The 71478-nt window shown below is 48.8% G+C and overlaps 2 protein-coding genes across 2 annotated transcripts in view; one reads left to right on the forward strand and one right to left on the reverse strand.

Moving 5' to 3' along the window:
• Positions 1-31639: 31639 nt before the first annotated feature.
• On the forward strand, positions 31640-56217 carry LOC139237824 (keratin, type I cytoskeletal 13-like). The gene is made up of 10 exons (XM_070867051.1): positions 31640-32136; positions 36788-36870; positions 40675-40831; positions 44386-44547; positions 46407-46532; positions 47404-47624; positions 49468-49556; positions 52442-52469; positions 54096-54112; positions 55117-56217. The coding sequence occupies exons 1-10, from the start codon at positions 31702-31704 to the stop codon at positions 55131-55133; spliced, it is 1335 nt and encodes a 444-aa protein (XP_070723152.1). The 5' UTR covers positions 31640-31701; the 3' UTR covers positions 55134-56217.
• A 10312-nt stretch (positions 56218-66529) lies between these two features.
• LOC139237965 (keratin, type I cytoskeletal 18-like) overlaps positions 66530-71478 on the reverse strand; it is a 16988-nt gene continuing 12039 nt past the window's right edge. Inside the window, exons 9-10 of the mRNA XM_070867308.1 lie at positions 70284-70306; positions 66530-67471 (exon numbers count right to left, since the gene is read on the reverse strand). Coding sequence (XP_070723409.1) covers positions 67458-67471; positions 70284-70306 — 37 coding nt within the window. The 3' untranslated portion in view covers positions 66530-67457. The remainder of the gene's footprint in view (positions 67472-70283; positions 70307-71478) is intronic.

Here is a 71478-nt window from a genome sequence, read left to right on the forward strand (position 1 = left end):
TAATGTTTCCTCTACCCACCTTTGGATCATTTGCCGTGAGGGAGTTCTTGACCAAGCTTTTGGTCACCTGTCCGAATAACTCCTTAAGTGGCTTGGTGTCAAATTCTTTCTGTTAATACTTCTGTGAAGTGCCTTCTTTTCCTATGCTAAAGGTGCTATACAAATGCAAATGTTGTTAATTTCTGCAATGGCTCTCATCATCCCCACTGGAACTGGTTTGAGATCCAACCAAATGCTCATCATGTATAAAACACTGGTTCGGTCTCAACTGGAGTATTGTGTCCAATTCTTGGCCCTGCACATTAGGAAGGATGTGGGGGCCTTAGTGAAGGTGCAGAAAAGATTTACGAGAATGATTTCAGGGATGAGGGACTTCAGTTACATGGATACACTGGAGAAGCTGGGGTTGTTCTTCTTGGAGCAGAGAAGGTTGAGAGGAGATTTAACATTAGAACATAAGAAATAGGAGCAGGAGTAGGCCATACAGCCCCTCAAGCCTGCTGTACCATTCAATAAGATCATGGCTGATCTGATCATGGACTCAGCTCCACTTCCCCGCCTGCTCCCCATAACCCCTTATCCCCTTATTGTTTAAGAAACTGTCTATTTCTGTCTTAAATTTATTCAATGTCCCAGCTTCCACAGCTCTCTGAGACAGCGAATTCCACAGATTTACAAACCTCTGAAAGAAAACATTTCTCTTCATCTCTGTTTTAAGTGGGCAGCCCCTTATTCTAAGATCGTGCCCTCTAGTTCTAGTCTCCCCTATCAGTGGAAACATCCTCTCTGCATCCACCTTGTCAAGCCTTCTCATAATCTTATATGTTTTGATAAGATCACTTCTCATTCTTCTGAATTCCAATGAGTAGAGACCCAACCTACTCAATCTTTCCTCATAAGTCAACCCCCTCATCCCTGGGATCAACCTAGTGAACCTTCTCTGAACTGCCTCCAAAGCAAGTATATCCTTTCGTAAATATGGAAACCAAAACTGCACGCAGTATTCCAGGTGTGGCCTCACCAATACCTTGTATAACTGTAGCAAGATTTCTCTGCTTTTATATTCCATCCCCTTTGCAATAAAGGCCAAGATTCCATTGGCCTTCCTGATCACTTGCTGTACCTGCATACTATCCTTTTGAGTTTCATGCACAAGTGCCCCCAGGTCCCGCTGTACTGCAGCACTTTGCAATCTTTCTCCATTTAAATAATAAATGGCTCTTTAATTTTTTTCTGCCAAAGTGCATGACCTCACACTTTCCAATATTATACTCCATCTGCCATATTTTTGCCCATCACTTAGCCTGTCGATGTCCTTTTGCAGATTTTTTGTGTCCTCCTCACACATTTTCAAAATCATGAGGGGTCTGGACAGAGTAGATCAAGAGAAGCTGTTCCTATTGGTGGAGGGTCGAGAACCAGAGGGCACAGATTTAAGGTGATTGATAAAAGAACCAAAGGCGACCTGAGGAAAAACCTTTTTTATTCAGCGAGTGGTTGGGATCTGGAATGCACTGCCTGAGAAGGTGGTGGAGGCAGACTCAATCATGGCTTTCAAAAGGGAATTGGATAAGTATCTGAAGGAAAAAAAATTGCATGGCTACGAAGAAAGGACGGGGAAGTGGGTGAGCTGAAGTGTTCTTGCAGAGAGCCGGCACTGGCTCGACGAGCCGAATGGCCTCTTTCTGTGCTGTAACCGTTCTGTGATTCTATCACTTCGAAGCCTTACTGCAGCGGCAAGTCTGGACTGGAGTCAAACCCAGCTCCTTGCAGTAATGACTGATGTGTAACCAATTGCACCACCACAAGCAACATTATAGAAAGAAAGACTTACATTTCTATAGTATGCACCTGTGAGGATGCTCATAGGCTTTCAGTTCTGCACGGAGGGGATTCCTGTAGGGGCTGCTCTTGCACACTCTCCACTTTGCCATCCTCGTCTTGCCGTCCAGAGGACAGTTGTAATGTGGGAAACATGGCAGCCAACGGAGGACTTTCGACATCTGAGTCCTTCCTTTATTAATTGGGGACTTGGCATGGAGGGTGTTGCATGGAGCAGTCCCATGAAATCGGTTTTTAAGTCAGTTCACTGACTCCCAGGCCTCCTGCAATTTCTGCGGTCTGGAAGAGTCTGTGTTCCATGTGTATGTACAGTGTGTCAGATTACAGTCCCTGTTCCAATATTTGAAGGGGCTGCTCCTCAAATTCTGGCTACACTTCAGTCCCATGCTCCTGATCTTTTGGCACCCTGTGAGGGGGGGAGTGGGTAGGTCGGAAGGCCTCTTCGTAGGACTGCTCCTGGGCCTGGTCAAGGTGGCCATTAACCGGTCCAGGCAGCGGGCGGTCGAGGGGGTCGTTCAGCCTGACTGCCTGCCTCTCTTTCGCGGTTACGTTCGAACCAGGGTGTCCCTGGAGATGGAGCGAGAGGTGGGCGCCGGAGGGACTGAAGTGCATCATCACCCCCGGCAACCAAATTTTAATTTGATCTATTAATGTCAAAAGTTTAATTTGTTTATTTTGTCGGTTTAGTACTTGATTTATTGTTTTACAAAAATAGTTTAGAGCTGTTGCATTGTGAGTGGCTTAGCCAGTCACGTGATGTTCACAAGACTCAATAAAACCCCAGCTAGTTGGGTCTGGGTCATCCACAATGAGGTGTAGAGTTGTGAGCCTGGTGGATGAGCTGGTAATGTGTAATGTGATTGTTAAACCTTTTGCTAATAAACCAACTAGTTCTTAATAGCAATGTACTGCCATGAATTCTTAAGCAAAGAACCCATGAAGCAAACACATTGCAGCACCCTTACCTATCGGAAGGAGAAAAACTGTCAGCCAGAATAAGAATCCCGCTTTGTCTATGGGTCTTATTTAATGCCGGGTGAAGATAGAACTTATATACCGAAAGAGCCTTTCACAGGATATCCCAAAACGCTTTACAGTCGATGAAGCACTTTTGGAGTGTAGTCACTGTTGTAATGTGGGAAACGTGGCAGCCAATTTGCACACAGCAAGCTCCCACAAACAGGTGCGACAATGACCAGATACAGTAATCTGTAACAAAACACAGAAACGGCTGGAACCACTCAGTGGGTCAGGCAGCACCTGTGGAGAGAGAAACAGAGTTAACGTTTCAGGTCGATGACCCTCAGACCTGGAAAAAGTTAGAGATGTAACAGATTTTTAAGCATTTGTAGAGGCAGGGAAAGGGCGGAGGGGAAGAAATAACAAAAGGAAAGGTCTGTGATCGTGTGGAAAGAAGGGGAGATTAAGAGACAAAAGGGACCATGGTGCGAGGCAAAAGGAGATGGCAATAGAAACATAGAAACTAGGTGCAGGAGTAGGCCATTCGGCCCTTCGAGCCTGCACCGCCATTCAATATGATCATGGCTGATCATGCAACTTCAGTACCCCATTCCTGCTTTTCTCCATATCCCTTGATTCCTTTAGCCGTAAGGGCTACATCTAACTCCCTTTTGAATATATCTAATGAACTGGCCTCAATAACTTTCTGTGGTAGAGAATTCCACAGGTTCACAATTCTCTGAGTGAAGAAGTTTCTCCTCATCTCGGTCCTAAATGGCTTACCCCTTATCCTTAGACTGTGACCCCTGGTTCTGGACTTCCACAACTTCGGGAACATTCTTCCTGCATCTAACCTGTCCAATGCCGTCAGAATTTTATGTGTTTCTAAGAGATCCCCTCTCATTCTTCTAAATTCCAGTGAATATAAGCCTAGTCGATCCAGTCTTTCTTCATATGTCAGTCCTGCCATCCCGGGAATCAGTCTGGTGAACCTTCGCTGCACTCCCTCAATAGCAAGAATGTCCTTCCTCAGATTAGGAGACCAAAACTGTACACAATTTTCAAGGTGTGGCCTCACCAAGGCCCTGTACAACTGCAGTAAGACCTCCCTGCTCCTATACTCAAATCCTCTCGCTATGAAGACCAACATGCCATTTGCCTTCTTCATCGCCTGCTGTACCTGCATGCCAACTTTCAATGACTGATGTACCATGACATCCAGGTCTTGTTGCACCTCCCCTTTTCCTAATCTGTCACTATTCAGATAATATTCTGCCTTCCTGTTTTTGCCACCAAAGTGGATAACCTCGCATTTATCCACATTATACTGCATCTGCCATGCATTTGCCTACTCACCCATCCTGTCCAAGTCACCCTGTAGCCTCTTAGCATCCTCCTCACAGCTCACACCGCCACCCAGCTTAGTGTCATCTGCAAACTTGGAGATATTACATTCAATTCCTTTGTCTAAATCATTAATGGGACAAGTTAAGAAACAAAAGATAAGCCTAGATAGAGTGTGAGTGGGAATGACAGATTCATCAACAGCTGCCATGGGAAGAAAAAGAATAGTGGCAGATGTTATGGTCTGAAATTGTTGAACTCGATATTGAGACCAGAAGGCTGTAAAGTGCCTAATCGAAAGATGAGGTGCTGTTCCTCGAGCTTATGTTGAGCTTCATTGGAACAGTGTAGGAGGTCGAGGATGGTGAGATCAGAGTGAGAGTGGAGCAGAGAATTAAAGTGACAGGCGACTGGAAGCTCGGGGTCACGCCTATGGACTGAACGGAGGTGTTCCGCAAAGCGGTCACCCAATCTGCAACCTCAGAGATTGACCTCGGAGATTGACCTTTGGAGATTGACCTCGGGAGATTGACCTCGGAGACTGACCTCAGAGATTGACCTCGGAGATTGAACTCGGGAGATTGACCTCAGAGATTGACCTCGGAGATTGACCTCGGAGATTGACCTTGGGAGATTGACCTCGGAGATTGACCTCAGAGCCTGCATGTAGGTGTGATGTTCCGCCAGCGATCTTCTTTTCTGACAACTCTAAGGACTTGAGCACATAAATCTAAGTTGACACTCCCAGTGCAGTGCTGAGGGAATGCTGCACTGTCGGAGGTGCCGTCTTTTGGATGAGACATTAAATCGAGGCCCGTCTGCTCTCTCAGGTGGACGTAAAAGATCCCAAGGCACTATTTCAAAGAAGAGCAGAGGAGTTAAGCTCGGTGTCCTGTCCAATATTTATCCCTCAATCAACATAGCAAAAACCAGATCAACTGTCATTATCACATTACTGTTTGTGGGAGCTTGCTGTGCGCAAATTGGCTGCCGCGTTTCACACATTATAACAGTGACTACACTTCAAAAGTACTTCACTGGCTGGAAAGTGCTTTGGGACGTCCTGTGGTCGTGAAAGGCGCTATATAAATGCAAGTCTTTCTTTTTCTTTAAGGTAACCATGAGTTCTGGGTCCCACAGCTCCAAAGCTTTCGCTGGGAAGGTGGTGCAACCTCCCTCATTCCTTTGGTACCTTCGTGCGTTGTGAAAGGGGTGTCCCACATTCCCCATACCATGATCTAGTTGGCCCCAACCCCCCCCTCAGTTGAAAGTATCAAAGCTGGGTTAAAAACAGCTTCTTCAGAATAGTGCCATGGGATCTTTTACATCCACCTGAGACAGCAGGCGGGGCCTCGGTTTAACGTCTCATCCGAAAGACGGCACCTCCAACAGTGCAGCACTCCCTCAGCACTGCACTGGGAGTGTCAGCCTAGATTTTTTATGCTCAAGTCCCTGAAGTTGTCAGAAAAGTAGAATGCTGGGAATCTCAGCAGGTCAGGCAGCATCTTTGGAGAGGAAGCTGGGTGCCTGGGAGTGAGGAAACATCAACTGCAGCTGGGGAGGTGGAGGGAGGTTGGGGAAGTGGAACACGGGACAGGATAACGTGGGGGGAGTTTCATCACCATCATCCTGTTCCTCATCAAGCTGGCCCTCCCGGCCGGAAACTGACCGGAGGGGAACCTTGTTTTGTGTTCCATTGGCTTGAATGGAAGGGGAGCACTTGAAGTCTGCAGCAAGAAATGTCGGGGTGGGGTACAAACGGGCGATGCATCCCACCCCGTCAGTTTCCTGCCTGTGGCAGGGGAGATGGGGGTGAGATTAAACTTAACCCCCTTTTATCTCTCAACCTTAGAGGGGTTTTGAACAGAGGGAGATCCACCGTCACTTTAGCCATGCTGAATGGGGAGAGCTCTCTGCCAACACAGAATGCCTTTTCCCCCAGTGTCAGCTGTGGCTCAGTGGGTAGCACTCCCACCTCTGAGTCAGAAGTTGTGGGTTCAAGTCCCACTCCAGGGAGTTCGGCACATATATCCAGGCTGACACTCCCAGTGCATGCTGAGGGAGGGCTGCACTGTGGGGGATGCCATCTTTCAGATGAGATGTTAAACCGAGGCCCTGTCTGCTCTCTCAGATGGATGTAAACGATCTCTATTTCAAAGAAGAGCAGGGTGGGTTCCCCCCAGAGGGATTATTTATCCCTCAATCAACACCACTAAAAAGCAGATGATCTGGTCATTGTCACATTGCTGTTTGTGGGAGCTTGCTGTGTGCTAATTGGCTGTCATGTTTCCCACATTTCAACAGCGACTACACTTCTTAAAAAAAAAAGTAGTTCTGTAATGTGCTTTGAGAAATCCAGCGGTCATGAGGGGAATAGATAGGCGTTTCTGCGGCCGCAACCGAGACTCCAGGATGGTATGTTGCCTCTCTGGTGCAAGGGTCAAGGATGTCTCGGAGCGGGTGCAGGACATTCTGAAAAGGGAGGGAGAACAGCCAGTTGTCGTGGTGCACATTGGTACCAACGAAATAGGTAAAAAAAGGAATGAGGTCCTACGAAACGAATTTAAGGAGCTAGGAGCTAAATTAAAAAGTAGGACCTCAAAAGTAGTAATCTCGGGATTGCTACCAGTGCCACGTGCTAGTCAGAGTAGGAATCGCAGGATAGCGCAGATGAATACGTGGCTTGAGCAGTGGTGCAGCAGGGAGGGATTCAAATTCTTGGGGCATTGGAACCGGTTCTGGGGGAGGTGGGACCAGTACAAACTGGACGGTCTGCACCTGGGCAGGACCGGAACCAATGTCCTAGGGAGAGTGTTTGCTAGTGCTGTTGGGGAGGAGTTAAACTAATATGGCAGGGGGATGAGAACCAATGCAAGGAGGCAAAAGCAAAAGACAGAAAGGAGATGAGGAAAAGTGGAGGGCAGAGAAACCCAAGGCAAAGAACAAAAAGGGCCACTGTACAGCAAAATTCTAAAAGGACAAAGGGTGTTAAAAAAACAAGCCTGAAGGCTTTGTGTCTTAATGCAAGGAGTATCCGCAATAAGGTGGATGAATTAACTGTGCAAATAGATGTTAACAAATATGATGTGATTGGAATTACGGAGACGTGGCTCCAGGATGATCAGGGCTGGGAACTCAACATCCAGGGGTATTCAACATTCAGGAAGGATAGAATAAAAGGAAAAGGAGATGGGGTAGCATTGCTGGTTAAAGAGGAGATTAATGCAATAGTTAGGAAGGACATTAGATTGGATGATCTGGAATCTATATGGGTAGAGCTGCAGAACACCAAAGGGCAAAAAACGTTAGTGGGAGTTGTGTACAGACTTCCAAACAGTAGTAGTGATGTTGGGGAGGGTATCAAACAGGAAATTAGGGGTGCATGCAATAAAGGTGCAGCAGTTATAATGGGTGACTTTAATATGCACATAGATTGGGCTAGCCAAACTGGAAGCAAGCCAAACGGGGGAGGAGGATTTCCTGGAGTGCATAAGGGATGGTTTTCTAGACCAATATGTCGAGGAACCAACTAGGGGGGAGGCCATCTTAGATTGGGTGTTGTGTAATGAGAGAGGATTAATTAGCAATCTCATTGTGCGAGGCCCCTTGGGGAAGAATGACCATAATATGGTGGAATTCTGCATTAGGATGGAGAATGAAACAGTTAATTCAGAGACCATGGTCCAGAACTTAAAGAAGGGTAACTTTGAAGGTATGAGGCGTGAATTGGCTAGGGTAGATTGGCGAATTATACTTAAGGGGTTGACTGTGGATGGGCAATGGCAGACAGTTAGAGACCGCATGGATGAACTACAACAATTGTATATTCCTGTATGGCGTAAAAATAAAAAAGGGAAGGTGGCTCAACCGTGGCTATCAAGGGAAATCAGGGATAGTATTAAAGCCAAGGAAGTGGCATACAAATTGGCCAGAAATAGCAGCGAACCCGGGGACTGGGAGAAATTTAGAACTCAGCAGAGGAGGACAAAGGGTTTGATTAGGGCAGGGAAAATGGAGTACGAGAAGAAGCTTGCAGGGAACATTAAGGCGGATTGCAAAAGTTTCTATAGGTATGTAAAGAGAAAAAGGTTAGTAAAGACAAACGTAGGTCCCCTGCAGTCAGAATCAGGGGAAGTCATAACGGGGAACAAAGAAATGGCAGACCAATTGAACAAGTACTTTGGTTCGGTATTCACTGAGGAGGACACAAACAACCTTCCGGATATAAAAGTGGTCAGAGGGTCTATTAAGGAGGAGGAACTGAGGGAAATCTTTATTAGTCGGGAAATTGTGTTGGGGAAATTGATGGGATTGAAGGCTGATAAATCCCCAGGGCCTGATGGACTGCATCCCAGAGTACTTAAGGAGGTGGCCTTGGAAATAGCGGATGCATTGATAGTCATTTTCCAACATTCCATTGACTCTGGATCAGATCCTATCGAGTGGAGGGTAGCCAATGTAACCCCACTTTTTAAAAAAGGAGGGAGAGAGAAAACAGGGAATTATAGACCGGTCAGCCTGACCTCAGTAGTGGGTAAAATGATGGAATCAATTATTAAGGATGTCATAGCAGTGCATTTGGAAAATGGTGACATGATAGGTCCAAGTCAGCATGGATTTGTGAAAGGGAAATTATGCTTGACAAACCTTCTGGAATTTTTTGAGGATGTTTCCAGTAAAGTGGACAAGGGAGAACCAGTTGATGTGGTATATTTGGACTTTCAGAAGGCTTTCGACAAGGTCCCACACAAGAGATTAATGTGCAAAGTTAAAGCACATGGGATTGGGGGTAGTGTGCTGACGTGGATTGAGAACTGGTTGTCCGACAGGAAGCAAAGAGTAGGAGTAAATGGGTACTTTTCAGAATGGCAGGCAGTGACTAGTGGGGTACGGCAAGGTTCTGTGCTGGGGCCCCAGCTGTTTACATTGTACATTAATGATTTAGACGAGGGAATTAAATGTAGTATCTCCAAATTTGCGGATGACACTAAGTTGGGTGGCAGTGTGAGCTGCGAGGAGGATGCTATGAGGCTGCAGAGTGACTTGGATAGGTTAGGTGAGTGGGCAAATGCATAGCAGATGAAGTATAATGTGGATAAATGTGAGGTTATCCACTTTGGTGGTAAAAACAGAGAGACAGACTATTATCTGAATGGTGACAGATTAGGAAAAGGGGAGGTGCAACGAGACCTGGGTGTCATGGTACATCAGTCATTAAAGGTTGGCATGCAGGAACAGCAGGCGGTTAAGAAAGCAAATGGCATGTTGGCCTTCATAGCGAGGGGATTTGAGTACAGGGGCAGGAAGGTGTTGCTACAGTTGTACAGGGCCTTGGTGAGGCCACACCTGGAGTATTGTGTACAGTTTTGGTCTCCTAACTTGAGGAAGGACATTCTTGCTATTGAGGGAGTGCAGCGAAGATTCACCAGACTGATTCCCGGGATGGCGGGACTGACCTATCAAGAAAGACTGGATCAACTGGGCTTGTATTCACTGGAGTTCAGAAGAATGAGAGGAGACCTCATAGAAACGTTTAAAATTCTGATGGGTTTAGACAGGTTAGATGCAGGAAGAATGTTCCCAATGTTGGGGAAGTCCAGAACCAGGGGTCACAGTCTAAGGATAAGGGGTAAGCCATTTAGGACCGAGATGAGGAGAAACTTCTTCACCCAGAGAGTGGTGAACCTGTGGAATTCTCTACCACAGAAAGTAGTTGAGGCCAATTCACTAAATATATTCAAAAAGGAGTTAGATGTAGTCCTTACTACTAGGGGGATCAAGGGGTATGGCAAGAAAGAAGGAATGGGGTACTGAAGTTGCATGTTCAGCCATGAACTCATTGAATGGTGGTGCAGACTAGAAGGGCTGAATGGCCTACTCCTGCACCTATTTTCTATGTTTCTATGAAAGGTGTTATATCAATGCAAGTTTTTCTGACATCTTTTATCTTTGGGAACTTGATTCGGGTTGATTTCAATTTGTCTCAGTACAGCCTGGAATGGAGGCAGCATAAAGATTCAGCAAGTGTGTTAATACTGATACTGAGAGTCTTGTCATGAGGGTGCGGTGATCAGAAGAGATAAAGCCAAGAGCTTATGTTGAAGGGTGTGGCGTGAAACCAAATTCTCAGTACTCTCTGACAGTAGATCAATCACCGTGCAGCTTTTTCGATTGGTGAAACTGTTGGGTGTTTGCATTTTTTTGAAAGCCTCAATTACTTCTTTGTTCACCGCGAGGAAGCGATAGCTTCAGGCTGCATTCCGGGTGTGGGAAACTTTCAGCGTTCTGCTCCAGAGTCATCTGAAAAATAAAGAACACTCTGGATTTATCGAGCACCTTTCACGACCGCCGGATGTCTCAAAGCGCTTCACAGCCAATGGAGTCGTTTTGAAGTGTAGTCACTGTTGTAATGTAGGACATAGATGTGAGAAATACATGACACTATGGGCCATTCAGATCATTGGACAATGTAGTAAACTATCCCAAAGAAAGAAAGACTTGGATTTCTATAGCATCTTTCACCACCACCAGACGTCTCAAAGCGCTTTTCAGCCAAAGAAGTGCTTTTGGAGTGTAGTCACTGTTGTAATGTGGGCATGCAGCAGCATACCACTGCAGGGAGCAGCGAGTGCTGCTGCAGGAGGGCGACGGCTGCGAAGCCAGGTCGCTGATTGCAGTGCGGGCGGGCACAGCAGGAGGGGCAAAGGAGTGGCAAGAGTTTGCGGAGGGAAGTGACCGGGGCCCAGGAGAGGCGAGAATCTGGGGCCCAGAAGCAGCATGGGCCCAGCCCACACTGCGATATGTGCGCGCACTAGGCCCGTGCAGCAGAGCAGGTCTCCAGTCATCTTGGTTAATCCTTGCCACTGGACCAAGGCCTAGCTCTGTCAAGCCCGTGTGGTGGCTGGTGTGCAACGGCCACCACACGTTAACAAAATCCACGTACAGGCATCTTCCACCCTTCAGGATGTAGTTCGGGACCTGGAATTTTAGGTTCTTCATTGAAACACCTGTGAACTCATCCCTTTTTGGCGTGGAAAGCAAGTCATCCTCGCTTTGAGGGACTGCTGATGAATGTGGAAAACACAGCAGCCAATTGGCACACGAGCAAGCTCCGACAAACAGCAATGTGTAAATGACCAGATAATCTGTTTTTTTGTAAGGTTGATTGAGGGATAAATATTGGCCAGGACACCGGGGAGAACACCCCTGCTCTTCTTTGAAATAGTGCCGTGGGATCTTTTACATCCACCTGAGAGAGCAGACAGGGTCTTAGTTTAATATCTCATCTGAAAGACAGCACCTCCAACAGTGCAGCATTCCCTCAGTACCACACAGGGAGTGTCAGCCTAGATTTTTGTGCTGAAGTCGCTGGATTGGGACATGAACCCATAATCTGCTGACTCAGAAATGAGAGAGCAGTAAATGAGGTTAACTCTGCTACAGGAATGTTTGAACATTGTTTAAGAAAGAAAGACCTTGCATTTATGCAGCCCCTTTCGCCAGCTCAGGACGTCACCAAAGCGCTTTACAACCAATGAAGTGGTGACTGGTGTAATGTAGGAGACGCTGCAGCCAATTTTTGCACAGCAAGCTCCCACGAACAGCAGCGAAAGAAATGACCATTTCATCTGTCTTAGAGACGTAGGTTGAGGGATAAATATTGGCCAAGACAACTTCTTTGAAATAGTTCCATCGAATCTTTCCTATCCACCCGAGAGGGCAGATGAGACGTTTTACTACGTTAAAGACGCCATGTCAAAGCAAGTTGTTGTTGTTGATGATGTCGGCCTGCGTCATGCTCCAGATGGTCATAGCTCCTTGGCGACCTGCTTACTGTGGTATACCCGGGGGCGTGTCTCTGACAACAGGCTATAGGCACTGCTGCACAATTTGCTACCTTCCTGAAGTTGCATGGTATTATACCATTGCCTTCTTGTGCCCCGCTCACCCATCACCCCCTGTGCTCGCTGACCTACATTGGCTCCCGGTTAAGCAACGCCTCCATTTCAAAATTCTCTTCCTTGTTTTCAAATCTGGCCTCGCCCCTCCCTATCTCCGTAATCTCCACCAGCCCCTCAACCCCCAAGATGTCTACGCTCCTCTAATTCTGCCCTCTTGAGCAGCCCTGATTATAATCACTCAACCATCGGTGGCTGTGCCTTCTGTTGCCTGGGCCCCAAGCTCTGGAACTCCCTCCCTAAACCTCTCCGCCTCTCTACCTCTCTCTCCTCCTTTAAGACGCTCCTTAAAACCTACCTCCGTCAGCTGTAATTTCTTCTTGTGTGGCTCGGTGTCAAATTTCTGTCTTATAGCACCCCTGTGAAGTGCCGTGGGATGTTTTACTATATTAAAGGTGTTATATAAATACAAGTTGTTGCTGTTTCAGCTCTACTCCCCACCCCATACCTCCGCATGCCCAGCGCTCTGGCATCACCCTGCCGTTGAGACAACAAACATCCCTTAAACAAAGGTTCGTGGAAAGTGCCCCATAACTCACCGTTAGCAAATTTTCTGCTGATGATCAGAATCCCCGCAACACACCCTGTAACAGGACAGGCAGGTTTAAGGTGTCAACACAGCCTGAAACCTGGCTTGGTCAGTGCGGTGAAAACAAGAGATGCTCATGAAGGCAAAGGAAGAACTTATTGAAAGACTTGCATTTCTATGGCGCCTTTCACGACCACCAGACGTCCCAAAGCGCTTTGCAGCCAATGAAGCACTTTTTGAAGTGTAGTCACTGTTGTAATGTGGGAAATGCGGCAGTCAATTTGCGCACAGCAAGCTCTCACAAACAGCAACATGATAATGACCAGATAATCTGTTTTTGTTATGTTGATTGAGGGATAAATATCGGCCAGGACACGGGGGATAGCTCCCCTGCTCTTCTTCGAAATAGTGCCGTGGGATCCACCTGAGAGAGGTTTAACGTCTCATCTGAAAGACGGCACCTCCGACTTCTTGTACAGAAGAAGTACAAGACTCATCACTTATACTTTATAGTTACCCAATAGGTCCCCGGATGATCAGTCCGTCTTACACTGTTCCGTCAAGGGTCTCTTCCCTGGTGCCTACTTCTGTCGAGTGTTACTCCTAGGTCCTCACTGTGGACTGTCCGAACCTGTCTATCTTTATACCCTCCTTTTCATGCCTAACTAGTCGAGTTGGTGCCAGTAAGTCTGAGGTGATCAGGGTCTTTCCTGCTGAAATTGACAGTGTATACTCGGTCTTTGTGTTGGGGGAAATTGGCTCCGCTTTGGCTGCCCAGACCGGTGGCCTTATGGCCTGTACTTCCACATTCCTCCCTTTGATCAATCATCATATATATATAATGATTTGATCACAGTAGGGTTTCAGTTTCAATACCGGGTCCTCTTTATACTTGTCCTTTTCTTTCGATATTAATAGTTTCTTCGTTTCCAATTCTCATAGGTCTCAACGGGTGAGTGCAGAAGCTTGGTTTGGGTATCGGGAAAATTTGTGTTCCATAATGGTAGGTCCTTTTGGTGGCGGTGAAGCAATAAGTCCCATTTCCCAAATAGGCACTCCTGACGAATGTTTGAGCCTTCACATTCAACATGGTCAGAGTACAGTTCTTGGTGGTGCTGTTCTTGAAACCACACTGCAGTGTTTGCGCAGCTGGTGTCCATCTGGAGGGTGGGGTTCCTTGTTTGAGGTCAGACTCTGAATTTGGGTATTATTGATCCAGTTGGGGACTTTGGTTTCCTGCGGGTTTTCCCGTAATTATTCGATCATCCAGTTTCCATAACTTGCACCTGAGTTTGGTTCTCTGCTTTCTTGGCAGCATTGATTAATTGGTTGATAGTCTGAACGTGACTTTCCAATATGGTGACCATTCTTTTCTCCAGCTTACCTTCATTTTTTACCTGCCTCTGTTACCTGTCTCTGATTATTATTTTAAACTATTTAAAACCGCTTTATTTATCCGGTCAATCCCTTTATCTTAGCGTTCAGATTAGTAATGTCTAAGGTATTGACTGTGGCCATTCCTGCCCCGTACACTGTACCTACGTCATTTGCAATGCGTTTTTTCCGCCTACTCTTACTTTCCGTCTTATTCGGTCCTACTTCTTGTCTGAACAGTAGTGAAGTCAGGTCCTGATACAATTTCCAATTTCCTTAAATTGTCTGGGCACCAGTTGGGCAACTGAATATTATATATGTTAAGTACAACAGGTATCAACTCATACTGTACATAGTCATCAAATTACGGTAATAAACAAACACACAAAACACACAAATGTTCTGATTCCACCCTGTAGGATAATAAAACACAGTATCAGTTGCTTTCCTTACAAGTAGGTCTTCTCAGTCTCCTCGAACCCGGGGCAGAGCCAGGCAAAAGTATTGGATGGTTTCTAGTCCATGTGACTGTGTTCCTTTCTCATTCTGGGAATCGTCATCCTCGCTTCCTTCTCCTGGCCGGGAGGGGTGGGGGGGGGATGGGGGAACTCAAGGTGTGACGCTCATAGCTTTGAAACTCCGTGACAAGCCGTCTGCCGGACTTGGTGCCGTCTCATCATGGGGGTCACAGACTTCGTCATGTGTCCCTGGGGCGGGTACCTGGTCATCTTCTGAATCATTACCTTCTTCTTTGGTGGCTTCCTCTGAACTACTTGCGGCCTCTAAATTTTGGATAGGCGGCAAGACAGGTATTATACCTTGGGCTGGGATCAGGTTAGCTGCTGGGTCGGGTGGGGCGAGCCCTGTCTCCCCTGAATCTAACATGATGTGGTACATGTGGCTGTTCATTTTCCCAAAGGGTTTTAACTGGTTATGGTGGTGCCTTGGCCATCCTTGACCTTGAGCACTGAGGCACTAGCCTTTTCCATTATACTAAATGGTCCGGCATGTTTAGGGGCAAGGAAAGTTCCTTCCTTCTATACTATTACCATTACTTGGTCTCCGATTTTTAGTTCCCATGGGTGTACCTTCCCATCAAAGTAGGCCTTACTTTGTTGATGTTTGTTTCCCAATTTCACTGCGGCAGCTATTCTAGCAGCTTCCAAATACTTGATCAAGTCTGACATGTATTTCTGTGAGGACAGGGAGGTTTTCTGGATCTCGTTCAAATCTAATCCCATGAAGGCTTGGACACCTCTCATGACCCTTCCGGTCATTAGCTCGTGGGGTGAATAGCCTCTAGAGGCTACCACTGTGTTTCGGATGGCCATTAATACATAAGGGAGGACCCAGTTCCAAGACGTGTGGTTCTACTGTACTAATTTTCGTAACATTGTGTTTAATGTCCGATTCATGCGCTCTACCACCCAGCTTGATTCCGGCTGGTAGACAACATGGAAGTTCTGTTTTACCCCTGCCAAGACCTGCTGCATAACTTGTCCCGTGAAATGTGTTCCCTGGTCAGAATCGATGCCCTCTGGCAATCCCCATCTTGAGAACACTTCTTCCATAAGTATTTTTGCGGTTGTGACGGCCGAGTTATTGTTAGTTGGAAATGCTTCGATCCATTTAGAGAATATGTCCACCACTACTAGGATGTATTTCTTACCACCGGGACAGGTGGCTAAAGGTCTTACATAGTCTATCTGAAGTTGAGTCCAAGGGCCCTTGCCCTGTCTAGTATGTCCTAATTCTGCCTGGGTTTTGTACTGTGTTGGATTGTTCTGGGCACATATCAGAGTTTTTAACATACCCTTCCACTTCTTGCTGTATTCCAGGCCACCAGCATAGCTCCTTCAATTTGGCTGTGGTCTTATCTATTCCCTGATGCCCATCGATCCTGTAGTTCGGGGGAGGGAGTCGTTTCTGAAGGGTTAAAAGTAAAAGTTTTCATACAACACACCCGCGCATCATACGTTCCGGTACCTCGAATTGCTGCATTAAGTCTGAAATTTTCCATATACATCTATTGGCCGGGTCATCGGCTAAATTATAAATTCTCATAAAATCAATTCCTATAATATCTGTCTCTCCCATGACAGGTGGAGTAGATAGGCATGAATGTTGAAAGAACTAGTGTCCCAACCCTATCTCTAATGGCTTAGTGAATGTTGCCATTAGGCTATGGCCAGTAAAGCCACTAAGTAAGACTTTCTGGTCACTCATTTCGTCGTGTGTGAATTGGTGTTTACTACTGAGGCAGGTTCTCCTCCCGTGTCCCATAACCTGCTGTAATACGGCCACTAAAATTTGTACTGGGTAGTCGGCTGCCTTCCTGTGGCTCTGTTTTGCCTCAGTACCCTCGTAACCTGGCTTCCCTTCTTTCGGGAGCCTACAATCCCTGCTCCAGTGTCCCAAATTCCCACAGTTATAACATTCTTGGGATTGACCCGCATTATTTGACTCTCGACAAGGTGTTTTCTGCTTGTACAGAGTGTTACCTTTAATTTTTCGCATTTTATCAGTTCGACAAACATGCGTACTAATGCATGGTACCACACATACCAATAGCTTACACATTACAATCATTCTCTCTTTCATACATAATAGCAGTACACACCCTTTTCTCCACTGTCCACATTCTTGAATTGATCTGAAAATGTTTATTTTAAAATAACAAATATATGTGATTGCCTCAAGTCTGGAAATAGAGGTTTTTCACACAATTTAAACCAACAAAAATTCCACCATAGCCATAATGAAAGTTTGGTTTTCACAGATTAATTAACCTCAATAACTCCAAATTAATTCAAACCAATTTCAAACTAACCAGTGTCAGTTGGAAAAAACTGTACAGACACACACACACTTAAAGGCAAGTTACAAACCATCCACATGATTTTAACTTTACCATTCAAACTGAAACATCAGAGGTTTTTATTCCAACATTCCTCCACCCGTGCCCATGTCCGGGGGCTGTCTGATATGCATGCACTCGTCCCTTTTGGACTGTGGGTTTGGGGTTTTCTGGTACTCTCGCCATGCACTAGTCATGCGCCTAATGATGCATGCTTCTGTGTGGGTCTCTTCAAAGGCTTCAAAATGCTTTACCAATGCTTTACCATGAGCATTTTTGTGGGAACATAAGGTTTTCCGCCACTGTGAACTTAGGGCGTCTGTCAAGGTTGTTTGATCTAAACCTGCCCCAAAGATGGTTTTAAATACAACCCACAATCTTCCTGCATAGGCGACAGAGTGTTCCTGGTCTCCCTGTTTAAATTGGGCCATTTCGTCTACTGGATTTTTACTATCTACTCCAGTGGCTGCCTCCACGGCAACCCACATGTCAGTTAGGGTGCCTGTGCCTCGCTGTTGTTCTCGGGGGGAGAGCTCTGAAAATAATGGGCCCCACACATAGGGGTATACATTTAACCGTCTCTACGTCGTCTAAACCACCCGTTACTGCGGTCTGGTCTACAGCTGCTCTCCATAAGTGGTAGTTCTTCCCGTCGAACGGGGTCACTTCCTTAGCTAAATCCTTCAACTGGGTTATGGAGAAGGGGGTTACGTATGTGGAGGGTGCATTGGCATCTGCTCCCCGGGAGTAGGGGTACTAGTTACGGAGTGCATGGGGAAAGGATTGCTCCCGGGGGTCCTGGGTATGGGGGTGGGTCATGGCCAAGTGCCTTTGGGGGTGGACGATACTCCCAGCGGTCCATACCTGAGCTATAGTCACCACCGCAGGGGTCACATTTACATGTCCCTCCCTGGTTCTCCCTATTTTGTCGGAGCACTTGGGGGCCGTCTTCCCCAAAAGCATGCATAACACCCTTTTGCACGATCAATTGGCTTTCTAATTCTTTGATAGTTTTCTTGCACTGAGTATGTCTGCTCTGTTTCCCCCATCGGTCATGTGAGCCACTTGAAGGAATCTAAGGCCGGCTGCTAATTTGCGACATTTATTTTCCGACTTAGCTACTTGGTCTTGAGCCTCTGTGCACTTTTTGCCTCATTTTCTCCTCATTTTGCTTGCTATTATCTGCCATAGTCATACTAGAGGCCAGGTGCAACGTATGGAGTTTTTCGTTTGATTGGCTTGCTCCGCCAATTTGAGCCTCAATTCCTTAACTTCATCTGTCAATTTTCTTACGTCTGTCTGACGTCCTGATTTTTCGTACTCACATTGGTTTTGTGACATTTTGTTGAGGTCTCTCTGCTTAAGTAATTCTGCATAACATGCTGCCAGTAAGACTCATTTAGACTCCTTCCTTTTCTATTCCTTTTGAGTTTTTTCAAAGAATGAATCTCCTCCGGGAAATCCAGGTGAGCTTAATGTTTCAAGCCGACCTCCTGAACTGGTTAAACTGCTCTTCCCATGACTGGGAGAGTCCACCTTTTCCTGCCATTTCTCCTATGTCTTTCCTATAGTTTTAACTCAGAATCGGCCCATCTGGGTCGTCAGTGTTGCTCGAACGGCAATTTCGCTAGTCGTGTGACTAGTAGTTGCCTGCGACGGTTCTTGAGTTAAATACCAAATGACACGCTAGACAATGGCGGTGCCATTAATGTTCGTTTAATACAGAAGAAGTACAAGACTCACCACTTATACTTTATAGTTACCCAATAAGTCCCTGGATGATCAGTCATCCTAACACTGTTCCGTCTAGGGTCTCTTCCCTGGTGCCTACGTCTCCTATGTCCTCGCTGTGGGCTGTCCGAACCTGTCTATCTTTATATCCTCCTTTTCATGCCTAACTAGTCGAGTTGGCGCCAGTAAGTCTGAGGTGATCAGGGTCTTTCCTGCTGAAATTGACAGTGCATACTCAGTCTTTATGTTGGGGGAAATTGGCTCTGGTTTGGCTGCCTAGACCGGTGACCTTATGGCCAGTACTTCCATAAGTGCTCCCTCAGCACTGCACTGGGAGTGTCAGCCTGGATTATGGGTTCCAGTCTCTGGAGTGGGACTTGTACCAACAACCTTGTGACTCAGAGGTGAGGGTGCTACCCACTGAGACACGGAATCACAAGAGCCAAGTGAAACATTTGTGTTACTCGTGCGAGTGAAAAACTGGAGGAACGGAGCGGAGAGTTTGGGCAGTTTGATGATAACGAAACTGAGACCTTTGGTCTAATTGATTCAGGTTGGAGAGAAAGTCTGAGATAGGTGTGAGAATCTTACATTACAACATTGACTACAGTTCAAAAAGTACCTACTCGACTGTAAAGCGCTTTAGCTTTCTTAACGCAATGATGGGTTTTGTTCACCTCAGGTTCTTGTGGGGTTTTCATCATCATCATCGGCAGTTCCTCGGAGTCGAGGATGACTTGCTTCCACACTAAAAATGAGTTCCCAGGTGACTGAAGAGTCCAATGTGGGACCTACAGTCTCTGTTACAGATGGTGGCGCACGCTCCTTCCGCTGTTGATGCTTGGCTTCAGCTTGCTCTCGGCAAAGAGACTCGAGGTGTTCAGCACCCTCCCGGATGCTTTTCCTCCACTTTGAGCGATCTTGGGCCAGGGACTCCCAGGTGTCAGTGGGGATGTACCATTTTTTCAAGGAGGCTTTGAGGGTGTCCTTGAAGCATTTCCTCTGCCCACCTTGGGCTCACTTGCCATGTCGGAGCTCCGAGTAGAGCGTTTACTTTGGGAATCTCGTGTCAGGCATGCGGACGATATGGTCTGTTCAGCGGAGCTGATCGAGCGTGGTGAGTGCTTCGATGCTGGGGATGTTGGCCTGAGCGAAGACACTGACGTTGGTGTGCCTATCCTGTCGATGGATTTGCAGGATCTTGCAGAGGCAGCGCTGATGGTACATCTCCAGTGCTTTGAGGTGCCTGCTGTACATAGTCTTTGTCTCTGAGCCATATAGGTGGTCGGGTATCACCACTGTTCTGTAGACCATGAGCTTGGTGTTTGGTTTGCGGTCCTGGTCTTCAAACACTCTCTTCCTCAGGCGACCGAAGGCTGCACTGGCACACTGAAGGTGGTATTGGACTGCGTCGTCGATGTCTGCCCTTGTTGACAGTAGGCTCCCAAGGTATGGAAAATGGTCCACGTTGTCCAAGGCCTCATCATGGATTTTGATAACTGCGGGCAGTGCTGTGTGCCGGGGCAGGTTGGTAGAGGACCTTTGTCTTACGGATGTTTAGTGTAAGGCCCATGCTCTCATACGCCTCAGTGAAGGTGTTGACGACGGCTTGGAGATCGGCCTCCGAGTGTGCGCAGGCATCGTCTGCGTACTGTAATTCAATGACATAGGTTGGGACGACCTTGGATCTGGCCTGGAGGCGGCAGAGGTTGAACAGATTCCCGTTTCTCTTATAATTTAGCTCCACTCCAGCGGGGAGCTTGCTGTATGTGAGATGGAGCATTGCAGCAAGGAAGATCGAGAAGAGCGTTGGTGTGATAACACAGCCCTGCTTGACCCTGGTCCGGATGTGGATTGGGTCTGTGGTAGATCCGTTGGTCAGGATCACGGCTTGCATGTCGTCATGGAGCAGGCGGAGGATGGTGACAAATATTTGAGGGCAGCCGAATCTGAGGAGGACGCTCCATAGTCCCTCACGGTTGACAGTGTCGAAGGCTTTTGTGAGGTCAAAGAAGGCCATGTACAAGGGTTGGTGCTGTTCTCTGCATTTCTCTTTCATCTGCCACAGTGAAGATCATGTCCATTGTGCCCCTTAGTGGACGGAATCCGCATTGCGACTCTGGGAGGAACTCTTCAGCCACAGGAAGAAGGCGATTGAGGAGGATTCTTGCGATGACTTTCCCGGTGGTCGACAGCAGGGAGATTCCTCTATAGTTACCGCAGTCGGACTTGTCACCTTTCTTGAAGATGGTCACGATTACGGCACCTTTGAGATTTCCTGGCATGATCTCCTCCTTCCACATAAGAGAGATAAGGTCATGGATCCGCACCAGTAGTGCTTCTCCACCATGTTTTAGTGCTTCAGCGGGGATTCCATCTGCTCCTGATGACTTATTGTTGTTCAGTTGTCAGAAAGCCTTTTCAACCTTGCACCGGGCTGGGGTTGTGCTGAGATGGTGGCGGGTGGCATGCTGTGGGATGGAGTCGAGGACACTCACGATGAAGACAGAGTCTCGGTTGAGGAGATCCTCGAAGTGCTCCTTTCAGCGAGCACTGACTGCCTCTCTGTCCTTGATGAGCACCTCTCCGTTCTTGGCCCTCAATGGGGTGGGGCTGTGATCCTTACCAACAGATCCATACAGACCCAATTCACGTCCGGACCGGGGTCAAACAGGGCTGTGTCATCGCTCCAACCCTCTTCTCAATCTTCCTCAGCGCCATGCTCCACCTCACAATCAACAAGCTCCCCGCTGGAGTGGAACTAAACTACAGAACCAGTGGTAAGCTGTTTAACCTACGCCGCCTCCGGGCCAGGTCCAAGATCACCCCAACCTCTGTCGTTGAGCTGCAGTATGCGGACGACGCCTACGTCTGCGCACATTCAGAGGCTATAGTCAATGTATTCACTGAGTCAGATGAAAGCATGGGCCTTACGCTTAACATCCGTAAGACAAAGGTCCTCTACCAGCCTGTCACCGCCGCATAGCACTGCCCTCCAATCATCAAGATGCACGGCGCGGCCCTCGACAACGTGGACCATTTCCCATATCTCGGGAGCCTCTTATCAACAAAGGCAGACATTGATGCGGAGATTCAACACCGTCTCTAGTATGCCAGTGCAGCCTTCGGCCGTCTGAGGAAAAGAGTGTTTGAAGACCAGGCCCTCAAATCTACCACCAAGCTCATGGTCTATAGCCCTCCTGTATGGATCTGAGGCATGATGTATAGAAGGCACCTCAAGTCGCTGGAGATATATCATCAACGATGTCTCCACAAGATCCTGCAAATCCCCTGGGAGGACAGCCAGACCAACATCAGTGTCCTCGCTCAGGCTAACATCCCCAGTATTGAAGCACTGACCACACTCGATCAGCTTCGCTGGGCAGGCCACATAGTTTGCATGCCAGATAGGAGACTCCCGAAGCAAATGCGTTATGCAGAGCTCCTTCGTGGTAAACGAGCCAAAGGTGGGCAGCGGAAAGTTATAAGGACACCCTCAAAGCCTCCCTGGTAAAGTGGGGGGGGGGGGTGGGGGGGCCACACTGCTGGCAGTGACAGCCTCGGTGATGTGGTCCCACATCCTACTTTCTGGAGGGCCTCCTGACTCCTGTAGGTAGAGGACAACTTTTGCAGTATTGACCTTCTGCGCAAAGCTGGATTGCTGCGTGCGAGACCCTGGGTGTTCCTTCCCTAGCTTGCTGTGCCATTTGTGTTAGTGCTGAAGCCCTTTCCCCATTTTTTGAGGTTCGGAAGGCAAACCAGCTTTAAGGGAATTCTTTTATATTCAAGAATTTTTTTTAAGAACATAAGAAATAGGAGTAGGAGTTGGCCATTTGGCCCCTCGAGCCTGCTCCATCATACAGTAAGATCATGGCTGATCTGATCATGGACTCAGCTCCACTTCCCTGCCCGCTCCCCACTCCCTTATCGCTCAAAAATATGTCTATCTCCACCTTAAATATATTCAATGACCCAGCCTCCACAACTCTCTGGGGCAGAGAATTCCATAGATTTACAACCCTCTTTGAGAAGAAATTCCTCCTCATTTCAGTTTTAAATGGGCGGCCCCTTATTCTGAGACTATGTCTCCTAGTTTTAGTTTTCTCTATGTGGAAATATCCTCTTTGCATCCACCTTGTCGAGCCCCCTCATTATCTTATGTTTCAATAGGATCACCTCTCATTCTTCTGAACGCCAATGAGTATAGGCCCAACCTACTCAACCTATCCTCATAAGTCAACCCCCTCAGCTCCGGAATCAACCTAGTGAATCCTCTCTGAACAGCCTCCAATGCAAGTATATCCTTCCTTAAATACGGAGACCAAAACTGTACGCAATACTCCAGGTGTGGCCTCACCAATACCTTGTACAGTTGTTGCAGGACTTCTCTGCTTTTATGCTCTATTCCCCTTTGCAATAAAGGCTAACATTCCATTTGCCTTCAAAAGGCAGTTGAGCTGTAAGGGCTGAAAACTGCACAGTTGTACATCATTTTTATGTTTAACATTTCAGTCAGCATTGCCCTTTTTAGAAAATGGCAATGCATTGCCCTTTTAAGATCCCACAATGCTTTGTAAAATCACAGCCTCACTTTCAGAGGCTGTTGAAGGAGCAATGCCGTTTGGCCACGTCACATTGGGGCCTGTGACCAGGACCAGCACCACGAGGAGGGCGTTACACAGTCACCTTTGTGCCGGGCTGACAATCATTTGTCCCCAGCGGCAATTTTTCATGCCTGCCTGCGCCACCATTTTGGTGGCCGTTAAGTCACGTCCACAATGGCTCCAGCAGCTTTCATGGTAGCCCACGAATCTCGATACTGAGTAATCCCATCGATCTGTTGGCGATCCAGTATTTCCATTGGTCTATAGGAGATGCAGGGAGTAATATTAACCTGGAGAAATGCTTGGGTTTGGGTGCGGGGTGTTGAAATACTGTGAAAAACACGAGTGCATCGGGAAGCTGACTCCTGTATTGCACTCTAAAAGGAAGAAAGACTTGCATTTATATAGCTCCTTTCACAATCGCCGGAAGTCTCAAAGCGCTTTACAGCCAATGAAGTACTTTTTGAAGTGTAGTCACTGTTGTAATGTGGGAAACGCAGCAGCCAATTTGCGCACAGCAAGCTCCCACAAACAGCAATGTGATAATGACCAGATAATCTGCATTTTAATGATTTGATTGAGGGATATTGGCCGGGACACCGGGGATAACTCCCCTGCTCTTCTTTGAAATAGTGCCGCAGGATCTTTTACACCCACCTGAGAGAGCAGACGGGGCCTCGGTTTAACATCTCATCCGAAAGACGGCACTTTTGACAGTGCAGCACTCCCTCAGCACTGTACTGGGAGTGTCAGCCTAAAATTATTATGTGCTCAAGTGGGAATTGAACCCACAACCTTTTGACACAGAAACAAGAGAGCTACCTACTGAGCCACAGCTGACTCTAGCATAGCAGGCGAGGTGAGTTGGCCATTAACTTATCGAAGTCGCTCAATTGGAGCCATCTTTACTCAGACTTTTCAGTTTAATGTCGGGTCTATGGGCTTCCCGGGCTTCCTGAAAGCAAGGCGAGAACACAATTTAAGGGGAGCTGAATCAATCTCCTGGAAATACGGCAACAAACACTCAGTACTCACAGGGGCTTGCATACCTGCGAGTGGGAGAGGGCGGTCACTGTACTTTTGCTGAGAGTTGATTTTCTACGCTTTGGAGGTTTGTTCTATCACATCAGGATTTGACTGCCTGAGCTTGGACCACAGATGAGGACCAACATGACGAGCAACTGCTTTCTGGTCACTGACGTGTAGGTGCACAGCACAGAGGGGAGCAGTGCAGAGGGGGAGCGGGGGGAGAGGGGAGAGGGGGAGCGGGGAGTGGCATAGAGGGGAGAGGGGAGTGGCAGAGAGGGGAGCGGGGAGTGGCAGAGAGGAAGGCAGCGGAGAGGAGAGTAGCAGGGGGGTCGGGTTGGGGGGGGGTGGGAACAGCAGCAAGGGGAGCAGTACAGAGGTTGGCACCTGCACGAGGAACAAGGCAAAGAGCTCAGATCCTCCTCTGACAATTCGGAAAGGGAGGAGGAAAATGAGGAGGAGGTGGAAGATGACAAGGGCAATACTCACATTGCTACCAAGGATGCCCTTATTTAGGCAAGGTTCACTTCGGTTGCACCAGTGGACCCAAGTATGCCTCCCCCCTCGCCCTCCCCCCCCCCCCCACCAATGCCTCGGACACAAAGCAGTCCTGCAAACAACCAATCACTCCTTGAACATCGCTCATTGGTCCTCATCAATTGATGCCTTCCCATTCATCATCAAACAAGATTAAAAGTCACTTGCTGCCTAGTACTCAAGAATGGACAAGACGGGAAAGTGGTGCAAAAGAATATATTTATGAGACCTAACTGAAGAACAGAAACTTAACAACGCACCATTTTCTCTTGCCCCCATGTGCATACCCTTGTGCAACTAGAAAGCTTTACTTGCCTTTATTAGTCGATGAATGGAAGAAGATCAGGGAGGATATGCTTGAAACACTGGTTAGGCTGCAGCTGGAGTACTGCGTGTAGTTCTGGTCACCACATTACAGGAAATATGTAATTGCACTGGAGAGGGTGCAGAGGAGATTTACAAGAATGTTGCCTGGACTGGAGAATTTTGGCGATGAGAAAGATTGGAGATGTTGGATCTGTTTTCTTTGGAACAGAGGAAGCTGAGGGAAGACCTGATTGAGGTGTATCAAATTATGAGGGGCCTGGATAGAGTGGAAAGGATGGACCTGTTTCCTTTAGCAGAGGGGGCATAGATTTAAAGTAATTGGGAGGAGGTTTAGAGTGGATTTGAGGGGAACTTTCTTCAGCCTGAGGGTGGTGGGGGTCTGGAACTCACGGCCTGAAAGGGTGGTAGAGGCAGAAACCCTCATCGCATTTAAAAAGTACTTGGATGTGCACTTGAAGTGCCGTAACCTACAGGGTTACGGACTAAGAGCTGGAAAGTGGAATTAGGCCGGATAGCTCTTGGTCGGCCGGCGTGGATACAATGGGGCCGAAATGGGTTTGTTCCGTGCTGTAAATTTTTATTTCTATGATTCTTCCGGTTCCTACAACTCCTGCCTGGTGCAACCTGTGTGCCTTGAAGCTTGAGGAGAGGTGGAGGCAAGCTGCTCAGATCCCGGCTCTGACTGCTGAGATCCTCCACCCGCACTTGTTCCAGGGCACTCTCAGCCATCGGACGACGGGGCAGCATGTGGGCTACTGACTGAGCGGGGCAACGGGTGAGAAGTGGAGTCTCAATTCCATGTCCCCTGACGCCCTCATCCTTCTCCTGGCCCAGCCGCCTATCACTGTGCTGGAGAGCACTTTGATGCAGATCAGTGACAACAACAACAACTTGTATTTGTATAGCACCTTTGACATAGTGAAACGTTCCAAGGTGCTTCACAGGAGTGTTATGAGATCAATAAAATTGACACCAAGCTGCATAAATAGAAATTAGCGCAGGTGACCAAAAGCTTGGTCAAAGAGGTAGGTTTTAAGGAGCGTCTTGAAGGAGGAAAGAGAGGTCGAGAGGCGGAGAGGTTTAGACAGGGAGCTCCAGAGCTTGGGGCCCAGGCAACAGAAGGCACAGCCACCGATGGTTGAGCGATTATAATAAGGGCTGCTCAAGAGGGAAGAATTAGAGGAGCGCAGACATCTCGGGGGGGGGGGGGGGGGGCGGTTGTGGGGTTGGAGGAGATTACAGAGATAGGGAGGGGCGAGGCCATGGAGGGATTTGTAAACAAGGATGAAAATTTTGAAATTGAGGCATTGCTTAACCGGGAGCCAATGTAGGTCAGCAAACACAGGGGGTGATGGGTGAGCGGGACTTGGTGCGAATTAGGACACGGGCAGCCGAGTTTTGGATCACCTCTAGTTTACGTAGGGTAGAATGTGGGAGGCCAGCCAGGAGTGCGTTGGAGTAGTCAGGTCAGGAGGTAACAAAGGCATAGATGAGGGTTTCAGCAACGGATGAGCTGAGGCAAGGGGCGGAGACGGGCGATGTTACGGAGGTGGAAATAGGTGGTCTTAGGTATGCTGCGGACATGTGGTTGAAAGCTCATTTCATGGTCAAATATGATGCCTAGGTTGCGAACAGTCTGAAGTGCAATAAGCCCAAGGGTAAGATGGCGGATATGTTGACATCCAGTGGATACAAGACCGTGATCAAGACGTGCATAGACTCATTTCATTAGAGCGTTTGATGTTCCATGGTGCTGGCCACTCCATTCATGCACTAACACATGATCTCAAAAGCCCGTGACATCAATCCACTCATGTTTGAGGTGGACTCCTCCATTCTCTCTGCAATGGTGTCGAGGGGGATTGGAAGGACTGTCAGTGCATCGCACATTGACTGCTGCTCCTCACCCATTCTCCTTTTCATCGACCACCCCCGGTGTATTTGCTTCGTGGGTTCTTTGCTTAGAACATAACAGAAGAAAATAAGAAATAGGAGCAGGAGTAGCCCATACGGCCCCTCGATCCTGCTCCGCCATTCAATAAGATCATGGCTGATCTGATCATGGGCTCAGTTCCACTTCCCTGCCCGCTCCCCATAACCCTTCACTCCCGTATTGCTCAAAAATATGTCTATCTCCGCCTTAAATATATTCAATGACCCAGCCTCCACAGCTCTCTGGGGCAGAGAATTCCACAGATTTACAACCCTCTGAGAGAAGAAACTCCTCCTCATCTCAGTTTTAAATGGCCGGCCCCTTATTCTGAGACTATGTCCGCTAGTTTTAGTTTCCCCTATGAATGGAAACATCCTCTCTGCATCCACCTTGTCGAGCCCCCTAATTATTTTATATGTGTTGGTAAGATCACCTTTCATTCTTCTGAACTCAAATGAGTATAGGCCCAACCTACTCAACCTATCTTCATAAGTCATCACAGCACATTGCTATTAAGAACCAGTTGGTTTATTAACAAAGGTTTAACAATCACACTACGCATTACCAGTTCATCCACCAGGCTCACAACCACCTGCCTTATCGCGGATCCCCCGAACCCAACTGGCCAGGGTTTTATTGAGTCTTGTGAATATCACGTGACTGGCTGAGCCACTTCTAACTCAACAGCGCCACCAACATGTGAGTATGCTCACAGGTGCATACATTACACCCAGAGAAACACGTCTGCATCCAGCTGAGCAGAGCTTGGAGCGTCCTGCGCCCACCCCAACGCAGACTTTGCATTGACGTCCCCGCCACCACCATCTGCTCGCTTGCTCACTTGTGACATTGAAAAGTCTGCGATCCTAAGGCCAGTCTCCGCAAAGTTGGATCATGGCGGAGGAGCGGTGAGAGATCGTGGCAGAGGTGCGGCGAATGTTTGTGGCGGAGGAGCGGCGAGAGATCGTGGCGGAGGTGCGGCAAATGGGGTACGGAGCCCAGAAGTGCCGAGAGTCCAGGGGCAGCACGGGCCAGCCCACACTGTGATATGTGTACGCACTAGGTCCGTGCAGCAGAGCTGGTCTCCAGTCGTCTTGGGTGATCCTTGCCACTGGACCAAGCCCGTGTGGTGGCTGATGTGCAACAGCCACCACACGTTAAAAAAATCCATGCACATCTTCCACCCCTCGAGTTCAGGACTGGAATAGCGGGTCCTTCATTGAAACATCTGCGAACTCATTCCTTTGGCGTGGAAGCAAGTCATCCTCATTTGAGGGACCGCCGATGATGATGATGCTCACTTGTGAAGTGTGAATCACCAGGTGAAAACCCAACTAGCTGACCCACTGAAATGTGAGTTTCTTAGCTGGTGCATGGTACGCAGGAGCCCTGTGATGCTGCAGCCTCAGAAGGACTCAGCTCCTCTGAGGAATCAGCATCCGCGACCTCCGGCAACACTTGCTGCATGCGTGAAGACCCTGTTGGAGATTAAAAAAGACATGAATGAGCACTGACAAGATAAGAATCATGCAAGTGATCATTGTAAAGATGATCATATTTCACTCGCTGTTGAAATCCAGTCAACATGACTGAGTGCCGTATGATGTGTGGGTGGCCAATAGTTAATTGTGTCACCAAAAAAAGAAAGACTTGGATTTATATCATCATCATCATAGGCAGTCCCTCGAAATCGAGGAAGACTTGCTTCCACTCTAAAAGTGAGTTCTCAGGTGGCTGAACAGTCCAATACGGGAATTACAGTCTCTGTCACAAGTGGGACAGACAGTGGTTGAAGGAAAGGGTGGGTGGGGGGACTGGTTTGCCGCACGCTCTTTCCGCTGCCTGTGTTTGATTTCTGCACGCTCTCGGCGATGAGACTCGAGGAGCTCAGCACCCTCCAGGATGCTCTTCCTCCACTTTGGGCGGTCTTTGGCCAGGGACTCCCAAGTGTCGGTGGGGATGTTGCACTTTATCAAGGAGGCTTTGAGGGTGTCCTTGAAACGTTTCCTCTGCCCATCTGGGGCTCGCTTGCCGCGTAGGAGTTCCGAGTAGAGCACGCTTGCTTTGGGGGTCTTGTGTCAGGCATACGAACAATATGGCCCGCCCAACGGAGTTGGTTGAGTGTGGTCAGTGCTTCGATGCTGGGGAAGTTGGCCTGATCGAGAACACGAACGAGAAAGACTTGGATTTATATCATCATCATCGGCAGTCCCTCGAATCGAGGGTGACTTGCTTCCACACCAAAAAGTTCACAGGTGTTTCAATGAAGGACCTAAAATTCCAGGTCCCGAATTAAATCTTGACTGTGCGTGGATTTTTTTAAACCAGCTCTGCTGCACGGACCTAGCGTGCACACATATCGCAGTGTGGGCTGGCCCGTGCTGCCCCTGGGCCCTCGCCTCTTCTGGGCCCCGAACTCTCGCCTCTCCTTCGCCCCGATTTATATAACGACGCGCTGAACATAACTCCGTGTTTCCCACGCGATACTGAAACTCTGCTGCTTCCAGCATGTCTGAAAGCTAATTTCTTTCAGCAATCTATTGGCGATCCAGTTTTTTTTATGGGTCTATAATTCACCACCCAAAATAAGGATGTCAGCTTTTGGAGTACAAATGTGGTGTTGGGCCTTGGGAGCCAACACCTGGATACCAAACAAAACAAATACCTGGGTAACAGCATCTTTTGAAATATTTCAACGAGGATCTCCAGATGAGGTGTGTCTGGCTCAGACCTCAGATGGTCCGTGTCTACTACACCCATTACTTGCTTTGAAGTATTTAATTATTGATAGTTAAGCTCATGGCCACAAGGCAGTTGATGCAGAAAGGTGCGGGCAGGACAGAATTTTGCACTGTCGACACTTATTAACTTGCCACTATTTTGTCGTTTTAACCCTGAGCTTGCCACATATGTATATTCAAAGGTCTTGAATTTAAAACTCTCAGCCTTGTGTTCAAATCCCTCCATGGCCTTGCCCCTCCCTATCTTTGTCATCTCCTCCTAGCACACCCCCCACCACCCCCAGCTCTACAACTCCACCCCCCCCTCCCCACTATACAACCCCACCCCCCCTGCCCTACAACCTCCCCGCCCCCCAGCTCTACAATCCCACCCAGCCCTACAACCCCCCCCCCCCCTTCCCACTGCCCTACAACTCACCCCTGATCCAAGCTATACAACTCCCCCCAGCCCTACAATCTCCCCCACCTGCTATGCAACCCCACCCCCCCGGCCCTACAACCTTCACCCCCAGCCCTATAACCCCCACCCCCCCCAGCTCTACAACCCCGCCCCCTCCCCCAGCCCTACAACCTTCCTCCAGCCCTACAACTCCCAGACCTACAACCCCCCTCCCCGCAGCCCTACAACACCCCTTCCCCCCCCTCCCCCCCGCAGCCCTACAATGCCCCCACCCCGCCCCAAAATCTCTGCACTCCTCCAATTCTGGCCTTTTGTGCATCCGCCACTTCCTTCGCCCAATCCATCGGTGGCTGTGCCTTCAGCCTCCTGGGCCCTAAGCTCTTGAGTTCTCTCCCTAAACCTCTCCGCCTCGCTCTCCTCCTTTAGGACGCTCCTTAAAACCTACTGCTTTCACCAAGCTTTCCTGCCCTAATGATTCCTTTGGCCACGTGTCAGATTGTATCTGATTACGGTGAAGAGCCTATATTAATGCAAGTTGTTGTTTGAACAGAGAGGACAGACGCACCAATGTTACATCCCCAGCATTGAAGCACTGACCACACTTGATCAGCTCCACTGGGCGGGCCACATTGTCCGAATGCCCGACACGAGACTCCCAAAGCAAGTGCTCTACTTGGAACTCGTCCATGGCAAGCGAGCCCCAGGTGGGCAGAGGAAACGTTTCAAGGACACCCTCAAAGCCTCCCTGATAAAGTGCAACATCCCCACCGACACCTGGGAGTCCCTGGCCAAAGACCCCTAAGTGGAGGAAGTGCATCCGGGAGGGCGCTGAGCACCTCGAGTCTCAACGCTGAGAGCATGCAGAAACCAAGCGCAGGCAGCAGAAGGAGCGTGCGGCAAATCAGTCCCACCCTCCCTTTCCTTCAACCACTGTCTGTCCAACCTGTGACAGGGACTGTGGTTCTCGTATTGGACTGTTCAGCCACCTGAGGACTCACTTTAAGAGTGGAAGCAAGTTTTCCTCGATTCCGAGAGACTGGCAATGATGAGTGTTTCAATCCGGTATCAGCCGTGGCTCAGTGGGCAGCGCCTTTGCATCTGCGTCAGAATTTTGTGGGTTCACGTCCCACTCCAGGGACTCGAACACAAAAAAACTAGGCTTCAAGTCGCCAAATTAGTCTGAATATTCTGCCTGTAAAGCTGGCCTGCGGAAAATGTGTAACAAACTGGTTTTAAATCACAGTAAATATGTACTGTATATCCATGGCAAACAAAAGATCATCGTATTTCAGTCAGAGCCCTGTGTGGGAATCAGACACGCGGAAGATGTGACAGAAGCAAGAACAGGTGTTGTATTGTAGATGGTGGGCGTAGTCCTTAAGTTGCAGCGTTGACTGAGGCGGGCGTGCCCATTGAAGGAATCGACCCTTCCCCGTCTCACTGTATAAAAGGAGGTGATCCGCAGACACTTGCCACTGAGCTTGTACACCTAGCCTAGCAGAGGGACTTGCTGATCTGACAGTTTGACTTGCAGCATCATGTCGATTTTCAGAAAGAGTGTTAAAATCAGCAGCAGCGGCAGCGGCAGCAGCATTGGGGGCGGGAACTTTGGAAAGACCGCCATGCGGCCGCAAATGTTCTCCAGCAGCTCGTTGCAAAGCATGGGCTCCAGGTCGCGGATGAGCACTGGGTACGGGGGTTACCAGTCAGTAGGTTTAAGTATGGGAGGCGGGTATAGAGCAAGCAGCGGTGGCGCGAGCCTCATGTCGATGGGGGGCTTGATGGGCAATAACGAGAAAGACACCATGCAGAACCTGAATCAGCGTCTGAGCATCTACCTCGAGAAGGTGCGCTCGCTGGAGGTGTCCAACAGCGACCTGGAGCGACAGATCCGGGAGTTCGCCTCCTCCAAGTCCATTGAATCCTTCGATTGGTCCATTTACAACACCATGGTCAAGCCTCTGCAACAGCAGGTAGGACGTTATTATTTGTTCACTTGCACGTAAAAAAAAAGGTTTACCTTCATAAAAGGAATATATGACCTTTCCAACCCGTGACTTTTTGTTCACTTGACTCAAGAATTGATGGCGCACTTGCACGAACTAACCGGGAGGGCGTGACTTTGACCCCGCCCCCCGCTCAGTAAGTTCTTAGCTGCTGGGGCGAGTGAGGGGTTAAAGCGACCAGGGCTCCCGCTCCCAGCCCAGCGACCACCGCCCCCCCCACCCCCCCCAGCCCAATGGAAAGTGGGCGAGGCCGGGATCGGGCTTGGGCATGACGCGTGTGGCCGTTTCTTAGCGGGCGCTCCCCGCACGTGTCAGCACACACTCGCCTCTGAGTCGCAAGGTCGTGGGTTCAAGTCCCACTCTAGGGACTTGGGAACATAAATCCAGGCTGACACTCCCACTGCAGTGCTGAGGGAGTGCTGCACTGTCGGAGGGGCTGTACTGAGGGAGTGCTGCACTGTTGGAGGGGATGTACTGAGGGAGTGCTGCACTGTCGTAGGGGCTGTATTGCGGGAGTGCCATACTGTGGGAGGGTCAGCACTGAGGGAGTGCTGCACTGTCAGAGGGGCAATACTGAGGGAGCGCTGCACTGTCGGAGGTGCAGTACTGAGGGAGCGTTGCACTGTCGGAGGGGCAGTACTGAGGGAGCGCTGCACTGTCGGAGGGGCAGTACTGAGGGAGCACTGCACTGTCGGAGGTGCAATACTGAGGGAGCGCTGCACTGTCGGAGGGGCTGTATTGCGGGAGTGCCATACTGTGGGAGGGTCAGCACTGAGGGAGTGCTGCACTGTCAGAGGGGCAATACTGAGGGAGCGCTGCACTGTCGGAGGGGCAGTACTGAGGGAGCGCTGCACTGTCGGAGGGGCAATACTGAGGGAGCGCTGCACTGTCGGAGGGGCAATACTGAGGGAGCGCTGCACTGTCGGAGGTGCAATACTGAGGGAGCGCTGCACTGTCGGAGGGGCAGTACTGAGGGAGCGCTGCACTGTCGGAGGGGCAATACTGAGGGAGTGCTGCACTGTCGGAGGGGCAGTACTAATGGAGCGCTGCACTGTGGGAGAGGTAGTACTGTTGGCTGTAAAGTGCCTTGGGACATCCGGTGTTCGTGAAAGGAACTATAAAAATGCAAGTCTTTCTTTTCTTATTAATCGAGGCTGACACTCCAGTGCAGTGCTGAGGGAGCGCCGCACTGTCGGAGGTTCCGTCTTTCGGATGAGACGTTAAACTGAGGCCCCATCTGCCCTCTCAGCTGGATGTAAAAGATCCCAGGACACTATTTCGAAGAAGTGCAGGGGAGTTATCCCCGGTGTCCTGGGGCTAATATTTATCCCTCAATCAACATAACTTAGAAAAACAGATTATCTGGTCATTATCACATTGCTGTGTGTGGGAGCTTGCTGTGCGCAAATTGGCTGCCGCGTTTCCCACATTACAACAGTGACTACACCCCCGCAAAAGTACTTCATTGGCTGTAAAGCGCTTTGGGACGTCTGGTGGCCCGCTGCATTGAGTGCGCGGTTGCCGTCCAACGCAGTTGGCTTCAATGTGAAAACGCACGGCACAGCACGTCCTCCTCTCGCTCCCAGTAATTCGCTGTTGCCAGGGGAAATGCTTGATTGTGCTGGCCCTGCGAGCAGTGTAAGGTTGTGTTCACTTTTACACGATAGGTGTGTAACCTCTTATCCCAGAGGTTTCCTAAGGTAAATATTACAGAACATCAGAGAAATTTGGATTCGGCCAAAATCTCCTGTCCCTAGTGTTGTTTTGTTTAAAAAATTGTTCCTGGGAACCCACAACCATTTATTGCCCATCTCTAATTGCCCCTTGAGAAGGTAGTGGTGAGCCGCCTTCTTGAACCACTGCAGTCCCGTGTGGTGAATGTACTCCCACAGTGCTGTTGGGGATGGAATTCCAGGATTTTGACCCAGTGACAATGAAGGAACGGCCGATATATTTCCAAGTCAGGATGGTGTGTGACTTGGAGAGGATCTTGCAGGTGATGGTGCTCCTATGTGCCTGCTGCCTAACCTGAAGCCAGGAGACTTCATGGGGTCTAGTGTCAATGTTGGTATATCTTTCTGCTGCCACCTCTGGTGGGCCTGTCCTGCCGGTGGGACAGGACATACCCAGAGATAGTGATGGAGGCGTCTGAGACATTGCTGAAAGGTATGATTCTGTGAGTATGACTATGTCAGGCTGCTGCTTGACTAGTCTGTGGGACAGCTCTCCCAATTTTGCCACAAGTCCCCAGATATTGGCGAGGAGGACTTTGCAGGGTTGACTGCCATTATAAAATGGAGATAGAAAATCAAGAGAAATTTGAATTCGGCCAGAATCTTCTGTCCCTAATTATAATGTATTTGCTTCATGGGTTCTTTGTTTAAGAATTCATAGCAACACATTGCTATTAAGAACTAGTTGGTTTATTAACAAAGGTTTAGCAATCACACTACACATTACCAGTTCATCCACCAGGCTCACAACCACCTGCCTCATTGTGGATCCCCCGAACTCAACTGGCTGGGGTTTTATTGAGTCTTGTGACCATCACGTGACTGGCTAAGCCACTCCCAACTCAACAGCTCTACAACTATTTTAATTGTAACTTTGAATCAAGTGCCCCCTTTTAAGGGCACTAGAACCCACAAATTTCCGAATAAAACTTTAACAGAAACTTTAGTTCAAATGAAAATTTGGTTGCCGGGGGTGATGATGCACTCCAGTCCCTCCGGTGCCCACCTCTGGTGGAAGGCCACGGGCTCAACAGCTCTACAAACCTGTGAGCACACTCACAGGTGCATACATTACACTAGTGTTAGTTAGTTAGTTGTAGTCTCCTGTCCCTAGTGGCACATGAGGACACCCATTCTCTCCACTGCTGTCTGTCCAGAGTGAGATATTTGACCGTGATCGGGGTGTCACCTCCCCTCACACCCAGCAGATTGCGGTGATGTTTATATTTGCCCATCTGTGACAGCCTCGCCCTCTCTCTGGCTTGTTTCTGTAACAGGAGGTATTCCCAGAGGCCGTTAGTCTGTCTCCGATCTTTCAACCTGTCCGCCTCGGGTGGCCGGAGCAGGAATGATACTGCTGCCAGCGCAGCTCTCAGGACGCTGGAGGAGGCAATCGCGGTGTGTAAAAGAAAGATCGACTTACATTTATATAGCTTCTTTCATGACCTCAGGACATCTCAAAGCGCTTTACAGCCAATGAAGTACTTTTGGAGTGTAGTCACTGTTGTAATGTGGGAAATGCAGCAGCCAACTGCGCACAGCAAGCTCCCACAAACAGCAATGTGATAATGACTAGATAATCTGTTTTTTTTTTAAATGTTGATTGAGGGATAAATCTTGGCCAGGACACCTGGGATAGCTCCCCTGCTCTTCTTCTAAATAGTGCCATGGGGTCTTTTACATCTACCTGAGAGAGCAGCCCGGGGACCTTGGTTTAACGTCTCATCTAGCTTGGTTGGCGGTGAGGAGGGCCCTACCCATCAGATCCTTCATGCACAGCTGGGGTTTCAGAGACACTGCACTCTGCCCCCGAGTTGGCTGTGGTGCGGACGAGACTGTCATCCATCTCCTTTGGGATTGCCCCTTTGCAAGGCAGGTCTGGATGGAGATGCAGTGGTTGCTGTCGAGGTTCATCCCAAGCAGCTCCGTAACACAGGACTCTGTGCTCTGCGGGTTGTTCCCAGACACACACACCGAGACAGACATCATCTGCTGCTGGAAGGCCATCAACTCGGTGAAAGACGCACTTTGGTCTTGCCGAAACTTGCTGGTCTTCCAGAGCAAGGAGATGTCCACGTCTGCGTGTTGCAAACTGGCGCAATCCAAGATCCAGGAGTACGTGCTGAGGGACGCACTAAAAATTGGTGCAGTCGCCGCAAAGGCACGGTGGGGAGGGCCACAGTTTAAAACCCTTCCATCACGATAAACCCAGGGGCTGGAATCAGTATAAAACTCCCCTCGGGCTGTACTTGTAAACTTTTTGTATACATAGAGCTCCATGATCGGAATAAACCTATGCAGTGCCATGTATAATGCAAGTTCTGTTTAATAATGTATGTTGCAAAGAAATGTAACTGTACCCTCACCCATTCCGTGTTCCGTATAGTGCCACTAGTAAAGCAATATGATGACTGTATTACAATGTATCTTGGATTGTACTGAAATGTACCTCGAAATGTAAAGCAAGCAAATCTATTGAACGGAACTGCCGTTAGCATCAAAATGTAATGTATGGAATTCCTGACCGCATCCAAATGTACTGAACTGCCTTCCAATGCATTGTGCAAATTTTTATATGAATAAAGTATATTTTGAAATTTAAAAAAAACACCTCATCTGAAAGACGGCACCCTCGACAGTGCAGCATTCCCTCAGCACTGCACTGGGAGTGTCAGCTTAGATTTATGTGCTTAGGTCCCTGGAGTGGGACTTGAACCCATGACCTTTGTGACTTGGAGGCGAGTGTGCTACCCACTGAGCCATGGCTGACACAGACATATGGAGGGAAGGAGTGTATCTAAAGGCTTACATTGGAGATTAAGAACTTTGACTGTAATTTCCCCCCTCTCACCTCTCCTTGACACTGTCCTTTCAATTGCTCCCAGATTATCAACAGCCTTCTCCAGAACTCCCGCATCTCTCTGGAGACTGACAACGCCAGGCTGGCTGCTGAAGACTTCAAGCACAAGTAGGTGACCCAGTTCCTTTTCTAAATCCCCACCCCGGCGACCCTGGGCCTCTGAGTCTCTCTCAACTTGATCCCCCAACAGTGCCCTATGATGGGTTAATTGGAGACAGGGGTGGCTGGAAGGCCCCTCCCCACAACATGACCCTACCAGGCTTAAGAACATCATGACTCAGACAACAACAACTTGCATTTACATAGCACCTTTGACGTCCCAAGGCGCTTCACAGGAGCGCTTATCGAACAATGTTTGACACGGAGCCACGTAAGGAGATAATAGGACAGGTGACCAAAAACATGGCCAAAGAAGCAGGTTTTTAACGAGCGTCTCAAAGGAGGAGAGGAGGGAATTCCTGGGGCCCAGGCAGCTGAAGGCATGGCCGCCGATGGTGGTGCAATGAAAATCAGAGATGCTCAAGAGGGCAGAATTTGAGGAGCGCAGAGATCCCGGGGAGTTGTGGGGCTTGAGGAAGTAACAGGGACAGAGAGGGGCGAGGCCGTGGAGGGATTTGAAAATAAAGATGATAATTCGAAAATTGTTGCCGGACCGGGAGCCAATGTAGGTCAGCGAGCACAGGGGGTGATGGGTGAGCGGGACTTGGTGCGAGTTAGAACACGGGTTTTGGATGAGCTCAAGTTGACGGGGGGTGGAAGATGGGAGGCCAGCAATGTTCCCTCTAATTCTTTTTGTACTGAGCGGGTCACGGACTCCTTTGAGCATCACCTTTTCGTCCGAGGGCAAATTTAACAACAAGAGCAGCAACTTTTACACCAACAACAGCAGCAACAGCAACCACTTAAACGTATATGTTGCACCCCACTGTCTCCAATCATGGGACAATCAGACAAGGCTCTATACAAGTTTAACAGAACTTCAATGCTTTTGAATTCTGTTCCTCTAGAAATGTGTCCCAGTTCTTTATTTGCACTTTTATGGCTTTTTTAACCTGCGTTGCTGCTTTTAATGATTTGTGAATCTGCGCCCTTAGACCCCTTTGCACCTCTACCCCATTTAATGAAATTGGGGTCATTTGTGCCTCCCTTTAGTGCCCCCTTACGACCGGGCGCGCCACTGCTAATGACTCCTGCTAAATTCAGCGGGAGTTTCGCGGTGGCGCTCCACCGTTGCATCCCGATCTCCCGCATCCGGAGATCGTGATGTCATCGCCGCGCGCATCGGCTCCCCCCCCCCCCCCCCCGTTTGTGCCACGGCCCCTAAATTGGGTATGGTTCCCCCCTCCCCCCCCCGGAGATGCGCGGGGCGAGGACAGCGACAGCTTCGGGGGACGCACACCGAGTGGGCGGCCGCTAGCGGGGTGAAATTTAAAGGGGAGGTGGCCGGCTGCTCCTGGAAAGAAATCTCGTGGATTTCTTTGCCACTCTGGTGCCGATTTGGACGTGGGGTCCGTGCCGTAATCACTCAGCCCGGCATTCTAATCGAGCGGCACCCCACCCCCACTCCCCAGTGGTCCAGGTAGGTGGATTCCCAATATTATAATAATAATAACAATAACTTTTATTTATATAGCGCCTTTAACGTGGTAAAACGTCCCAAGGCGCTTCACAACAGTGTTACAGACAAACTGATAAATTTGACACCGAGCCACAGAAGAAATGAAGGCAGATGACCAAAAGCTTGTTTAAAGAGGAAGGTTTTAAGCAGCGTCTTAAAGGAGGAAAGAGGGGCGGAGAGGTTTTGGCAGGGAGTTCCAGAGCTTGGGGCCCAGGCAGCTGAAGGTACGGCCACCAATGGTTGAGCGATTATAATCAGGAATGTTCAAGAGGGCAGAATTTGAGGAGTGCAGACATCTCTGGGGGGTTGTGAGGCTGAAAGAGATTACAGGGACAGGGAGGGGCAAGAGGGAATTTTGAAATCAAGGAGTTGTTTAACCAGGAGCCAATGTCGGTCAGCGAGCACAGGTGATCGTGACTTTGTGAGTGTTAGTACACGGGCTAGTGTGCAGTTTGCAAGCTTTAATTCAGTGAAGAGTCTCTCGTAACCGGCAGAGTAATGCGGCCAGTGACTCATTGCTCCACTTCCTTTCGGGGTTGGGTACCCCAATTTACCACGCGAGGCGAGATTTCTGCGCCTGGCGCCAAGTCCCACGCCCCGCAAATGTTCCCGCCCCCCCAAATGGGGCGCTCCCGAATTTTTTGGCAGAAGTCTCTTGCTTTCCAAGGAGTAGGTTGGCCTCCTTCTTCCTCCTACCAAAATGCACCTATCTATACGGAAATTCACTTGTCCTTTACATGCCCATTCTGCAACTTTGTTCACGGTAAAATGAACACACTTTCCCGTTTTTTTTTTCCGGCTTTAAACAATTTTCCAAATTAAAAATAAAATAAATCTCAGTTTTGTTTCTGACTAAGGCAACATTTATTGCCCCGAGGCGGTGTGAATCCTTCAGCAGACAGTTATGAGCTCATTGGGTTGGCCTGCAGAGAGTGAGGCACCTCAACTTTTCTAAAGAAATATAAACCTGACGCCAGAATTCTGATTTTCAAAAGTAAGCTCCGGTTTTCCCCGCGTTTTATGTTATGAAAGTTTTTTTATGAACTTTCATCAGCAACACAACTAAAACCATAAATCCACCCCTGGTGCAATATTGGATTTAGTAAAAAGTAGCAAATAAAAGTAAGTTAAACTTGTGTCAGTCACACTTTTTTTTTCTTCTGAAATGCTTCCTTGCTTCACCTTGTGATACTGTCTGCCGCAGGATTCATTTATTTTAAGAAGCGGATTCACGTACAGCTCAAAATTCGCACAAACTTCTCTCCTAAAATTCGCACAAACTCCTCTCCTGAAAGCAACAAAGACCCTTCTTACTTACCTGTTGCAGGTAAAACTCGGTGACTCACTCACCTGTAACAGGTTTAATAAAATGAGGAACGCATAAATCTAGGCTGAGACTCCCAGTGCAGTGCTGAGGGAGTGCCGCACTGTCGGAGGTGCCGTCTAACAGATGAGACGTTAAACCGAGGCCCCGTCTGCTCTCTCAGGTGGACATAAAAGATCCCACGGGACTATTTCGAAGAAGAGCAGGGGAGTTCTCCCTGGTGTCCTGGGCCAATATTTATCACTTAATCAACATAACAAAAAAACAAATGATCTGGTTATGATCGCATTGCTGTTTGTGGGAGCTTGCTCTGTGCAAACGTCCGCGGCGCTGGTGACTCGGAGCGACGGTCGCTCCACACCAAGGGCACTTCCGCCCCTCAACATCGGCCTTCAACACCCCTTCAACATCACCCCTCAACATCACCCCTCAACACCGCTCCTCAACAGCCCCCCCAACATCACCGCTCAACATCCCTCAACATTATCCCTCAACATCATCTCTCAACATCACCGCTCAATATCCCTCAACACCCACCCTCAACATCACCCTTCAACATCCCTCAACACCCTCCTCAACATCACCAATCAACATCACCGATCAACATCCCTCAACACCCACCCTCAACACCCACCCTCAACATCACCCCTCAACACCCCCCAATGCCGCCCCGACCGGAAGTAATGGCCAAAGAGCAGAATATCGGTCCAATTTCCACCCCATGGATTGGGGCGGAGAAAACACGACTGAATTGGTGATTGCGCCCAATTATTGGCCGTGGGTGGGGGGAGGGGGCAATTTTGGCCCCGTCGGGTCTAGAGGTAACAAAGGCCTGGATGAGGGCCTCCAACTAGAGAAAATCAGCTTTGAGGGGTAGAAGGTCTAATGCCGGGGACACAAACCGAGGTCAAAACCTGCCGCTCCTTCGATCGAGTGTTGATCTTGTTTCCTCGCCCTCCGTCTGTTACAGGTGGGAGTCGGAGCTGATGCTAAGACAGTCGGTGGAGAATGACATCAATGGCCTGCACCAGCTGAAGGAAACCTACCTGCAGTTACATTCTAACCTGGCCAGTGACATTACTGGGCTGGAGGACGAGATTGCCTACCTGAAGAAGAACCACGCTGAGGTGGGTTTCTGGGGTGGCGGGGTAGAGATATTAATCTCATTGGGAGTTTAGAAGAATGAGAGGTGATTCTGAGGTTTAAGATTCTGAGGGGGGCTTGACAGGGTAGATGCAGAGAGGATGTTTCCCCCTCGTGGGGGAATCTAGAACTAAGGGGCATAGTTTGAGAATAAGGGTCGCCCATTTAAAACTGAGATGAGGAGGAATTTCTTCTCTTTGAGGGTCGTAAATCTTTGGAATTCTCCGCCCCAGTGAGCTGTGGAGGCGGGTCATTGAATGTATTTAAGGTGGAGATAGACAGATTTTTGAACGATAAGGGTTAAGGGGAGCGGGCAGGGAAGTGGAGTTGAGGCCAAGATCACCAGCCTTACTGAATGGCGGAGCAGGCTCGAGGGGCCGTATGGCCGACTCCTGCTCCTATTTCTTATGTTCTTATGTAATCGCTCCCCATCCAAGAGAATGGGTGTCTCCCGATCCACTTTGATCAAAGAGGATCAATTTAGACCAACCCACCTGATGGGAAACCAATGCCATCTGATCAGCCGCGGGATTTTACTTTTTATTGAAGTGAATGGAAATCGAGCAGGGTTTAAAACAGCTGACTGATCTCATCCCATGGTTGGGTTAAAACTCCCCCCTGCAGTCCACTTAATTTTTCAGGCTGAGGTACACAGCCTCTCTCTCCCCCCTTACCACCCACCCCACACAGCCTCTCTCCCCGCCCCACAGCCTCTCCCCCCACAGTCTCTCCCTCCCCCCCACAGCCTCTCTCCCCCGAGCCTCTCCCTCCCCCCCCACAACAGCCTCCCTCCCCCCACAGCCTCTTCCCCCCCCCACAGTCTCTCTCCCCACCCCACATCCTCTCTCTCCCCCCCACCCCACATACTCTCTCCCCCCCCCCCCACCCCACATCCTCTCTCCACCCCCCCCACCCACATCCTCTCTTCCCCCCCCCCCCACCCACATCCTCTCTCTTCACTTTCCCTTTGTCTCCACTCTTCTTTTTACCTGACTTTGTGCTTCTCTGTCTGACTTCTTCCTTTGCTTTCTGTCTATCTCTCTTGTCCCTTTCTGTCTTTCCATCTCTCTCTCTCTCTACCTCAGCTCCTTCTTTATCACTCTCTGTGCCCGCTCCTCTCTCTTTTCCCCCACCTCTTTCATTCTGCCTCTCTTTCTCGCCCTGGCAGCTCTTGCTCCCTCTCTCTCTCTGTTTTGTTCTGTTTCTCTCTTTCTTTCTCTGTCCAGCCCCTTATCTCTTTCTCAGGCCTTGTGTGTCTGTGGTCCTCTCCTTCAGTTTTATTCACTCTCATTGTCACTGCCTCATACCATCATCATCATAGGCAGTCCCTCAAAATCAAGGAAGACTTGTTTCCACTCTAAAAGTGAGTTCTCAGGTGGCTGTCCAGTCCAATACGGGAATTACAGTCCCTGTCACAGGTGGGGCAGACAGTGGTTGAGGGAAAGGGGGTGGGTGGGGAGTCTGGTTTGCCGCACCCTCTTTCCGCTGCCTGCGCTTGATTTCTGCATGCTCTCGGCGATGAGACTCGAGGTGCTCAGCGCCCTCCCAGATGCTCTTCCTCCACTTAGGGTGGTCTTTGGCCAGGGACTCCCAGGTGTCAGTGGGGATGTTGCATTTTATCAAGGAGTCTTTGAGGGTGTCCTTGAAACATTTTGTCTGCCCCTGGGGCTCGCTTGCCGTGAAGGAGTTCAGAGTAGAGTGCTTGCTTTGGGAGTCTTGTGTCTGGCATGCGAACAATGTGGCCCGCCCAATGGAGATGGTCGAATGTGGTCAGTGCTTCAGTGCTGGAGATGTTGGCCTGATCGAGGACACTGACATTGGTGCGTCTGTCCTTCCCCGGGGATTTGCAGTATCTGCCACACCAGCTCTGTCTCTCACTATCAAAATGACTACTGGCCTGAATCATTGCAGACACCGAACCCTTTCAAGTTGCCACATGGAATCCGTGCAGCCTCACCCAAGAATCAGGCTTTCCTGTCCTCAGTCTGGGACACACTGCCTGAAGGGGTGGTAGAAGCAGATTCAATAGTTACTTTCATAAAGGAATTGGATAAATACTTTGTAATGTATTTGCTTCATGGGTTCTTTGCTTAATAATTCATAGCTACACATTGCTATTTAGAACTAGTTGGTTTACTAACAAAGGTTTAACAATCACACTACATATTATCAGTTCATCCACCAGGCTCACAACCACCTGCCTCATCGTGGATTGCCTGAACCCAACTGGCTGGGGTTTTATTGAGTCTTGTGAACATCATGTGACTGGCCAAGCCACTCACAACTCAACAGTGCCACCAACCTGTGATCATACTTGAAGGGGAAAATTTGCAGGGCTGTGGGGAAATGGCTGGGGAGAGTGGGCTCAATTGGATCGCTCTTTCAAAGAGCCGTAACAGGCATGATGGGCTGAGTAGCCTCCTTCTGTCCTGTTTCATTCCATGATCTATTCATACACAGCCCTTTGAGTGGTGTAGTGGTTATGTTACTGGACCAGTAATCCAGAGGCCTGGATTAATGATCTGAGGATATCAGTTCACATCCCACCATGGTGGCTGGGGAATTTAAATTCAATTAATAAATTTTATTTTTAAATCCGGAATTAAACAGCTACTATCAGTAATGTTGACCATGCAACTACCAGATTGTTGATGAAACCCAACTGGTTCACTAATGTCGCTTTAGGGAAGGAAATCTGCCGTCCTTACCTGGTCTGGCCTATATGTGACTCCAGACCCACAGTAATGTGGTTGACTCTTGACTGCCTGCTGAAATGGCCCAGCGAGCTACTCAGTTGTATAAGGCAGCTCACCAGCGCCTTCTCAAGAGCAATTCGAGCTGGGTAATAAATGCCGGACTTGCCAGCAACACCCACATCCCAAAAACTAATACATTTTCAAAAAAAGATGCTGCCCTGCCACGGTGCCCCATGGACACAGCTGGCCCACAACGACTGGTGGTTCTGCCGTGAATGACGCACTGCAGAGGAGGGCAGAGGAGGGAGATGCTCTGGGTGGATAACATGAAAAGATGTTGAGGGAAGAATCTCGGCAGCCTCCCCTCTAACGGGGGCTGTGGCCTTGGGCAGGGGCTGCACCGCTTCCGCACTGAGGCCTGAGAGGCTCACTGCACTCTAAGAACACAATTACGCCACTTCATATGAAAATAATCTTTCCCAGGAGACGAGCGGCCAACTCCCTCTGCTGATCAGCAGCTCAAATGCCTGGTGCAATAACAGCACAGCTAACATCGAGGAATGTTAGGACGAAGATTCCCCCTAGTGCCAGTGGTGGGATTGTACAGTGACAGACTGCTGCCCCCTATTGCCAGTGGTGGGGTTGTACAGTTACAGAGTGCTGCCCCCTATTGCCAGTGGTGGGGTTGTACAATGATAGAATGCTGCCCCCTAGTGCCAGCGGAGAAGCTGTACAATGATAGAATGCTGCCCCCTAGTGCCAGTGGTAGGGTTGTACACTGGCTCCTTCCATCACGCCGATGGCTTGCGCTGATCTAACGCTCTGTCGTCCTTGTGTTTCAGGAACTGAAGATGTTGCGGCAGCAGAAGACTCAAGACATCAACGTTAATGTTGACTCCGAGCCTTGCGTTGACCTGGCCGCGACCCTGCAGCAACTCCGAGACGAGTACACAAAGATAGTTGACAATAACCAAAAGGATTTGGATAATTGGTACAAGGAACAGGTAGGATTGGATTCGGCATCAACCGGGGCGGCTCACAAACGCCAAGGAGATGAGTGACTGGTCAATCTGGGTTTTCTCCGGTGGGACTGATGGAGGGAGGAATGTTGGCCGAGGGCTCTGGAGACTAGCAGGAAAGGACCAACTGCTCCATCAAGCCTGCCCCACACTCGAGACGGTTGGAGCATCCTGACTAGACTCCACTCTCCACCCCCACACCCTGACCCCACTGCCACGTAACCTCCTGGATGAACCAAATAAACCGGAGAAAAAAATCGAAGGGTCAATAAAGGAAAAAATGTCTGGGAAATTCCACCCTGACTTCCTCAGGAGATTGACACCAGTCCAGGAGATCACACAGACCAAGTATTCTCTATAAAGACACTGAGCTTCTGTATGATACAATCTCTGCCCCAGTCAGGAATCGGTCTGGCTCCTTCCTGAAGGCAGAGAGTCAGCGTCCATTGCACCAGCTGGCAACACATTCCAGAGACTGCTCTCTGGGGAAACATGGAGCACCCAACATCCAATCTATTCCCACTCTCCCACAGTTCAAACCTGATCCTCCCCCATTCATCAGGCTGGACTAATCTCTCAATAGGCACACTCCCCAGACCTTTAATTACTAAATAGACCTCAATCAGGTCGTAGCTAAGTCTACCTTGCTCTGAAGTTAACAGACCAAGGTCCTTGAGCCAGTCTAAGTAGTGAAGGTTCAATAAGCTGGGAATCATTCTCGTAGCTCTCCTCTGGACCTGTTCCAAGGTCACTCGATCGCCCACAGCATGGTCTGACCCACGGCCTGTGCAGTGTCAACATGGTGGCCTTTGATTTATACTGAATGGTCCATTAATACAACCCAATACCTTTGTTAGCTTTAGCTACAGTGTCTCTACATTGTCCATGGACCTTCAGCGATCAGTGCACGATAACACCAAGATCTTTTTGTCTCTCGACCTCGTTCAGTATAGTTGGCTGAGAATGGAAGGGGTATTTCATGTTGGCCCTGACCAACATGCATTTTGCCATTTGCCCGAGTGTAATGTATTTGCTTCATGGGTTCTCTGCTTAAGAATTCATAGCAACACATTGCTATTAAGAATTAGTTGGTTTATTAGCAAAGGTTTAACAATCACATTACACATTACCGGTTCATCCACCAGGCTCACAACCACCTAACTCATCGCGGATCCCCTAAACCAAACTGGCTGGAGTTTTATTGACTTTTGTGAACATTGCGTGACTGGCTAAGCCACTCACAACTCAACAGCTCTACCAACTGTGAGCATACTCACCGCTGCATACATTGCACCGAGCACCTCCAAACCTTTTCACATTTGGCTGGCCTTCTCTACAGTCTTAACCGGTGCACAGATCTTGGTGTCCTCTGCAAAGTGACTCCCAACACCGTTGTCCAGGTCATTAATAAAGACGGTAAAGAGTAGCGTGTCTCCCTGGGGAACACCACTAGTAACATGTCTCCAAGCTGAACCACATCCGTTAATAACAACCTTTGGGCTGTGGGATTAGGTGCCGATTTTTAATCCAGCGTTTCAAATTCGTACCAACACCGCAAGATCCCATCTTGTGAAGTAACTTAGTGTGAGGAACCTTATCAAAGGCTTTCTCAAAAGTCTAATCTACCGGATTTCCCTCATCCGCTGGAGTAAGAGTACAGTGACGGAACCACTATGCTCCCGTACCCTGGGCTGCACCTCTCAATGAAAGCCTTGTGTGGACAATGCCGACGGTGACCATTGTGGCCGGGGCTGGTGTTCTGGGTTACTGGGTACAGTCACTATCTGGTCAGCATCATGTGCGCCACTCTTCATCCTTGTCAACCTCTCTCTCTGATTTTTCAGCTGTCGATTAAAGTCACGCAGACCACTCAGTCTAACCAGGCTGTCGACGGTGCTAAAGCTGAACTGACTACATTACGTCGGCAACTGCAAAGCTTTGAGGCCGATTACAACTCCTTAAGTGGGAATGTAAGTGACTTTTGACAATGCGCGTGTTTGAGCACAATGTTTATCGGAGCTTCGAATCTGATCGCTATTGAATCTCGTTCCGAACATTATTATTTAAATGGAGAAAAATTGCAAAGTGCTGCAGTACAGCGGGACCTGGGGGTACTTGTGCATGAAACACAAAAGGTTAGTATGCAGGTACAGCAAGTGATCGGGAAGGTTTATGGAATCTTGGCCTTTAGTACAAAGGGGTGGAGCATAAAAGCAGGGGAGTCTTGCTACAGTTATGCAGGGTATTGGTGAGGCCACACCTGGAATATTGCGTTCAGTTTTGGTTTCCATATTTATGAAAGGATATACTTGCTTTGGACACAGTTCAGAGAAAGTTCACTCGGTTGATTCCGGAGATGAGGGGATTGATTTATGAGGAAAGGTTGAGTAGGTTGGGACTCTACTCATTGGAATTCAGAAGAATGAGAGGTGATCTTATCGAAATGTATAAGATTATGAGGGGGCTTGACAGGGTAGATGCAGAGAGGATGTTTCCACTGATGGGGGAGACTAGAACTAGGGGGCATAATCTTAGAATAAGGGGCCTCCCATTTAAAACTGAGATGAGGAGGAATTTCTTCTCTCAGAGAGTTGTAAATCTGTGGAATTCACTACCTCAGAGATTAAAGACAGAGATAGACAGATTCTTAAACGATAAGGGAATAAGGGGTTATGGGGAGCGGGCAGGGAAGTGGACACGAGTTCATGATCGGATCAGCCATGATCGTATTAAATGGCGGAGCAGGATTGAGGGGACGTATGGCCTACTCCTGCTCCTATTCCTTATGTTCTTATATGTTCTTATGACATAAATTAACTAAACGTGACTTGGTGTTTCCAGCTCACCGCCCTGCAGAACACTCTGTACGAGACGGACGGGAGATACGCGATGCAGCTCCAGCAGATAATGAGCACGGTCTCGCAGCTGGAAGGGGAACTGGGGGGCATCAGGAATAACTTGATGGGACAGAGCCAGTCGTACAAGGACCTTCTTAACATCAAGATGAAGCTGGAGGGTGAGATTCAGCAGTACAGACTACTGCTGGATGGAAATAGCCAAAGGTAAGACGGAGGAGTGCCGCAGTCCTGGTTCATGGTGAGCCTGGCCCTCACCGGCAATGCACTTATTCACGCCCCAGGATTCCTCACAGTGGCACGCTAGCCGATCGCAGCCAAGGAGGGGCGTTAGGTTAGACTGAGGCGCCTTTGGGTCGAGGAAGGAGGCAAGGGAATTCATCGGCTCCTGATGGCGGCAAAGCGAGAATGTTGGGTTGAGGAACTGACCAGGCTGAGATGGGACGACCATTCTTCTGGCCGAACAGCTGAGTAGGGTGGGTCCGCTCAGTCACCAGGTCCCTGACGGCAAACCTCTTTAATGTCGGCAAGTTTTTGGTGGGGTGCAATTAGAGGGCAAAAGGTTTCTGGGAGAAGATAGCAACTTTCCAAATGAAACTGCGGCAAATATCAGGAGACCTTTGTCAACGACACAATGAGGGACCAAGTGGTTCAGCAGTGGAGTGCCCATCCTTAGTCAACGCCTGCTGGACACAATTCCTGGTCTCTTTCTTCATCTACTGGTCTAGTTTTTTATTTTTATTTATACGTTCACGGATGTGGGCGTCGCTGGCAAGGCCAGTATTTATTGCCCTTCCCTAATTGCCCTTGAGAAGGTGATGGTGAGCCGCCATCTTGAACCGCTGCAGTCCGTGTGGTGAAGGAACTCCCACAGTGCTGTTAGGGAGGGAGTTCCAGGATTTTGACCCAGCGACGATGAAGGAACGGCCGATATATTTCCAAGTCAGGATGGCGTGTGACTTGGAGGGAACTTGCAGGTGGTGGTGTTCTCATGTGCCTGCTGCCCTTGTCCTTCTAGGTGGTAGAGTTTGGGAGGTGCTGCTGAAGAAGCCTTGGCGAGTTGCTGCAGTGCAGCTTGTAGATGGTACACACTGCAGCCACGGTGCGCCGGTGGTGGAGGGAGTGAATGTTGAAGGTGGTGGATGGGTTGCCAATCATGCGGGCTGCGCATGGATAGTGTCGAGCTTCTTGAATGTTGTTGGAGCTGCACTCATCTAGGCAAATGGAGAATATCCATGGCACTCCTGACTTGAACCTGGTGTGATTTCATTGTCGACCTTCCTGTAGCTCTACTGCTTGCGATCTGATGTTTATACATGTTTCTAGTTGGCTGGGCAATCTACCCGGCAGCAGAAAGGAACTGGAACTTTCTCCTTTTGGGTGGCCTTACAGAGCTTTTTATTGCGGACAAGAGATGATGGAATGGTACAATCAGCCAATTGGAAATAGCTGTTCGATGGACAGGTGCGAGATGAGAAACGCTTCAACTCTGCAGATTAAGCTATATCATTGGAGTCGGGTTACTACGTGCCAACCCTCCAGGCTTACCCCAGAGTTCCCAGGGATGAAAGATTAATTTCCTGGACACTGCCACCAGCCACATCCCAGGAAGAAAATCATCGGGGCATTAAATAAATGTGTTGTTTTAATTTTCTTTGAACACTTTTGTTGACATAAATATATTGGAGATGAGGGGGGAGAAAGGGTGTTTGATTGATAGTCAAGAATCATCCAATGGGATAACAAAGAGTGTTTGTATTCCTATTCCAATAGGTTAATTAGAAATCCAATAGAGAATTCAGAAGAAACTTCTTTATCCAGAGAGTGGTGAGAATGTGGAACTCGCTGCCACCGGGAGTGGTTGAAGCGAATAGTATCGATGCATTTAAGGGGAGGCTAGGGTATAAGGGAGAAGGGAATAGAGGGTTATGAGGAAAGACGGGAGGAGGCTCGAGTGGAGCATAAACTCTGGCATGGACTCGTTGGGCCGAAAGGCCTGTTTCTGTGCCGTATATCCGATGTAATAATAATCCCTTTTTCCTCCTTTCAGCCTCATTCATTCTGGCAGCTCCTCCTCATCAATGATCTCAGGATCTCAATCTCAATCTCGATCTCAATCTCAATCTCAATCTCAATCTGGTAAGTTTTGAAGTAATTTTGGGTTCAGCGGTGTGACGCAGGCGAGCAGTTGAGAGTGTATCGTTAAACCCATGTCCGTAATTCTTATCTGCCTGAGTCCATGATGATTCCCGTATCCAGCCCAGTCTTGATCAGTGACTGAGTCTGTAACCTCCTCCAGCCCTACAACCCTCCCTATCTCTGTAACCTCCTCCAGCCCTACAACCCTCCCTATCTCTGTAACCTCCTCCAGTCCTACAACCCTCCCTATCTCTGTAACCTTCTCCAGCCCTACAACCCTCCCTATCTCTGTAATCTCCTCCAGCCCCACAACCCTCCCTATCTCTGTAATCTCCTCCAGCCCCACAACCCTCCCTATCTCTGTAATCTCCTCCAGCCCCACAACCCTCCCTATCTCTGTAATCTCCTCCAGCTCACAACCCTCCCTATCTCTGTAATCTCCTCCAGCCCTGCAACTCTCTGTAATCTCCAGCCCTACAACCCTCCCCATCTTTGTAATCTCCAGCCCTACACACCTCCCTATTTCTGTAAATTTCTCCAGCCCTACCACTAGCCCTATCTCTGTAATCTTCTCCAGCCCTACCAACCCTCACTATCTCTGTAATCTTCTCCAGCCCTACCACTAGCCCTATCTCTGTAATCTTCTCCAGCCCTACAACCTTCACTATCTCTGTAATCTTCTCCAGCCCTACCAACCCTCACTATCTCTGTAATCTTCTCCAGCCCTACAACCTTCACTATCTCTGTAATCTTCTCCAGCCCTACCAACCCTCACTATCTCTGTAATCTTCTCCAACCCTACCACTATCCCTATCTCTGTAATCTTCTCCAGCCCTACACCCCTCCCTATCTCTGTAAACTTCTCCAGCCCTACCAACCCTCCCTATCTCTGTAACCTTCTCCACCCCTACAATCCTCTCTATATCTGTAACCTTCTTCAGCCCTACACCTCTTCCTATCTCTGTAACCTCCTCCAGCCCTACAACCCTCCCTATCTCTGTAACCTCCTCCAGCCCTGCAACCTCCCTATCTCTGTAACCTTCTGCAGCCCTGCAACCTCCCTATCTCTGTAATCTCCAGCCCTCCAACTCTCCCTAACTCTATAATCTCCAGCCCTACAACCTCCCTATCTCTGTGACCTTCTCCAGCCCTTGTTCCCTCCCTATCTCTGTAACCCTCTCCAGCACTACAACCCTCTGAGATCACCACACGCCTCCAATTCTGGCCTCTTGCGCATCCCCTATTAATCGCTCCACCATTGGTGGCTGTGCCTTCAGCTGCCTGGGCCCTAACCTCTGGAATTCCCTCCCTAAACCTCTCCGCCTCTCTTTCCGCCTTTAAGATGCTCCGTAAAACCTACCTCTTTGACCAAGCTTTTGGTCACCCGCCCTAATATTTCCTTGTGGCTCGGTGTCAAATTTTGTTTGATAACGCCCCTGTGAAGCACCTTGGGACGTTTTACTACATTAAAGGCGCTATATAAATGCAAGTTATTATTGTTGTTAGCAATGACCTAAATAAATTCATTCTCGGGATGTGGGCATCGCTGGCAAGGTCAGCATTTATTGTCCATCCCCAGTCGCCCTGAGAAGGTGGTGGCAAGCCGCCTTCTTGAACACAGCAGTCGTTGTAGTGTTGATGCTCCCACAATGGGAGAGAATTTCAGGTCTTTGACCCAGCGATGATTAAGGTACATAAAGAAGAAAGACTTGGATTTATATAGCGTTTTTCATGACCACTGGACATCTCAAAGCGCTTTACAGCTAATAAAGTACTTTTGGAGTGTAGACACTGTTGTAATGTAGGAAACGCAGCCGCCAATTTGCGCATAGCAAGCTCCGATAAACAGCAATGTGATAATGACCAGATAATCTGTTTTTGTTATGTTGATTTGTTGAATGAGGGATAAATATTGGCAGGGGATAACTCCCCTGCTCTTCTTCAAAATAGTGCCGTGGGATCTTTCACGTCCATGTTACAGAGCAGACGGGGCCTCGGTTTAACGTCTCATCCAACCGTGCAGCATTCCCTCAGCCCTGCACTGGGAGTGTCAGCCTAGATTTTTTTTTTGTGCTCAAGTCCTTGGAGTGGGACTTGAACCCACAACCTTCTGACTCAGAGGCGAGAGAGAGCTACCCTCTTAGCCACAGCTGACACATAAAAAGAGTATAAGAATTAGGAGCAGGAGTCGGCTATTCGGCCCCTCAAGCCGGCTTCGACATTCAATAAGATCACGGCTGATCTTCCACCTCAACTCCACTTTCCTGCATTGTCCCCATATCCCTTGCTTCCCTTAATATCCAAAAATCTATCGATCTCTGTAGGTGTGGCCTATAAATGGCCAAGTCAGAATGGATGTGAAACTTGGAGGGGACTTTGACGGGGTTGTTGCTGCCTGCGTCCTCGGTGGTAGAGATGGAGGTGCTGTTGTAGTCAACTGGACGAGAGGGCAATGTGCGATTCGCTTGGCCTCTAACCCAGTGTCTATACCTTTTAAAATTATGTTGCAAAATGTCCTTCAGGTGATCTCTTTTTATGGCTGCAGAGCTGGGCCCAGGGGCAGCACGGGCCAGTCCACACTGCGATACGTGTGCGCACTAGGTCCATGCAGCAGAGCTGGTCTCCAGTCGTCCTGGTTAACCCTTGCCACTGGACCTAGCTCTGTCAAGCCCGTGTGGTGGCTGGTGTACAGCGGCCACCCCACGTTAAAAAAATCCACGCACAGGCATCTTCCACCCTTCAGGATGTAGTTCGAGTCCTTCATTGAAACACCTGTGAACTCATCCATTTTTGGCGTGGAGGCAAGTCATTCTCATTTCGAGGGATCGCCTATGATGATGATTTTATGGTTAGTTAACTGCTCTGTATTATTCTTCCTATTTCAGGCATGAGTACAACTTCCACAACTACCACGTGAGTTGATCATCTTATATTGTTTAAATGTTACTTGTGCGAATGGCGAAAGAGTCACTGTGATTGGTCCCAATACTCCCCACCTTGAGTGGGAAAAGTAATGCAGTGTCATCACAAAAACATGGATGGGTTCCATCAAACACTCCCAGGGCAGGTACAGCATGGGGTTAGATACAGAGTAAAGCTCTCTCTACACTGTCCCATCAAACACTCCCAGGGCAGGTACAGCACAGGGTTAGATACAGAGTAAAGCTCTCTGTACACTGTCCCATCAAACACTCCCAGGGCAGGTAGAGCACGGGGTTAGATACAGAGTAAAGCTCTCTGTACACTGTCCCATCAAACACTCCCAGGGCAGGTAGAGCACGGGGTTAGATACAGAGTAAAGCTCCCTCTACACTGTCCCATCAAACACTCCCAGGGCAGGTACAGGGGGTTAGATACAGAGTAAAGCTCTCTGTACACTGTCCCATCAAACACTCCCAGGGCAGGTAGAGCACGGGGTTAGATACAGAGTAAAGCTCCCTCTACACTGTCCCATCAAACACTCCCAGGGCAGGTACAGGGGGTTAGATACAGAGTAAAGCTCTCTGTACACTGTCCCATCAAATACTTCCAGGGCAGGTACAGCACGGGGTTAGATACAGAGTAAAGCTCCCTCTACACTGTCCCATCAAACACTCCCAGGGCAGGTACAGCACGGGTTAGATATAGGGTAAAGCTCTCTCGACACTGTCCCATCAAACACTCTTAGGGCAGGTACAGCACGGGTTAGATACAGAGTAAAGCTCCCTCTACACTGTTCCATCAAATACTCCCAGGGCAGGTACAGCACGGGTTAGATACAGAGTAAAGCTCCCTCTACACTGTCCCATCAAACACTCCCAGGGCAGGTACAGCACGGGTTAGATATAGGGTAAAGCTCTCTCGACACTGTCCCATCAAACACTCTTAGGGCAGGTACAGCACGGGTTAGATACAGAGTAAAGCTCCCTCTACACTGTTCCATCAAACACTCCCAGGGCAGGTACAGCACGGGTTAGAAACAGAGTAAAGCTCCATCTACACTATCAACGATGTGCCTCATTCCCTGCCACGTAGTCCTCATACAGTGTTAGTAGTTAACGATACTGGGTCTTAGAGAGTTAAACTGTGAGGACAGGTTGCAATTATTCAGACGATTCAGCCCATCGTGTCCGTGCCGGCCGGAAAAGGACTATCCAGCCTAATCCCCTTTCCAGCTCTCGGTCCGTAGCCCTGTAGGTTACGGCACTTCAAGTGCACATCCAAGTACTTTTTAAATGTGGTGAGAGTTTCTGTCTCTACCTGCCTGAAAGGGTGTTGTAAATTTTTATGATTCAACGTGGATAAATTGCTTTGAGGTACAGACCAGCTATGATCTAATTGAGTGACGGAGTAGGCTTGAAGGGGTGAATGACCTCCACCTCTTCTGAATGTTCCTGTACATCCTGAGGAGGGAACGCAGCAACATCACACAATTGGACACTCAGTGGCTCAGAGTTTATCCCCAACTCTCGAACTGGTTTCGGACAGCGGTCATAATATTTGAGCTGATTTTGTGAGGCAGACTCTAACTTCTTCTGTCCTTTTCTCTCTACTTTACAGAACCAAGATTATCACAGGTAAGAACGTTCGCTTGTTTGTTTTTGATAAGCGTGTATTTGTTGGGCACTAGTTGGTGAATGCAATGCCCAGCGTGACCCTGGGACCCCGTAGACCAAGATGGTTGCACTCCTCGCCTATGATGGGCTAGCTGATCCAAGTCGGGTGTGTGTTGAAAGTAGTTCAGACTGACATGTGAAGAAAGACTGGATCAACTGAGCTTATATTCACTGGAATTTAGAAGAATGAGAGGGAATCTCATAGAAACTTATAAAATTCTGACAGGATTGGATAGGGTAGATGCAGGAAGAATGTTCCCGATGTTGGCGAAGTCCAGAACCAGGGGACATAGTTTCAGGATAAGGGGTAAGCCATTTAGGACTGAGACACACACACACACATCTCACACACACACACACCACTCACACACACACACACACACACACACCACTCACACATCTCACACACACCACTCACACATCTCACACACACCCACACACACCTGTCCCAACGGAGGTCTGACCTTCGACCTTCTGACTGTTCATCAGACTGACCCATGAGGCCTTGTTAACTGTTAGCACTGAACCCTCATCCCGATTGCTGCAAGCTCAGTCCCTGTAATAGAGAGCTCCCCCTAGTGGACTACTGCTCCCCCTAGTGGACTACTGTGGTAATGCAACTACTGATGTAAATGCAATAAAAGGGGCATATGACAAAGTTGCTGTTGGAGCCATTTTGTTCAGTGTGATTGTTAGACTATATCACAGTCCCCTGAGGGGGAAGTGGGGTACGGACTCTGGGTTGCCTTTGACATGCAGCCAGTGAGAGACACATTCTCCACACGTGTCTGTCCTGCTCGGAGTAGATTGCGGAGAATCACAATAGACATAAATAAGTCGCTTGTTAAAACCTGCAACACTTTTCCATTTCTAGTGCAGGACAGTTTATGTTTGCTTGGGTACGCTGAAAGGTGAACGAGTGCAGTCTGAAATCTCCGTTTTTTTTTTCTCTGGTGCCTTTGCAGATCGCTCCCGTTTCTGAAGAGGACAACTGGCGTCATGACTCTCGCCACGGGACCTGTCGGGAACCCGAGGCTAGGCCGCCACATCTCGTACTTGCTGCCTCCATTTCTGCCAGAGTCTCGGGAATGTGGACTCTTCGGTCGAGAGCATCCTCCTTCACGGCCTCTCCCCTCCGCTCTTATCGTTCTAATGCTTTATGTTGAAAATGGAAGGTGCAATAGGGCACCCCCGGGCTCCCTTCAGAGAGAAGCGCTCAATTTCCGAGTCAAATGCACAGGTTGCTACGGAGACAGAAACCACTCCCCCCTCCCCATCAGCTCTTCGGCCTCCACCTGCTGCTTCTTTCGTTAAAAGGGAAGTTGACCCCTGTGCTGGGCATTGACCCCTGTGCTGGGCATTGACCCCTGTGCTGGGCATTGACCCCTGTGCTAGGCTGTGACCCCTGTTCTGGGCGTTGACCTCTGTTCTGGGCGCTGACCCCTGTGCTGGGCGCTGACCCCTGTCCTGGCCGCTGACCCTGTGCGATGGCTCTTTTCACCGGTCAGTTTGCCGATCCCACAGCTACCATCATAAACGCGCAGTCGCCACGGAGACAATGTAAAATGTTCCCGCCCTTTCTACACGCTGTGGGAACATCCCGCCCAGCTGACAGGAGGCTCCGCCCACGGAGTCGGTACTCGGTCCACGGGCCGAGGGCGTCCAATGGCTGCACCCTCCCTAGTGGGACTGATCCAAGCGGTGGCGACGGCCTGTGATTCGCAGACAGATGGGGAACCCCAACGGGGCCTGTTTATCTGGGACGGGCCGAGCCCCAGCCCAGACTGTTTGCGTCTAAGGTGCCAATCGGACACTGCCCGCAGAGCCGCCATCTCACTGCTGCACTAGCGACCGACCCAGAGCAAGGGGTCTCCCCAAGTCTCAGTCACCACTTGTCGTAGCGATGGGCTGCATGGCAGTGGGCTCAGGACCGGCCTGACCCCATCGCTGACCATCTCCACACCTCCTGCAGGAGCCCTGGGTTGCTCTGAACTTCCATGCCCTTTCCGCATGCTGTCTTTCTGTTTAAAGCTAATCAATAAACATCTTTCTGATCTAACTGCAAAGCTGTTGTGTGCCAGCGTTATTGGAAATAAGCAATAACTCCATTGTATCGAGGGCCTGTTGGGTGGCGTTTTCATTGAAATGGGATGTCATTGAAACGTATAAAATTCTGACTGGGTTGGACAGACTGGATGCGGGGAGAATGTTTCCCCTGGCTGGGAAGTCGAGAACAAGGGGTCACAGTCTCAGGATACGGGGTAGGAAATCTCGGACCGAGATGAGGAGAAATGTTTTCACTCCGAGGGTGGTGAACCTGTGGAATTCTCTACCACAGAAGGCTGTGGAGGCCAAGTCACTGAATATATTTAAGAGGGAGATAGATAAATTTCTCGACACAAGACATCAAGGGGTATGGGGAAAAAGCGGGACTATGGCGTTGAGGTAGAGGATCAGCCAAGATCATATTGAATGGCGGAGCAGACTCGAAGGGCCGAATGGCCTACTACTGCTCCTATTTTCTATGTTCATTCTGGAAATGTGGGCATCGCTGGCAAAGGCCGGCATTTATTGCCCACCGCTAACTGCCCTTGAGAAGGTGGTGGTGGGCCATCTGCTTCTTGAGCTGCGAACGCAGATGGCCACACGGACTGCGGCGTCAAGGAAGGCAGCGCATCACCAACCTCGCGAGACCGAATAGCGATAATCGATAAATATCCCGCTTAACATCCCATTGCGTGGTGTAGTCAATCGATCGCCATTCGGGAAAACGGAACGCTTACAGCAAAGAAAGACAGAAAGACTTGCATTTATATAGCAACCGGACATCTCAAAGCACTTTTACAGCCAATTAAGTAATTTTTGGAGTGTAGTCACTGTTGTAATACTGCAGTGAACTTGCGCACAGCAAGCTCCCACAAGCAGCAATGTGATTATGACCAGGTAATCTGTTTTGGTGATGTGGGTTAAGGGATAAATATTGGCCAGTGCACCGAGGAGAACTCCCTTGCTCTTTAAATAGTGGCTGCGGGATCTTTTACGTCCATCTGAGAAAGCAGACAGGGGCCTCGGCTTAATGTTTCATCTGAACGATAACACCTCCGACAGTGCAATGCTCCCTCAGTACTGCCCCTCCGCCAGTGCGGCGTTCCCTCAGTACTACCCCTCCGACAGTGCAGCGAAGGTCCCTCAGCACTGCACTGGAGTAACATCCTAGTTTTTGTGCTGAATTCTCTGGGGTGGAACTTGAACCCGCAATCTTTTGACCGGGAGGTGGGAGAGCTGCCCACTGACCCGGGCTGACATTATTAGGCATAGTTGTTAAGGTTTGAGCTCGTTCCCCAATCCATCAGCTCGTGTTTAAGGCATAAAAAGCAGGCCTTTTATTAACGGAGCTCTGCCATCAGCCCTCAGGCCTGAGATTGCGTTCCGGGATAAACAATTACGCTCACTCCTCCCACCTTCCAGGGGCAGGCCAGACCAACAGGCAAAAACTAACACATCATGTTACATCGAGTGTACAGCACAGAACCTGGCTGTGATATATTCTGACGACATCAGTAAGAAACACACTACACAGAAAACTTGCAGAAAACTCATCATGTGACCTTGCCCATGATCCTTTGTTATTTACATAATTAGTTATAGTACCACAGTAGTCCACTAAGGGGAAGCTCTATTACACTGGCCGTTTGGTCCAACTGGTCTATGACGGCGCTTATACACCACATGAGCCTCCTCCCACCTCTCTTCATCTCACCCCATCAGCATCACCTATTTCTTGCTCCCTCAGAAAATTATAGATTTTATTTATAGAGGCGGGAAGACACAGTCCGAAACTAAAATACTTAAAGTAAACACTTTAACTAAGTGCTTAAAATACTAAACAAACCAGTCCTCAAAGGGGTTAAAGTGGCCTCTTCTACAATCTATTTCTTACACATGACTTTTGGATCAAAGGGTTGCCCGTGGTCCTTCACGATATCTTGCTCTCCACATAGTTCTGTCAGCAAAGCTATAGTGGCGTTCAATATCACTGGGTTTGATTGGAGGTTTGATCCAAGAAATGGTGATGGAAGCTTGGGTTACATAGAATTACAGGCCATTTAGCCCAACAGGTCCATGCCAGTGCTTATGCGCCACACCAGCCTCCTCCCACCCTCCTCTTCTCACACTATCTGCATAAGATATGATTGCACAGGATATAGAGGACAGAAACAGGCCATTCAGTCCAACCAGTCCATGCCGGCGTTTATGCTCCACTCGAGCCTCCTCCCGTCTTTCCTCATCTAAATCTATCAGCATAACCCTCTATTCCCTTCTCCCTCATATGCTTGTCCGGCCTCCCCTTAAATTCATCTATACTATTCACTTCAACCACTCCCTGTGGCAGTGAGTTCCACATTCTCGCCTTGCTAACCTGTGTCGCAACTTTTAGTGTTTTGTGTATTTGTACTCCGAGATCCCTTTGTTCCCCTACCCCACCAGACTCGCACCCTCCAAGTAATAAGTGACCTTCCTATTCTTCCTACCAAAATGTAATACCTCACATTTATCTGTGTTGAACTTCATTTGCCAATTATATGCCCATTCTGCAAGTTTATTAATGTCCTCGTGTAATTTGTTGCAGTCCTCCTCAGTATTGACTATCTCCCCAATTTGGTGTCATCCACAAATTTAGAAATTGTGTTTTTAATTCCAAAGTCTAAATCATTAATATAAATTGTGAACAACAGTAGTCCCAGCACTGATTCTTGTGGAACACCACTACTCACCTTCTGCCATTGTGAATAGCCACCTTTTACCCCTACTCTCTGCTTTCTGTCTCAAAGCCAGCTAGCTATCCATTCTGCTCCTTGTCCCCTGAGTCCACATTCTCTGACCTTATTCATCAGTCTATTATGTGGTACCTTATCGAAGGCCTTTTGAAAATCTAAATAAATTACATCTACTGCATTACCGTTGTCTACTCTCTCTGATATCTTTCAAAAAATTCAGTGAGGTTGGTCAAGCAAGACTTTCCCTTCAGAAATCCATGCTAACTATTTATTATTATATTTTTGGTTTCTATTCCATTCTCCTCCTTAAATGCATCCATGCTATTCATCCAGGGACTTGAGCACAAAAAAAATTAGGCTGACACTCCCAGTACAGTGCTGAGGGAGTGCTGCACTGTCAGAGATAGTGTCTTTGAGATGAGCTGTTAAACCGAGCTCCCGTCTGCTCTCTCAAGTCAACGTAAAAGATCCCATGGCACTATTTTGAAGAAGAGCAGGGAAGTTATCCCCAGTGTACTGGCCAATATTTATCCCTCAATCAACATAATAATAAATTGATTATCTGGTCATTATCACATTGCTGTTTGTGGGAGCTTGCTGTGTGCAAATTGGCTGCTGTGTTTCCCACATTACAACAGTGACTACACTCCAAAAGTATTTCATTGGCTGGTTGTGGAAGGCACTATATAAATTCAAGTCATTCTTTTTCAGCTACTCTCCCTCAGCACTGTACTGGGAGCATCAGCCTAGATTTATGTACTCAGGCCCCTGGAGTGGGACTCAATCCCACAACCTACTGACTCAAGAGGCACATGTGCTACCCACTAAGCCACAGTTGACACACAAGTCTGTTATTTCTGATTCAGTTGATTATGGATGGACCTCCCTGGATATCTGGCGCACAGTACCACAGTGGTTATGTTACTGGACGAGCAATGCTGGGGCCTGGACTAATGATCAGGAGTTCAAATCCCACCATGGCAATTGGGGAATTTAAATTCAATTAAATAAATCTGGGATTAAAATGCTAGTATGACCATGAAACTACCAGATTGTCATAAATACGATCTGGTTCACTAATGTTGTACAGGGAAGGAAATCTGCCGCCCTTACCTGGTATAGCCTGTATCTGCCTCCAGACCCACAGCAACGTGGTTGATTCTTAACTGCCCTCTGAAATGGTCTAGCAATTAAGGATGGCCAATAAATATTGGTCTTGCCAGCGATGTCCACATCCTGCAAATATTTTTTTTTACATCCAGCATCTGTATTTTATGCAGATATCAGCATCTTGAATCCAGGTATTGAAACTTGCAGTAATAAAGTTACTCAAGTTGCGGGAGTGCCTGTAACACTGACACTATCATGTATTCAACTATCATTGTAACCCATGTATAAGCTGACCTGAGTTGTACACCTTGAGAACATTGACGACAAGGGGGTGAACTTGTGGGAGACACTCCTAACCTGGACTTTCAAGTATAAAAGGGGAAGCTCCACCCACCTTCATTACTTGAGGTCTTGGTAATAAAGGTGACTAGTCACAGAGTGACCTTCTCTCAAGTATGGGCCTCGTGTGCATTTATACTGTATAGTAAGGACATACCAGACACGGCGTGCTTAGATCAATGGGAAGTCAAACTTCTCACTCTCCGTTGAGTCTCTGTCACTCAGTTATAATGTTCATTTTAAAATTCTCATCCTCATGTTCAAATCCCTACACAGCCTCGCCTCATCAAGCCCTATAACCCTCTGAGAACTCTGCGTTTCTCCATTTCTGGTCTCTTGCCCATCCACTTGTTTTGTCCTACCATTGGTGGCCGTGTCTTCAGCTGCCCGGGCCCTAAGCTCTGGAATTCCTTTCCTAAACCTCTCCGCTTCTCTACCTCTCTCTCCTCCTTTAAGATGCTCCTTAAAACCTACCACTCTGACCAAGCTTCCTGTCCTAATGTCTCCTTCTGTAGCTCGGTGCCAATTTCTGTCTGAGAGCGCTCCGGGGCAGCGCCTTGGGTCGCTTTACTATGTTAAAGTTGTGCTCACACAAATTCCGCAAAAGGAATGAAGGTTCTCTGCGAGAAATGAGGGAAAATTTCTGCTGATTTTGCCACAGTTTTCTGCTGTACCTGCTCAGTCGGTGGCTGTGGGAAGTGTCACCCAATCACAGAGCCCAGCGAACATTCCACCCCAAGTTAAACTCAAAATAGAAGACGAGAGTGGGGAAGGGGGCGCGCGGTTGGGGTGGGAGGGGGGGGTAGTGTTGGTGGGGGTGGCAGGTTTGGGGAATACCCATGAGTGACACAGAAGTCATGGGCAACCCATGTCATATGACTCCCATGTGGAGCCCATGTCATGTGACTCCGGTGCTCGGTCAGATAGATTGGAGCGATGGCAGAGGTTTTATTGTGGAGCATGCCTGTACTACGTAGCAGAGCTCTGGTGGGATTGGTGGTTGGAGGGGATGTTGTATTGGAACCATTTGTTGGGGCACAGAGTGGGGCAGGAATCTCACAGTGGGCACGTGTCACCAAGTGAGATTCCAGCTACTGCTGATGGACTTCAAAGAGGTTGCGTGGGGGGGGGGTGAAGCTAAAAGGAAAAGAAAAAGACAGAAAGACTTGCCTTTATATAGCGCCTTTCACGACTACCGGACATCCCAAAGCGCTTTACAGCCAATGAAGTACTTTTGGAGTGTAGTCACTGTTGTAATGTGGGAAACGCGGCAACCAATTTTCAAGCTCCCACAAACAGCAATGTGATAATGACCAGATAATCTGTTTTTTTAGTGATGTTGATTGAGGGATAAATATTGGCCCAGGATACCGGGGATAACTCGCCCCCTGCTCTTCTTTGAAATAGTGCGTCCATCTGAGAGAGCAGACGGGGCCTCAATTTTAAGGCCTCATCCGAAAGACGGCAACTCCGACAGTACTGTGCTCCGTCAGCACTGCACTGGAGTATCAGCCTAGATTTATGTGCTCAAGTTCCTGAAGTGGGACTTGAACCCACAACCTTCTGGCTCAGAGGTGAGGGTGCTACCCACTGAGCACATTTGTCTTGAGTGAGTGCAAATGGCTGCAGCTTGTCACGGTGGGTACGGTAGTGTAATGGTTACGTTACTGGATGAGGAATCCCCCGAGAATACACCCTACTTCCTGAATTTGTTTTAAGAAGTTTCTTCTGAATTCACTATTGTATTTATTAGTGACTATCTTACATTTATGGCCCCTAGTTTTAGACTCCCTCACAAGTGGACACATCCTCTCTACGACTACCTTATCAAACCCCTTCGTAATTTTAAAGACCTCTATGAGGTCACCCCTCATGAGAGATTGAGCAGACTAGGTCTATATTCTCTCGAGTTTAGGAGAGGTGATCCCATTGAAACATACAAAATTCTTACAGGGCTTGACAGGGTAGCTGCAGGGAGGATGTTTTCCCTGCCTGGGGAGTCTAGAACCAAGAGTGAGAGTCTCAGAATAAGGTGTCAGCCATTTAGGACTGAGATGAGGAGAAATTTCTTCACTCAGAGGGAGGTGAATCTTTGGAATTCTCTACGCCAGAGATTTGTGGAGGCTCAATCTTTGAGTATATTCAAGACAAAGATCGATAGATTTTTGGATATTAAAGGAATCAAGTGATATGGGGATCGGACGGGAAGGTGGAGTTGAGGTAGATCAGCCATGATCTTATTGAATGGCGGTGCAGGCTCGAGGGGCCAAATGGCTGACTTCTGCTCTCAATTCTTATGTTCAGCCATTTCTTTTCGAGAGACAAGAACCTGTTCAGCCTTTCCTGATAAGTATATCCTTTCAGTTCTGGTATCATCCTAGTGAATCTTTTAATATGGAGACCAGAGGCGAGACCAAAACCTTGTGTCTTCCTTCAGGATTTCTTGCAACTTTGCTTTTCTTTCTGTCTCTCTGGTATAAGTGATAGAATGTTGGCCAGGCTTGTGCCCCACTACCCTCTTACTCCAGTTATATGTCAAGCAGCAACATTCAGAGCTTGTAGGTTGGATTGTCTGTGGAATACAACTGGTGCCATCCAAGTTAAACCGAGCTGAGGGTTGAGTCAGCGCAAGCTCTGCGTAGTCCGATAGAATCATAGATCAGTACAGCGCAGAAGGAGGCCATTCGGCCCATCAAATCTGTGCCAGCTGGTTCAAAGAGCAATCCAGTTAGTCCCGCTCCCCCGCTCTTTCCCTAGACCCCTGCAATTGCTTCCAGTATTTATCCAATTCCCCTTTGAAGGCTACTATTGAATCAGTATCCAGCACACCACCAGGCAGTGTGTTCCAAATCCTAACCACTCGTTGCATAAAAGTTTTTCCTCGTGTCACCTTTGCTTGTTTTGCAAATCGCCTTAAATCTGTGCCCTCTGGTTATTCAGCAATTGGAAGCAGTTTCTCTGGGGCAGAGAGGATATTTCCACTGATAGGGGAGACTAGAACTAGGGGGCATAATCTTAGAATAAGGGTTGTAAATCTGTGGAATTCACTGCCTCAGAGAGCTCTGGAAGCTGGGACATTGAATAAATTTAAGACAGAGATAGATAGTTTCTTAACCGATAAGGGAATAAGAGGTTATGGGGAGCGGACAGGGAAATGGACCTGAGTCCATGATCGGATCAGCCAAGATTGTATTAAATGGCGGAGCAGGCTCAAGGGGCCGTATGGCCTACTCCTGCTGCTGTTTCTTAATTTACTCTTTTCTAAATCCTTCATGATTTTAAATCTCCTCTTAGCCTTCTCTGCTCTAAGGAGAACAACCCCAGCTTCTCTAGTCTATCCACGTAATTGTAATCAACCATCCCTGGATCCATTCTAGTAAATCTCTTCCGCACCCTCTCCAAAACCTTCACATCCTCCCTAAAGTATGGAGGCCAGAATTGGACACAATATTCCAGCAGGGGCCGAACTAGTGTTTTATGTAGGCTAAGAATAACTTCCTGGTTCTTGTACTGTATGAGTCCGAAATTGAGCCCCGCCCCAAACGGAGTGCACATACCGTTTTTGGAAAATTTCTCCGCCCCAGTCCATGGGGCAAGGATACCAGAGTAATTCAGTACTTTTAATTTTTTTTTAGCTCGGGGCAGAAGTTATAAGCACCACGCTGGCATGTCATAACGTCTCTCCCCGTCAATTAAAAAGGGAGGGCCGCTGCGAACTCTGCAGCCACTTCAGTGCTAAACACTGGGCCACCAGAGAGGGTTTCAGCCCGAGGGGGGTGCCAGGCTGCCTGTTGGCGGCCCGGCCGAACCCGCGGCCATAATTGTCAGCCCGACACGGCAGTCGGCCGATAAAAAAACAAATGGCGTCACCGGCAGCGCCATCTCCCCTTGAAGGGCGGCCAGGCCGTCCAGCCACACAGAGTGTACCCACAGCAAAAGCTGTCGAAGGCACCGACCGGCAGCAGGGCCGCTCCTGCAGGGCAATTTCGCGAGGGGGGGGTAAGGGGTCGGCGCGTGCAAAGTGGCCCCAGACACCACTCCAAAACTCAGGAAGGGCAATGTTCAAAATGGCAGCCCCTCCGCGGAGACCATTCCGCTCCAACCCGTGGCCGCTGCTTTCAGGCGGCCAGAGGCCTTATAGAAAGGGGAAATTTCGACCCCTATTTATAAAGCCCAGGATCCCATATACTTCATTAACTGCTTTGTTAACATGTCCTGTCACCTTCAAAGATTTGTGCTCAAGCACCCCCAGGTCTCTGTTCTTGCACCGACTTTAACATTGTAATATTTGGTGTCTATGATCTCGCCTCATGCTTCCTACCAAAATATCTCACCTCACACTTCTCTGCATTAAATTTCATCTGCCACATGTCCGCCCATTCTGCCAATACCTTCTTGTTTTCCTGTTGCCTGCAATACGAGTGTTGGCCAATGTCAGATTTGTACCCAGGCGATAAAATTGTGCTGTGCTCCTGCTCTCTGTTATCCCTGTTCAATCTTGAGAAGGTGGTGGTAAGCCACCTTCTTTAATGTTGCAGTCCGTGTGAGAGCAGTGGGAGGCATTCAAGGAGACAGTGAGGGTTCAGAGCAAGTCTGTTCCCTTAAAGAAAAAGGATGGGACTAACAAATCTAGAACCCCCTGGATGTCAAGGGTAGAATGAAGAAAAAAAGGGAGGCTTATAACAGATACCGAGGGCTCAATACTGCAGAAACCCTAGAGGAGTATAGAAAGTGCAGGGGTGAAATTAAAAAGGAATTTAGGAAAGCAAAGAGAAGGTATGAAAAAAAATATTGGCAAGTAAAATCGAATAGATTAAGAGGAAGAGGATAACTAAAGAGTAGGGCCTATTAGGGAGCATAAAGGTAACCTTTGTGTGGAGGTGGAAGACGCGAGTACGGTTCTTAATGAATACTTTGCGTCTGTTTTCACAAAAGAGGGACGATGTGGACATTGCAATCAGAGAGGAGGTGTGAAATATAGATGAAATAAACATAGTGAGAGAGGAAGTATTAACAGGTTTAGCATCTTTGAAATCCCCAGGCCTGGATGAAATGTATCCCAGGCTGTTAAGCGAAGCAAGAGAGGAACTAGCAGAGGCTCTGACCAACATTTTCCAATTCACTCTGGCTACAGGTGTGGTGCCAGAGGACTCGAGAATTGCTAACGTTGCACCGTTGTTTAAAAAAGGAGAAAGGGATAGACCGGGTAATTGCAGGTCAGTCAGCCTAACCTCGATGGTGGGAAAATTATTGGAAAAAATTCTGAGGAACAGGATAAATCTTCAATTAGAAAAACACAGATCAATCAAGGACAGTCAACGAGGACTTGTTATGGGAAGATTGTGCCTGACTAACTCGATTGAATTTTTTGAGGTAACCAGGAGGGTCAATGAGGGTAGTGCGTTTGATGTGGTGTATATGGATTTTAGCAAGTCTTTTGATAAGGTCCCACATGTCAGATTGGTCACAAAAGTAAAAGCCCATGGGATCCAAATCAAAGTGGCAAGTTGGATCCAAAATTGGCTCAGAGGCAGGAAGCAGAGGGTAGTGGTCGATGGGTATGTTTGAGACTGGAAGGCTGTTTCCAGTGGGTTTCCACAGGGTTCAGTACTAGATCCCTTGCTTTTTGTGGGATATATCAATGGTTTGGACTTGAATGTAGGGGGTATGATTAAGAAGTTTGCAGAGGGGTCAATATCCAGGAGGAATGGATTTAATAGTAGTAGCTTGAGGGGATTTTTTTTTTAAACCCAGAGGGTGGTGGTGGTCTGAAACTCTGCCTGAAAGGGTGGTAGAGGCAGAAACGCTCATAGCACTTATGAAAAGTGCTTGGATATGTACTTGAATTGCTGTAACCTTCGGGCCACAAACCAAGAGCTGGAAGGTGGGATTAGGCTGGATAGCACTTTGGTGTACGTCATGGAAACGATGGGCCGAATGGCCACCTTCGTGCTGTAAATTTCTATGATTTATGTGTGGTGATCTGCTTTCCCGGCTCAATAAGCAGACGGACCACCACCTCCTTGTCAAGGACAGTTAGTGGTGGGCAATAAATGATAGCCCTGCCATCGATGCCCATATCCCCAGAATGAACACCACCCAACAGGCCCTCAGTTATTGCTGGTTTCCAATAACGCTGGCACACAACAGCTTTGCGGTTAGATCAGAAAGGTGTTTATTGATTAGCTTTAAACAGAAAGTCAGCATGCGGAATGGGCGTGGAACTTCAGAGCAATCCAGGGCTCCCGCAGGAGGTGTGGAGGTGGTTAGGGACAGGCTGGTCCTGAGCCCACTGCCATGAAGCCCATCGTTATGACTAGGACTTGGGGAGACCCCTTGCTCTGTGCCGGCCATTGGTGCAGCAGTGAGATGGCAGCTCCGTGGGCAGTGTCCGATTGGCACCTTAGACGCAAACACCTAGGCTGGGGCTTGGCCCGTCCCAGATAAACAGGCCCCGTTGGGGTTCCCAGTCAGTCTGCGAATCACAGGCCGTCTCTGCCGCTTGGATCAGTCCCACTAGGGAGGGTGCAGCCATTGGATGCCCTCAGCCCGTGGACAGAGGATCGACTCCGCAGGCGGGGCTATCAGCTGGGCGGGATGTTCCCACAGCGTGTGGAAGGGACGGGAATATTTTACATCATTTCAGTGGCGACAGTGCGTTTCTGATAGTAGCTGTGGGATCGGCAAAAAGAGCCATGGCACAGGGTCAGCAGCCAGCACAGGGGTTAACAGCAGCGCTGTTTTAAGGCAATAAGTGGCAATTGGAGGAGTGACAGTTGGCTGGCGGGGAGGGGGGCGCGGTGTAGGGGATGGTTTCTGTCTCCGTGGCAACCCGCGCGCTTGACTCGGAAACGGGCGCTTCTCTCTGAAGGGAGCCCGGGGGTGCCCTGTTACACCTTCCATTTTCAACATAAAGCATCAGAACGATAAGAGTGGAGGGGGGAGGCCATGAGGGAGGACGCTTGTGACCGAAGAGCCCACATCCTCGAGACTCCGGCAGAAACAGCGACAGCAAGTACGAGACGTGGTGCCCCAGCACTGGGTTCCCGGCAGGTCCCTCACGGACGGCGAGAGAGTCTTCAGTGTGAAACTGCTGCAACGACAACCAAACAAGCCCAGGTTAACGTGAAGAGAAGTTTTGCAGCGCTTAAATTTCAGCCCCATTGCCCCTTCCCATCAGGCCTCTGGCTGCCAGAAAGCGGCGACCACGCCTGAAGGAATGGCCGCCGAGTCTCCGCGGAGGGGCCGCCATTTTGGAAATTGCCTTCCCAGAGTCCGGGACCGCTCCACCCATTTTCCTGCCAGGGCATGCACGCGCCGACCCCTTACCGACTGGCGGGGACCCTTTCCCAAAATTGCCCCTCGGGAAATTGCCCATTTCCCGATATTGTCTTGTTTGGGGCAGGGCTCAATTTCGGCCCCATATACCTCTCTGCTGAATGTAGGCTCCTCTTGGCTTTACAGTCCCATTTTCCTGCTTTCCCCCCTCATTCTTGGTTACCTTCTTTGAGTTAGATGCACATCAACAAGGACGGACTTAGATTCAATCATTTTCCATTCTTTTGATTTCACGCAAACCTAATTCTTCAGTGTAAGATTCAGTGCTGGGACCCCAGCTATTTACAATATACATGAATGATTTAGACAAAAGGAATTGAATGTAATATCTCCAAGTTTGCAGATGACACTAAGCTGGGTGGCAGCGTGAGCTGTGAGGAGAATGCTAAGAGGCAGCAGGGGACTTGGACAGGTTAGGTGAGTGGCCAAATGCATGGCAGATGCGGTATAATGTAGATAAATGAGGTGCCAAATATATATGCCAAATGTGGTGGCAAAAACAGGAAGGCAGAATATTATCTGAATGATGACAGATTAGGAAAAGGGAAGATGCAACGAGACCTGGGTGTCATCAGTCATTGAAAGTTGGCATGCAGGTACAGCAGGCGGTGAAGGCAAATGGCATGTTGGCCTTCATAGCGAGAGGATTTGAGTATAGGAGCAGGGAGGTCTTATTGCAGTTGTACAAGGCCTTGGTGAGGCCACACCTTGAATATTGTGTACAGTTTTGGTCTCCTAATCTGAGGAAGGACGTTCTTGCTATTGAGGGAGTACAGCGAAGGTTCACCAGACAGATTCCAGGACTGACATATGAAGAAAGACTGGATCGACTCGGCTTATATTCACTGGAATTTAGATGAATGAGGGGGATCTCATAGAAACCTAAAATTCTGACGAGATTGGACAGGTTAGATGCAGGAAGAATGTTCCCGATGTTGAGGAAGTTCAGAACCAGGGGTCACAGTCTAAGGATAAGGGGTAAGCCATTTAGGACCGAGATGAGGAGAAACTTCTTCACTCAGAGGGTGGTGAACCTGTGGAATTCTCTACCACAGAAAGTTGTTGATGCCAGTTTGTTAGATATATTCAAAAGGGAGTTAGATGTGGCCCTTACGGCTAAAGGGATCAAGGTGTATGGAGAGAAAGCAGGAATGGGGTACTGAAGTTGCATGATCAGCCATGTTTTTTTAAACCTTGTTTGAGCCCTGAACATGTCTTATGACATCCGTCTGTCGCTATTTTAACAGGTGTTAACCTATTCAAAATAATGCAGCCCACAGTGCGGGCAGACACCAGTGCGGTACAGAGGGAGTGCTGCACTGTCAGAGGTGGCGTCTTTCGGGTGTTAAACCCAGGCCCGTCTGCCTGTTCAAAGGGATGTTCACAATCCTGTCACACAGAGCCTGGAGCTTTCCTGCAGTCCTGACCAACTCCCACAAACACCACGACCAAAAACAGATCCACTGCTCATTTACGCGGTTGCTTCGACATGGGATCTTGCTGTTCAAGATGGCCTCTGCATTTGGCTGTGGAACAGTGGCTCTACCTCAAAGGCAATTCCATGTACATGAAGTACTTTGAGATTCGAAGGCTCTATTTAGTATTTTAACAGTTTGCATCCCCTCTCGCTCAGATATACTGTCTTCAAGCTCTTCCTCTTCACGCTGTTGAAATGAAGGCCTCAAGTTCTACTGCTTGAACCATTCCCTTGCAGGATGTCCAAACCTCCCTCGGCCATTGCTTATTCCTATCCGAGATTTACTTTCCCCTTCCCACTACTTCTTGTGTACCTCATTGTCTTTTCAACTTTGGCAGTGCCCTGTACTGTGGGGCTTCACCGGCTGGGAAAGCAATTGTCACCCTCCTTCACTCTGATTGCCTGCTGTGTTATGCAGCAGTTGCATGCGTGCACATATATGTGTGCATGTGTGCTTCCCCCAGCTCGAACCTGGGTGAATTGACGGAGACCAACAGATTGTTTGAAAAGGACAGTGTACAAAAGGAAGCAAGACTTGCATTTCTATCACTCCTTTCAGAACCTCAGGACGTCACAAAGCAATTTACAGCCAATGAAGTACTTTTTGGAGCGTAGTCGCTGTTTTAATGTGGGAAACACAGCAGCCAATTGTGCACAGCAAGCTCCCACAAGCTGATAATGATCAGATAATCTGCGATGTTGATTTAGGGATGACTATTGGCCAGGACACAAGGGAGAACACCCCTGCACTTCTTCGAAATAGTGCCCTGGGATCTTTTACATCCACCTGAGGGGGCAGATGGGGCCCTTGGTTTAACGTCTCATCCCAATAGTGCAACGCTCCCTCAGCACTGCACTGGAAGTGTCAGCCTGGATTTATGTGCTCAAGTCCCTGGAGTGAGACTTGAACCCACAACCTTCTGGCTCGGAGGCAAGTGTGCAACCCACTGAGCCACAGTTGACTCTGCTTCCCAAGGCGCAGCACAGACCGAGGATCAAACCCGGACCTTGATGGCCTGTGTACTGAGTACCACAATGCTCATTACCATCAACCAAAGGGTTAAGAAGGAGGAAGAAGAGCTGTTATTACCTCGCAATTCAGATGTGCTGGTGCTAAAAGAGAACAAACAATAACAGAAACAGTTAGCATCTGCTGCGCACACAGTCGATACATAAATAAAGCATCCCTAGTGTAGGCCTCAAACAAAACGTCCCACCTCAAACCCTAGTGTAGGTCTCAAACTTTAAGCCATTGAGTTTATAGTTCATGGCCGTGAAATTTCAGGGCACCCCGTTTGGGGGCAGTAACCCTCGCCAGTTGGGACTTCCTGCGCCGAGCGCACAAGTCCCGCCCTGCGATCTAAATTGGGGTCACCACACACGAGGGGAAGTGGCGCCCAATGTCGGGCGTCCACTTACTCTTGGGGGCGCTAAGCACGCACACGGAGCGCTACGCAGGTCCAGCTGACGCCTTCCACAGGCCCTCCTCTTCCGATATGGGGGAGGGGGTGGGGCGGGGGGAAGTTGTGAGCTCTGCACGGCTCCTGATGGGCCACCGGGGTTGCCATGGCCCGGCTCAAAATGGAGTGCTGGGCTGCACCATCACGACATGGAAACCCGCAAAATTGTCAGAAAAGCACGACCGGGGAGTTGGCACAAAAATAAATTAAAATGGCGGCGATCAGCGAATTTCGCCCCGCGAGTGCAGTGCGGCTGGGTCGCTACCTACTAAGGCTGGCGTTGACATTGCCCACAGCAGCCTCACGGGGGCGCTGCCCAATTTCTGCCGCGGGGCGGTAAGTGATCAACGCGCATGGTGATGACATCATTGCCGGAGGGGTAGCGGCCCAGGGCGTTACCAGTGAGGGCACTGCCGCTATTGCTTTTGCGCCTCCGCTAACTCCCGTGCAATTCTGTGGGAACCGGTAGAGCCCCCCCCCCCCCCACTAGTCTCAAGAATATTGGGAGAGTTAAAGTACGAATGTCTCTAGATGCTCGGTAAATCAATTTGTCGGTGTTTGGCGGCTTGTGAGTGACGTCCTTCCATTGAGCATGAGACAGCCCTGCTCCTTCAGTGTCCTACCCACCCCGTTTCCCAGGATAGACATCATCAGCATAAAGAAGCCACTTGCAAATTTACTGCACTCATTCAGATGGGTCAGTGACGCAGGATGTACTGGGAAGTGGGGGGGGGGGGGGGGGGGGGGCGGCTGCGGGCTTAGAATTCATTCTAACATTTAGGGCATAACTTTGACCGTCTAACGTGCACTCTTCCCGCGGGCCAA

This window comes from Pristiophorus japonicus, chromosome 24, assembly GCF_044704955.1.
Source record: "Pristiophorus japonicus isolate sPriJap1 chromosome 24, sPriJap1.hap1, whole genome shotgun sequence".
NCBI lineage: Eukaryota > Metazoa > Chordata > Chondrichthyes > Pristiophoridae > Pristiophorus > Pristiophorus japonicus.

Excerpts from the sequence above, each read along its gene's own strand:
- LOC139237824 (XM_070867051.1), top strand. The coding sequence starts at position 31,702 with ATGTCGATTTTCAGAAAGAGTGTTAAAATCAGCAGCAGCGGCAGCGGC. Across the intron at positions 44,548-46,406 it reads ATAATTGGTACAAGGAACAG|CTGTCGATTAAAGTCACGCA; the intron begins GTAGGATTGGAT and ends CTGATTTTTCAG. Across the intron at positions 46,533-47,403 it reads ACAACTCCTTAAGTGGGAAT|CTCACCGCCCTGCAGAACAC; the intron begins GTAAGTGACTTT and ends TGGTGTTTCCAG.